The sequence below is a fragment of the Pelobates fuscus genome, chromosome 6, assembly GCF_036172605.1.
Source record: "Pelobates fuscus isolate aPelFus1 chromosome 6, aPelFus1.pri, whole genome shotgun sequence".
Lineage (NCBI taxonomy): Eukaryota > Metazoa > Chordata > Amphibia > Anura > Pelobatidae > Pelobates > Pelobates fuscus.
This window is the reverse complement of record NC_086322.1, coordinates 59,038,045-59,110,133: the sequence shown is the minus strand read 5'-3', so window position 1 is coordinate 59,110,133 and position 72,089 is coordinate 59,038,045. Positions and strand designations below refer to the sequence as shown.

Genomic DNA, 72,089 nt, shown 5'->3' with positions numbered 1-72,089 from the left:
GAGTTAAGGTTTGAGAGGGTTTATTGTCAAAGTTTTATTACATAGGGTGTTAAGAGAATGAAAAGCTTGAGAGGAGTTATAATTGTAACTAGAGGGTTTTCAGGATATAAGGTGAAGGATATTAAAATGTTTTAGTATAACTGGTACAAACTCCCTGATCGCATGCATTCAGCCATATTCTCTTTAATAGTACTGCTCTGGAGAGTTTTACTAGCTGCAAATGCCACACTTTCTGTAGTTCAATCATATATTTCACCTAATATGACCTTCGCCTCCTCAGCAATTCATCATCATTAGTCTAGCTCATTTTTCCTCTCTTACCTTCAAGTAAATGTCATAGCTGCTCATCTAACACAACAATTTCTTTCCATTATTTACAATTTGAATCAGTGTAACTAACCCATGTTGCTGTTGTGATTCCACTGTATTCTGCTGTTTTATGCTCTGTTTGTGCTCCCTGATGATTGTATAGAAACACAGAATGTGACGGCAGATAAGAACCATTCGGCCCATCTAGTCTGCCCAGTTTTCTAGATACTTTCATTAGTCCCTGGCCTTATCTTATAGTTAAGATAGCCTTATGCTTATCCCACGCATGCTTAAACTCCCTCACTGTGTTAATCTCTACCACATCAACGGGAAGGCTATTCCATGCATCCACTACCCTCTCAGTAAAGTAATACTTCCTGATATTATTTTTAAACCTTTGTCCCTCTAATTTAAGACTATGTCCTCTTGTTGTGGTAGTTTTTCTTCTTTTAAATATAGTCTCCTCCTTTACTGTGTTGATTCCCTTTATGTATTTAAATGTTTCTATCAGATCCCCCGTCTCGTCTTTCCTCCAAGCTATACATGTTAAGATCCTTTAACCTTTCCTTGTAAGTTTTATCCTGCAATCCATGAACCAGTTTAGTAGCCCTTCTCTGAACTCTTTCTAAGGTATCAATATCCTTCTGGAGATACGGTCTAGCCTCTTTCTGTCTAATCTTATAGATCTGTCTACCTTCCTCACTCTGTTTTTTTTTTTATAATTACTAAATGCTAACTTTTTGTTTTTTTACTATTTTGGCCACATCTGTGGAGTACCATATTGGTTTCTTAATTTTTTTGCTTTTAATGACAAGCCTAACACAATTTTCTGTTGCCTTCAGCAGTGTGACTCCATTTAAATTGCTCCAGTCTGATAATGACTCCTTTACACATATTCTCATTTTAGAAAAGTCTGTTTTTCTAAAGTTTAAAACGTTTGTTTTCGTGTTGATACCGGAGAAACTGACGGAAGCCAAGCACAGAGAGATGGACACAGGTTTCTTCAGGAAGGAAGAGATTCTTTATTGGATCACCGATCGGGACTCAGAGGGACTAGCGTCACCAAAATACAGCAAAGTCTGAGTACTGAATACATAGAGTACATTCCTTATATAGCACTGTAGCTCCTCCCACAATTAACTACACCCACACATACCCTTAACCTATTTAATAAATAGAGTCTAAACTCATCCATCCGGTCTAACCACGTGGCTCATCTGATACAAAGGAGAGGGACGCGTAATTCCAGTTCTTACATTCCTGCACCTGGTCAGTACAGTGATAACAGTATCTTAGCTACGTGTACTACAAACACATATACATACATATGCCTTGTGGCAATCTTAGCCTGCTAAACTTGTATTTTACTGGAATTACATCACATTCCCCCCTTTGATGCCTCTGATATTTCACAATTACTTGAGGCATCACTTAACCTTGGTTTGCATATACCTCAGGTTACCATGAACCAGACCAGACTTATCTTATGATGTGAATCTTTTAACACTCATCTTCCTGCATTGGTTCTCCTTGATCTAGAGCCTTATACTTATATATCGCCATTATCTGTGCAGCAGCCTTCCTCTCTGCTATACTTCCTATCAGGCTTTGCACAGACCTAACTACTAAGGGTATAAGACACGGTAGGAGTAGACACAACAGTAAAATCAGTAGGACTCCACCTACCACTGCCTTAAGCCCTCCAAACCACTCATACCAGCTACCAAACCAACTACTTGGATTGTACCCTTTCCATACCTGAGTAGGCACATGCACTAGTTTAACCATATGGCTAGTAAGCTCAGCTATTGCTTGCCCTTCGTCATCTATTTGAAGACAGCAATTGCTCAGGTTAAACTTCCCACATACACCTCCCTCTACTGCCAAAAGGTAATCCAAGGCTAATCTATTTTGGTACACTGCTGTCCTCATCCTGGTATTATGCTTCGCTAGAAGATTGAGTGCTTGTGAGGTCTCATTAGTAATAATCTCAACCACCGCCTGTAATCTTATAATACGGTTGAGCATATAAATTGGGGTTCTATAACCAAAGGTACCATCTTCTGCCCACGTGGCTGGCCCATAATAATCTATGATACGCTGGGGAGGCCATTCATTATCTTCCCAGGTGCCTATCTCTAAGGGTCCCCTTTTCTTCCTATGATTCACATCATACACTTTAACACCTAAAGTCTCACCTGTTTCAATCGGTAACAAGAAGAAGGATGGTTTGAGCATACCCAACACACATGCCCCTTCCCAGTCCTGTGGCAACTCCGAATAGGCTTTCTTACCACAGATCCAGTACAAATTTGCTGGGGCTCTCCAGGTAGATGTGATGGATAAATCAAACCACACATCCTTTAAACTGGCATATCTAGCAAACGGGTTAGATGGTTCTGAGACATTTGAAGCCGACCACCAAGTTGTATTTTTAGTATCATCATCATAAGCTTTTTGCCCTAGACAAGTTAATTCTCCTACAGAAGTATTATACATTATTCCTTTCCTTGCTATGCAAACATAACCTATGATGGAGGTCTTTAATCTCCACTCAGATTTACCTCTAACACTCAAATGATAATCGGCTTGTGTAGATATTAGTTGGTCAACTGCCTCAGAACCGGACATTACCTCCTTTGCTTCCCAAGGCCATTGGTCTCCCATGTTAGTACCTCCACACACATAGCAGTTGGTAACATTAAGACTACCGGCAATACTTTCAGCTAGGTCAATGAACAGGTTTTTAGCGTTATGGGGGATCTTATTATCTATACTCATCTCTTCATAAAAGGAATGGTATACTTGATGAGTCTGGGAGGATACCGTATCAGTCTCTATTCCTATAAACAATAATGTCCCAGGATCTAAACCCGTCCCGTATATCTGAAACCCAAATAAATTTCCATACTTATCTAGGAACTTGTCGGGGTTATTAATAAGTATATGGACTGGGTTGCATTCCATAGACTTACAATAAGGGCTAGTCGGCAACTTAGTCACTATCATGTCTTTATCTACTGTCTGTCCCCAAGTCGCCCACCCCACACAAGACCAATATGGACAAAAGTTATAGTCTTTATTTGGGCATCTAGGACTCACATATTTATTTTTACTACTGGGACAAATATATTTATCATTAGACCCATACGTCCTCTCCCATCTAAGATCCCCACATACATTCCACGGTTTTCTACCACTTGATATCGCCTTACATGCATCAAATAGCAGAACACCCGAAGAATGTACGGATTCTAACACCGTCTTATTAATTAGGGTCCCCTGAGGATCTCCATTCCTGAGAGTCAACCAAATTGTACGAGGTTGATACTCTGGACTGAAGCACTTAGGTTCTCCTACTCCTAAATGGCACACACTATAGTCTATATTTAGGTATCTACATCTTGATACCTCTCCTTTACATTCGTATTGTGAATGCCAAATTAGGGTTTGGGAAATATGGTTACCTGTTCTCGTAGTCTTAATGCATACCTCACAGCTAGGAGTGTCGGTACCTCTACCTTCCTGAATATAAAAACACATATAAATAAACACAATCAAAAGCACATCTTTCGCCGTCATCCTCAGTCTTCGTCCGTGCGATGGAACCTCAGCTTCCAGGATGTGAGGGCTGCAGGGAATGGAGTTCTGCTCGTCTTCACAGGTGTCCCTTCGAGACTTTCCTGGCTTATACACTATGTGTTGGTAAGCGGACAGGCTTTATTATGGCCTTCTCACTCACACCTGTAACAATAAAATTTGTAATCCACAATAATTCCTCGTTACTCCGACTGAGTAGTGCGTTTCAACCGGATCTTGCAGGGATTCTCTGGATCTGCTGTAATTTGCCAAGAATCGACTGCTGCTGGTTTAACCCTGGAGTGATGTATCCACGGAGTTACTTCGGCTACTTTTATCGCTGTAGGGGTAGACAAAAGAACAACATAAGGACCTCTCCACTTGGGCCCTAACGGTACATTATTCCACTCTTTAATCCACACTTGGTCTCCTGGATGATAACTATGAACAGGGGGATAAATATTCACAGGTAATCTATCTTGTACCCATTTCTGTACCTCCTCCATAGTCTTACCCAACTCTACAACCTGCTGCCGGGTAATTCCTTCTCCCAACTGACTCAAGTCCCCCCTTAAGTTACCAAGTACGGGAGGTGGTCGCCCATACATGATTTCAAAAGGAGAGAGGCCCATCCTTCTGGTAGGGGTACTGCGGATTCGCAATAAAGCTATGGGTAAGAGAACGTTCCACTTAAGTTGGGTTTCCTGACACATTTTAGCCAACTGGTTCTTTATAGTTCTATTCATTCTCTCTACCTTACCAGAACTCTGGGGTCTATATGCAGTATGAAGCCTCCACTTTATACCAAGCATATGAGTCAGTTGTTGTAGGCACTGATGAACAAAAGCTGGACCATTGTCCGATCCTATAGAACAGGGTAGTCCATATCGGGGTATTATTTCTCGTAGCAGGAATCTTACAACTTCTCCTGCTTTCTCTGTACGAGTAGGACATGCTTCTACCCAGCCTGAATAGGTGCACACAATTACCAACAGGTAACGATGTCCACCCGATTTAGGCATTACTGTAAAGTCTATTTGTAGATCGGACATGGGGAGTCCCCCCATAAACTGGACTCCTGGTGGCTTTACTGGTCCTTGTCTTGCATTATTCTTAGCACACGTTACACATCTGCGTACAATGGCCTGAGTCAAGTTGGACAATCTTGGTATGTAGAAATGTTTCCTGAGAGATTCTTCAGTACTGTCTCTCCCAGAATGTGTCCCGTTGTGATAATTTTGGACAATTTCTACCGCTAGTGATGCTGGTATGACTATTCTTCCATCTTCTAGCTGATACCACTTGTTCTCCAAATACTTTCCCGGTTCAGTCTTTAACCACTCCTCTTCTTGAGCTGTATAAACTGGAGTCCATTGGGACAGTGGAGTTGGTATAAGAGCAGCTATATGCCCCACATACTCCTGTCTTCCTGATTCAGCAGCACGCTTAGCTGCACTATCTGCCATCCGATTTCCCTTGGTTACATCACCATCTCCTCTCAGATGCGCTCGACAATGTATGATACCGACTTCTTTCGGCTCCCACACTGCTTCCAATAGTTGTAGGATTTCAGCTGCGTACTTGATTTCTTTGCCTTCTGAATTCAGTAGTCCTCTTTCTTTATACAAAGCTCCGTGGGCATGAGTGGTTAAAAACGCATACTTAGAGTCCGTATAGATATTTACTCTTAAACCTTCAGCCAATTGTAACGCTCGTGTTAGTGCTATTAATTCTGCCTTTTGTGCTGATGTTCCTTTCGCCAGTGGCCGAGCTTCTATCACCTTGTCTATTGTTGTCACTGCATATCCTGCATAGCGGATCCCTTTTTTCACATAACTACTGCCGTCGGTGTAATATTGAACATCGGGGTTCTGGATGGGAAAATCACGAAGATCTGGTCTACTTGAAAATACTTCATCCATTACTTCCAAACAATCATGTTGACTTTCAGTAGGTTGCGGCAAAAGGGTAGCTGGATTTAAGGTGTTTACAGTCTCTAAATGCACTCTTGGGTTTTCACACAACATTGCTTGATACTTGGTCATACGGCTGTTACTAAACCAATGATTTCCTTTGTAATCCAACAACGTCTGTACTGCATGTGGGACTCGTACATAAAGTTCTTGACCCAGAGTGAGTTTATCGGCTTCAGCTACTAGCAGGGCGGCTGCAGCTACGGCTCTTAGACAAGGTGGAAGTCCGCTGGCCACTGCATCCAGTTGCTTAGACATGTAGGCAACAGGTCTTTGCCATGATCCCAAGTACTGTGTCAATACTCCCACAGCCATTCTTCTTTGCTCGTGTACATATAAGTAGAATGGTCGTGTGTGATCAGGTAGACCTAATGCTGGGGCACTCATCAAAGCCTTCTTCACATCTTCAAATGCCGTTTGCTGTTCTTGGGTCCATAAGAAGGGGTCGTGCTCTGTACCTTTGATGGCTGCGTACAGAGGTTTTGCCAGTATCGCATAGCTGGGAATCCATATCCTACAGAAGCCTGCTGCCCCCAAGAATTCTCGCACTTGTCTTCTATTCTTGGGTATTGGTATTTGGCAGACAGCTTCTTTTCTCTCTGGCCCCATAATCCTTTGACCTTCAGAGATATGGAATCCCAGATACTTGACAGTTGGCAAACACAACTGAGCCTTCTTCCTGGACACCTTGTATCCTGCCTTCCAGAGAATATGTAGTAGATCGTGCGTTGCTTGCTGACATTTTTCTTTTGTAACTGCTGCTATCAACAAGTCATCTACATATTGTAACAATACACATTCTCCTGGGATAGACTCGAAATCCAGTAGATCTTGACTTAGAGCTGAACCAAATAGGGTAGGTGAATTTTTAAACCCTTGGGGCAGTCTTGTCCAAGTCATTTGGCGTTTTGAGCCCGTTACAGCGTTCTCCCATTGGAAAGCGAAAATACATTGGCTTTCTGCGGCAATTCGGAGGCAAAAGAAGGCATCTTTGAGATCTAAGACTGTGAAGTAAGTAGCCCCGCCCGGAATTAAAGCAAGCAGGTTATATGGATTGGGTACAACTGGATGTATGCTAACAACCGCATCATTGACTGCTCTTAAGTCCTGTACAGGTCGATACTCATCTGTACCGGGCTTTTGAACAGGCAGCAATGGGGTGTTCCAGGGGGAAGTACAGAATTTTAGGATACCATACCGTATGAACTTATCCAGATAGGATTGGATGTTCTTCTTAGCCTTCTGCGGAATGTGATATTGTCTTAGGCTCACTGGATAAACCCCATGTTTCAGTTCAATTTTTATTGGTGGAATATTGCGGGCCAGTCCTGGTGGGTTGTTCTCTGCCCAAACTCCTGGTATGTTAAACAATGTCTCATCACTCCTAGGGTTTTGGCTAGTCAACACTGTATAAAGTCGCCACTCTTCTTCCTTTGGTACGGATAAAGTCATAATACCTGAAGGTCCATTAAACTTTAAGGATGTTGTTCCATTTGGTAGGAACGTAATCTGCGCTTGTAATTTTGATAGCATATCACGTCCCAGCAATTGGACTGGACATTCAGGCATATAAAGGAATTGGTGTTTTACTACGTGGCCTCCCAATGTACAGAGTCGACTTTTAAGAACCGGTTTTTCAGCACTTCTTCCAGTTGCTCCTATCACAGTAATAGTCCTTCCAGATGGAGGAGCAACTAGATTAGTCACCACTGAATGTTCAGCACCAGTGTCGATCATGAACGCACTCCTTTTCCCCCCTATTGATACATTGACCATAGGCTCCGCTCGACCAAGGGGGATGGAGCCCGGTCGGTATCAATAGTCCTCCATGACAGTGTCAGCCAATCCTACAAAGTCCCTACCTTCTCTATCGCGGGACCTTTGCGCTGCTGGAATATACCTGTCTTCCCTAACACTTCCTCTGTTCCCATTACTCCCTCTATAACCATTACTCCCTCCGGGGCCTCCTCTACCTCTCGCTCTACCTCTAAAGTTTCCGTAGCCTGCCCTGGGTTGGTCTCTCTCGTACTGCTCTCTTTGCGGACATTCGTTCCTCCAATGCCCTTCTTCCTTGCAATACGCGCATTGATCCCTACTCAAAGGCTCCCTACTCCATCTATTATTGCCTCTATCTGGGCCCCGTTTATCTACGCCTGCGATCGCTACCGCTAGCATATCAGCCTTTTTACGCATCTTGCGCTCTTCCTCTTTCTTACTTTCTGTATCCCTGTTCATATAGACCTTATTTGCTACCTCCATTAGTTGGGTGATGGACATACCTGCAAACCCTTCTAACTTTTGTAGCTTGCGCTTAATATCTCCGTATGCTTGGCTGACAAAGGCGGAGTTAACCATTCGGGAATTGTCTGCGTCTTCCGGATTAAAGGGGGTATACAAGCGGTATGCCTCCAATAATCGGTCATAAAAGACACTGGGCGCTTCATCGCTTTTCTGGATCACCTCAACTGTCTTCGACATGTTAATGGCTTTCTTTCCTCCGGCTTTCATGCCAGCAATTATAGCGTCTCTATAGGCTCTGAGTTGAACCATATCAGCACCATTTACGTTCCAATCGGGATCGGTGTTGGGATAGTGTGTCGCGGCCCATGCTGCTGGATTGGCTTGGTTCAAAGCACGGGCTCTATCCTCTAATGCTTTAATGGCTGCTTGATTTATTCTTGTCCTTTCCTCATTGTTAAATAAAGTCATTAGTAACTGCTGGCAATCAGCCCATGTCGGATTATGCGTCTGTACTATTGAGGTGAACAGATCAGTCATAGCTTGTGGTTTCTCAGTATACGAGGAATTATGGGTCTTCCAGTTTAAAAGATCGGTTGTGGTAAATGGGACATATACGAAGACTGGGTCAGCGTGTGCCATTTGACCTGCGGCATCGATATAAGCTGACCCGGGATTCAGACGAAGAGGCATCTGATAGTGCTTTAATTGTTGGGCACCAGTCAACTGTCGGGTTTGGATGGGGCTACGTAGAGAGGCGTCAGTCATGGGTTCCGGTCGGGGAGAGATAGGGTATGGGGATGTGGGAGGTCGGTTTTGGGAAAAGGTCGTAAATAAAACACTTCGAGCCGAGCTAGATGAAGCTTGACCGGAAGTCTGAAGTGGCGCCAAATCAGGATATTCGTTTCTAATGGGGGTGGATTCTGGTTCCGGAAGGGGAGATTTAGTACGAGGGGGGGTGGATCCTGTACTGGAGGAGGAAGCGGAAGTGGATGAGGGTAATGAGGGGAGGGGTGCAGGACTTCCTGCGTTTGCGTCACTTCTTCTTAACGGAAAGTAAGTGGGCGGCAAAGGGATCTCGGACTCAGGGGGCGTGTCCAAAATGGGCCTAACACCAGTCCTAGTGGACGAGCAAGTCCTAGCTACCATGAGGCGACACTGCTCCTCGTGGCATGTCTGGAGCCATTTTGGCGAGTCATTTACGGCCTGTCTCCAACAGTCAATATAAGGAAACTGGCCGTAAAGTTCAGGCCTACCCGATACAGCCACGTGTAAGCGCTGTACCAGAGTTGGATCCAAACTGCCACGTGGCGGCCATGCCGCAACCAAAGTAGGCCACTCCCTAGTACACAAAGTGACCAAACGTACAGGAGACATCTTTACCCCAAAATCACAAACTTTGAATCCCTTTTTAAAATTCTTAACCATACATCCTAAGGGATCCGGAATCGTTGACTGCGACGCACCCATACTTAACAATGGAACGTCGTCGACAACGAATACTATACACGCGTACTATTCAACAGTCACACCCGTTTCCTCTGGCAACAGCACCACGTGGTACGGTTACCAAGTGAAACGTACACAATAACAATAAACACTCAGGGAATTCCCGTACACACACAGCTGTTACACCAGTCACTATATAATCAATATTATGCCCTTTGGCGTAACTATACAGTCACCCACGCTATAATTCTCTATATACGAATTACCCGTCTATAACACACCCCAGTAACATCGTCTTTTACAAATAGCGGTTACAGTACGGTTAGCATAGGTCAAAGCACAAGTTAAGGTCACAATACAATTATTAGTGGTTATGGTGTTAAACATGCAATGGACGACAATGATTAGTACTTATTATATAATGTCAGTAAATATACAGGGTTATGGTACCGTGCACTATAATACAGCAACACACTATTAACACTCTCGCTAGACGGCTGAGCTCGCGCTATCTAACAAGATATACACTTTACTAAAACAATCGTTAACACATTTACAATTCCCAACTAAACTATTGGCCAGTACCTTGAATGGACTACCTAAAACTATATACACCCGTTTTGGTTAGCCACACTGCCCAATCACCACATATATAGCGAGCTAGAGAACCGAATTTACACAGGCGCCTCTTAGTCGCACTATCAAAAGTCTAGTGGGTTCCAAATTTACACGCCTTCCCACTTAGCCCAGATAGGATGAGAACTAGCGAACCGAATTTACACAGGCGCCGCTTAGTCTCCCGGTCCCTCCGACCTAGCGAACGTAATATACACCCTAGAACGCTAGTCTAGACAAGACACCGGTGTCCGGCTAGGGCTATTTACACCAGGACCCCGCCTGACTAACCAAATCAAACGGTCTGACTAAAGAGCGTTCGATCGAGCGGTGCGCCTTCGCTCCTTCCCTCCGACAGAGGGGGCAGATACACAGATTCAAAACCCCTTTGGGCCTACCGCACAATCGGTATACCCCTAGTGGGTCCTGCCGTCTAAAACAGCAGTTGTCTTACCTCCTCGTTCCTGAACCTGAGTTCACACTCATCGACGGGGACACCCCAGCACTTCTCACGTAGAGGCCGATGATCTCCTGGACAACAGACCAGTGGCGCCGAGACGAAGGGAGGTCCACGCAGAAGTTCAGGGGTGCAGCCGTAGAGAACGTGGGCAAAGATAGACCGTCTCACGCCTCTGCCTCTCAGCTACCGTTGAACGATGAGCTTCCCGGCCAATGCACCAAATGATACCGGAGAAACTGACGGAAGCCAAGCACAGAGAGATGGACACAGGTTTCTTCAGGAAGGAAGAGATTCTTTATTGGATCACCGATCGGGACTCAGAGGGACTAGCGTCACCAAAATACAGCAAAGTCTGAGTACTGAATACATAGAGTACATTCCTTATATAGCACTGTAGCTCCTCCCACAATTAACTACACCCACACATACCCTTAACCTATTTAATAAATAGAGTCTAAACTCATCCATCCGGTCTAACCACGTGGCTCATCTGATACAAAGGAGAGGGACGCGTAATTCCAGTTCTTACATTCCTGCACCTGGTCAGTACAGTGATAACAGTATCTTAGCTACGTGTACTACAAACACATATACATACATATGCCTTGTGGCAATCTTAGCCTGCTAAACTTGTATTTTACTGGAATTACATCACAGTGTGGTGTGACTCGGTCACTGTTCTTACATTAAATCACACTGAATGATGATCACTGGATCCTAAACTTTCACCTACAGTAATATCTGATACCAAATCTCCATTTGTTAACACTAAATCTAGAATGGCCTCTTTACGAGTTGACTCCTCAACGACTTGTTTTAGAGACAATCCCAGTAGAGAGTTTAGAATATGTGTGCTCCTGGCACAAGCAGCTATTTTGGTTTTCCAGTTCACATCAGGAAGATTAAATTCACCCATGATGATAACTTCCCCCTTAATTGTCATTTTAGCTATTTCCTCAACTTGTAGATTATCTAACTCTTCTATTTGTCCTGAGACCTATAAATCCCACCTACAAATAGGAAAAAGGGCAGGGTTGCCCACTGTCAATCTAAAGTCAAGCGCCCCTTGACGTTATGATTAAAGAGGCAGTCCAACTACCATAACTGCTACAGTGCACTGTAGTGGTTATGGTGCCAGGAAGGAGTCCATGTGCCACGAGGGCACTATCCCACTGTAAGTAGTAAAATTATTCCAGGCCTCCCAACAGTCATGATTTCGATGGGGCAGAGTCTTGCCCTGCTTTTGTTCTCTAGTGCCTCTAGGCAGCACAGCTCAAGTATTAGTGTGAGAGTGCTACACTCTTGTGATGGTAGCTGTCAAGGCAGGTGGTCAGCAAGCTTGAGGCGCTTGACATTAGGCTGACCAGCTCCGATAGTCTGCAAACCCGTCCTTTTTGATAATTAATCTTGTTTTCTTTTCTTTTGGCACAGCTGTTGCTATTTTATTCCATCAATAAATTTATACATATTGTGCAGCAAGTGCACATTTTTTCTTGCCACATTACGTTTACATTTCTCCCCCATTGTATGAATGTCACACTTTAGATAGCATGATCAGTAGGAGTCTGAGAGCCCCTCATGGTATACATTAATGTTGCCTTAAGAGAAATTCAGAAAATGGTATTAGTAGTAAGATGAAACTGTGATTTCTGTGAAATCTTAGGGCTACAACTGTAGGATGCAATGACGAACCAGAACAGGAAGTGTCTGAATGGGGACATGCATATATCTCATTTGATGTTTTTGTTTCCTGCACACTCATGTACTGACACTCACAGTGACAGTATGTTTATCCAGTAATAATGACAAGGAAACCTGGCATAATCCTCTTTGTACTTCATGTCTATGGTGAAGGTAAGTTACACTTTGTACATAGTTCATTGCAGATAATATATATTGTTTACTATAGACTTGTATTTCTATGTGTTTTTTTAAATTACAATGTTTAGTTGATTTCTCTTAACCCCTTAAGGACACATGACATGTGTGACATGTCATGATTCCCTTTTATTCCAGAAGTTTGGTCCTTAAGGGGTTAAACTGCAACCCTTTTGTAGATGACCTAACCCCTTGTCATGGAAGAGATAATGAAGAGTGGAATCCTGGTGACTTTAACTTTCTCCCACTCTATAAAACAATCTGATTCCTACAAATAATCTTTGTAATTAGATTTTGTTTTCTACCATTTTTGGACGTGTTTTGCTTCAAAATTTTAAACATATATTTCTGTCTGTTGTTAAAATAATTGATCATTTTATTAGTGCATGTTCAAAGTTTATTTTTGTTACATTTGAAAAGAAAACTGGACAACTGAAAGCAAGACTGCTAAATTTAGAGTGATTACCGCAGAGATCAGTGGGGTGTTCCTGGTGATATTTAATTAATGTAAATGTTCCATTACGAATATAAACTTTACACTCTTATATACACTTTACACTCTTTTCATGGGACAATGCACCAGGCTCACTCCTGAGTGTATGATTAATGGATAAAGACTTCTTAGCAGTCTGCAAACTGGGTATTTACCCAAGGGGACTCAGCAACTGGACATGGCAGGAACTCTTCCACATTTTGATTTTGCCATAGGAACAGTAAATACTGTTTTTCTCTCTAAGAGCATAAGATAGGTAATGAATTACCCTCACATATAAAACAGGCAGCGTGCCATAAACACTGCATAAAACACCCTCTGAAATTATGGTTTTAGCTTATTATGTGTTTCGTTTATTCTCCTGCTGAGTTCATCCAAGATATAACTTTACTCATTTACTGTTAAAGAAGGTGAAGGTAGGTGACCAATAAGACTGTCCACCTACCTGCACTTCTTTTTCAGCATAAAATTATCTATGGTTCTGGCCCTGTTTTGTATAGGTTGTCTATCTACGTGATCACCCATATTTTGTGGTTTAACCTTTTGTTGGTGAAGAAGATAGCTAAATTGTGGATGTATTAGGCCTATCTTTACAAAGTGTATGTTAGCAAATGTAACGCTGTGGATATCACATTAATGTCTGATACTTTAGAATCTGTATAATATCTATGAAGAACTTCATCCACCAAATGAATTCACAGATCGAGTCATTCTCGATCTGTCCGAGCTATCTCGAAGGTGAAGCTGAGGATGTTCTCACCTTAGTAGCTGAAATTTCGTGATTTAGTCATTACATGGCCATAATATGCTGAGCTCGACTTCTGTTGAAACACCCCACATTGGCAAGTCCTAACCTCACTAATATCGCAGATCACTGTCCTATATGTACATAAGCCCTTCATCCCTTTACACTGTGGTACTTGATGGAAGAATATTTTCAGGATGGGAAACCCCATTGTATATTTAACGTAAATAGATATGCAAAATAAAGATAATGAATGCAATTACGTTTTTGTAAGATTTCTTTTGCATGCCTCTCTTTAACATCAGTTTTATTATTACAAATGTCTTTGTTTTGACAGTATTTTCTTGTGATGCTCTAAATGTAACTCAGTCTCCAAAGCGTTTAGTGTTACTGGAAGGACAGAGCGCTGTTATAAACTGTACCTGGGATCCTGATCATACAGCGAAGCAGATCAGAGTGGAATGGAGAATATCTAACATATCATCAACAGAAGAGGAAAATAAAACACTTTTAGCATCTGTTCTATGGAAAGGAAATGATACATGCAACGTTACACAAAGGAATCACAATGGGAGTACTTATTATGTATCTAACGGTAAAGCAGAGCTACGGATTGACTCCGTCACAGTGAGAGACAAAGGAATTTACTTCTGTGAGATCAATATTGAAATTCCAAAACTTCAGCATGGAAGAGGAAATGGCACTGAATTAGGTATCAATACATTAAACAATACTGACAATACTGGTAAGGATACCTGTGTTAGAAATATATACCTAAAAATACTTGGAAATTCAGCAACATTTCTACGCCTTTGCTCTAGAAATACATATATCTTTTAATACTTATATATAGGATGAAATGTCAGAGCAGGTTTACTGCAAGTTTTACATGTTAGGGCTCCATAGGGCTATGGACAGTATAACAATATAGGCCTTCATGTCTAACAGAACACACTCAGAATTCTCAGAACAGAATTGCAGACACTGTTGCGAAGAAAGGATTTTGCATATTTGCATAAACGATGCAGTTGTTACCTGTATTGCTTTTTATATATATGATTTTGGTAACAGAGTTTAATGTATCAAGTGTCCCACATATTTTTTTCCCTGCTCAAAAAGCCCATTAGAATTAATATAACCCCTTTACTGTGTTTGCCTGATTATTTACAGTAGAAGAACGTTATCTGACAGCCATACAGTAAATATGTTCCCGTTTGCAAGTTACTTCGGTATAAACATTTCATTGGATAAACTGATTAACAGAAATATATATATATATATATATATATATATATATATATATATATATTTTGTTTAATGAACAAGGGCAATTAGTGGAAATATTAATGGCGATAGGAAAATGTACAGATGGGACCATAATACATCTCACGGTCTTCATTCTTTGCCACAATATAACCCATCTAGGAGTTCACCTTTTTATTTTATCAGTGTATTTTCAGAGTTCTGCAGCAATAAAATTGCAATTAATATATCTGTAAATGTATTTGTTTAAATTAAGAATGTATTGTTCAAAAATATAAAATAATTTAGCTAGCTATCAGCAGGTAATGTATTACCCCCAAATCCTTTTTACATGTCCTAATATTAAACAGTCTCTATTTATCAATTTCAAATGTTGAGCAGTTATTTATAAGGCCAAAAATCACTATATTGATAACAAATTAAAAACAAATGAACTGAGTTGGAGCATAATTCATCTTAATCTTAGCAATTCCTAAAAATATATATTAATGTATTTACATAGATATCAGCAGGTAAATAAATAATCTACCTAACAATCCTTAAACTACTATAAATGAATAGGACTCGAGATGTATCTATTAGCTTTCAGTAATACAAAAAAAAATAAAAGCAAATATTCAGGTTGTCTCCAAGAACCCTAATTACAGAATCAGAATTCACTAATTTCTCTTATGATCGTGGCCTGCTTTAGCAGAGGCCCCCAAAAACTGTCTTTTCACTCCTCATTCTTTACCATTAGGATGATCTAAAAGTAGCGAAATTAATTTAATTAATGTTAAAATAATTATTAGGAATTGAACTGTCGAAACGGTATCCCCCCCCCCCTTTTTTTCCTTCTGTACCCCCCTTATAAAAATCTTTATAAACATTGTCAAAGTTAAAAAAACAAAATGATTCGGTGGTCTTACAGAAAAAATATATTAGCTTTCGATCACCTAAGGTGGGGCCAGCTTGAAATCCCTGCATATACCCCAGAATTAAAAAATGCATTTAGACAAACATTAAACATTAGTCATTCCATTAATCAGCCAAATGATCCAAGTCCAAATGATCTTTAATTCGTTATTGAATTTAACTCAAATGTGCATACTCATTTCATCTAGTAAACACAAAAGTTGGATTTTATTTTAATCAAGTTTATCAATTTTTCTTGAATCAAGTAATTCTCCTGTTATTTCGAAGCTTTAGCCTTACAACAATTTTAACGTTTTAGAGTTTATCACTTATTTTTTTTATGTTTTAGGCAGGATCTGAAATATTAGTACACATTGAAAAAAATGTATTTGTCAAATACAGTAGGTGTCCCAAAATAAAATGGACGGGCAACTTGCTTGGGATTTGTAGGGAACCTGATGGCATTTGTAGCAATTCTCAAAATTTACAACTTACCGGAAATACCATCAGAATGTAAAAAGTATACATGTTTTCACATAATGTGTACATATAGTTAGCACAACTGCTTGGCTAAAATTACCCATCTGTACTACATTGCAGGCTATATATCACCCATACAGTGTGATCAGACCCTTACTCAGGTCATCACTGGAACTGAAGGAATGTTACTGCCTGTTTCTAATTTTTATAGTAATTTTTATATAGAGCAGTGATTTCAGTAAGTCCTCTTTGTGTTTTGATTTAAAAACAATGTGTATTCCCATAAGTTAAAAGTAATTACCAGCGCTCACGTTGCGTGGTAAAATATTCACTCAGTAAACATTTGCTGAAGTTTTTGTAAAAATATACAGAGCAGGAGGTGTGTGCATTAACCTAGTTTTCAGCATATGCAATATGATGTCAGGAAATCATTTCGGTACGCTCGGGGCTAAAAGAAAGTGTGAGATGATGTGCTAAGGGCCGAGTCAAGGAGTACATCTTGGTACAAATTCCCTCTGTGACTGTTCATCATTACCTCTAAAAGTACGGCCAAGGACTTCTTGCCCATTTTGGCCTGATGGCATTATTATGCTAAATAAACCCTGCGTACCCCAGTAAAACATCTGCTGCACATTGCCTTTTTCCTTGATCCATTGTTTCTAACCAGTTGAGTTCCCAAAATTAACTTTGTGCAAATCTCTACCACGTTTATGAAAAAGCCATGGAATAACGATAAAAGCCACTTGCGCATTATTTTACTCTTAAAAAGCACAATTTTAGATATTGTTGAATGATAGTTAATACACACATACCCTAATGATATGAAGAAAAAAAAAGAAAATTATGAAGGAGCTTCAACCAAACGTCATAAAAGAATGCTTCAGATTATTACATTTGGTATTTCATCTTCTTTTGGATCATCTGCAGAGACAGAGGAATGTGAAAGGTTGAATTTAATGAAATTAAGTATTTTTCAGACTAATATTATGTAACAATACAGTATAATGCACTTTCTATAATGAGCATTTCTGTGTTATCATTGATATTATTTATCATTATAGGTAATTCACAAAATACATCTGATACATCTAAATATGCCTCTTGTGCTGGAATTGCCCTAATCCCTGTCATAATACTGATTGGATATATTCTGTTCCAAAGAAGGAAGAAAGAAAGTGAGTATAGTGTAAGTGTGTGTAGTGTATTTATAGTATGGTGTTTATTCAATTACTCCATGTTTCAGTATTACATATATGTACGCAAATATTTATAGTATGTTATATATATGTACGTAAATGTACGTAAACTTGTGAGATATGTAGTTTGATAATAAAAAATTCTAAACCTCGTTTCTTTCCTAATGTATCTGTTTTTCTAGAAGCTTCATATTCTTTGTGTTTGACTGTATAACAGAGCTCCACAGAAATAATACTAAACATTAATGTTTTTGTAAACTACAATACATGTGTTTAGAAATCAATATGTGTAAATAAGATACATTGTTCTTGTTCGAAAAATTGTTGCACAATATGTTATTCGTAAGTCAACTAAAAGTACTCCGAACAACATCGCTTCTGGCCACACACCCCACTCACAACCATAAAATTAAAGTATACTTTTGAAAAATGTCTAACAGCCAATAAGGGGATGTTTTTAGCCAAATGTAAGCACTGCGTTTTCTGATAAACAACATTGTTTAGCATTGCCAGATAAAAAAGAGGCAAAACCTATTTACCAAAACTACTATATTAAGATGTAGTGTCCCTTTAGATCAAGGGTCCTCAAACTGCGGCCCTCCAGATGTTGCTGAACTACAACTCCCATGATCCTTTGAATTACATAGATAGCCAGACAATCATGGGAGTTGTAGTTCAGCAACATCTAGGGGGCCGGAGTTTGAGGACCCCTGCTTTAGATGCTTAACCGTGTAACAAGATTGTTTTGCATGAGAATCTCAGGAGAAACTTGAAGATTAGAGAAATATTAATGCATTCTATTCTTCCTGGTTAACCATTTTAAATATAAAAATGCATCATAAATTTATATTACTCAAAACTTTTGCGAAATTATTTTTTTGGAGTGTTAAGTTTGCCAGCAGTCTGCTAAATAGTGAAAAATATATACTGTACAGATATTTTGTTTCCAGATGGTTTATTACATGCCAGTTACATGTTAGATTTAAACATAATATTGTTATGATTTAATCGATCATTGATTTTACCTTTTATTTCAAGGAATTCATGCTTTAGAATTGAGCAAGAGAGAGTCAATTGAACTAAATCAGCTGAATCCAGATATGAATGACGCTGACGAGCATAGCTCATCATCATCAAACTCTGTCCAATGGGTAATTGTTAAACACTACTTTGAACATGTTATACAAATTTCAATATTTTTTTGCAGAAGCACATGTCATAATACCTATGATATGTGTCAAAGTTTGATCCAGATCAATAATATTACTAGAATGCAAGTTAAATGTATCGCAGAACGAATTAAGGGAATATATATTTATGTGGGTCAAGGTATCTATGTGGGTTACTGAAGTAGGAAGGGCATGTAGATGAATAAAATTTGGGGGTTTAAAGTAGAAGTAGTAAGACACATCGTTAACTAAAATTTCACAATAAAACAGTAATATGTATACAAAAAAGTATTAAACATAAGCTAATGGCAAGGCTCATGTGACATTCGGGTGGGTCTCTTTTAGCAATTAGAATGCAATAATAGGGGTAATTTGACATTTTAGCCTGTTATTCCATCTCAAAGTCGACATGTGTTCAGAAAATCAGTCCATTAAAATAACTTTACCAGGGTTATTTACTAAAGGAAGAATTCAATTCAAAGCGAATTTCAAATTTTAGACTAGAGTAGCTAAAAGTATAGTTGATTTTCCAATTTGACTATGTAGACTTTAAAGGGACACTATAGTCACCTGAACAACTTTAGCTTAATGAAGCAGTTTTGGTGTATAGAACATGCCCCTGCAGCCTCACTGCTCAATCCTCTGCCATTTAGGAGTTAAATACCTTTGTTTATGAACCCTAGTCACACCTCCCTGCATGTGACTTGCACAGCCTTCCATAAACACTTCCTGTAAAGAGAGTCCTATTTAGGCTTTCTTTATTGCAAGTTCTGTTTAATTAAGGTTTTCTTATCCCCTGCTATGTTAATAGCTTGCTAGACCCTGCAAGAGCCTCCTGTATGTGATTAAAGTTCAATTTAGAGATTGAGATACAATTATTTTAGGTAAATTACATCTGTTTGAAAGTGAAACCAGTTTTTTTTCATGCAGGCTCTGTCAATCATAGCCAGGGGAGGTGTGTCTAGGGCTGCATAAACAGAAACAAAGTGATTTAACTCCTAAATGACAGTGAATTGAGCAGTGAACTTGCAGGGGAATGATCTATACACTAAAACTGCTTTATTTAGCTAAAGTTATTTAGGTGACTATAGTGTTATGGTACTTTTTAGCAGTAAACCAAAATGTTTAAATGTCTATCTGTTCCTGTCCAAATCAATAAAATAAATTGCGTATATACGCTGAAGTAATTAAGTCTGACACACAAGGTTCAGGTTAAAATAACTTCGAGAAAATTTATTGGCAAGTGATTAAAAAGCGGACACGCAGGTCCTTTTAAGAGACATTTTACGTCATCATTGCTTATTAGAATATCAGTAAATAAACATCATTAATTGGATTAATTGTCAAGTGTCGGGATTAGTGTCCACCTATCAATATTATTAATTGGCTCAAAAGACTAAGTGGTTAATCCCGTGTCCACCCACCAAGAGGTGGGATTGTTCTGGACACGGGTGGGGGACAAGGGGTCTTGAGCGTCATTTTACACGGTCGGTGATCTCAGGCCTCGTGGCCAGGTGCAAGGTCTCTTATGAATAGAACATTTCATTACTACTGTGTTCGCATGGCCTTCAAATTATACTTTGTTGCAAATCTAAGGAAAAGTCAGCAATTCCTGTGTTAATCATATCTTTATAGAAAATACAGTCTTTGTTCTATTGTATTAGATGTGCTGGGAAATTCTGTCATGTAAGGTGATTTTAAAATGAACAAGTTAGGTTATGAGGACAAAATGGAGGATTGTCACAGTATAAAGTTAAAATGGAGTTAGTGCAATAATTGAATACAAATACAATAAGGTTTTTTAAATAATCCCACATCAGTCCCCCCTATGAAATGTTAGATTCTAAGAGATAAAACTTTATTAAGTTAGTACCAGGAAGACGTGTTAACCCAAAGGCACAGAAACCCCGTGGCCGCTAGCTAGGTGTTAATGCAAAGTGCAAGGCTGTCCCTAGATCTGACCCTAATAGGCTAACTCATCCGTCAGTATGGCTCTCGAACACTTCACACCCAAGGGTATCCCATGGCAGCTAACCCACCACTTCTCCACATGGGGCCTTTACCATTCACTGACAGATGCTGTCCCTGAGCTAGTCCCTTCCTAGAATTCCTGCACTTTATCAACAAAAGGGATTGTTTGCAGCGGCAGACAGGGTGAGTTGATGTCTTGGAGCTCTTGGTCATCAACTTCGAGATGGGTGAAAGTGGGTGCCGCTTGGTCAACAGTCTTCAGGAGGGATTTTCTCAGACATGGGAGAATACAACAAAAGAGAAGAGCAAAGAGAAAAAGAAAAATTAGTATAGCCATACCAATATGCATTAAAGCCTTTTGCCATCCCGTCATCCAGCCAAACCATCTTTCCCAGGGATCTTGTATCCCAGAATTCCTTTTCAACTCTATAGACAGGTCATTTAATTTCTCTATGGCTAATGTAACTTTACCATTAGGGCCTGTGTTTTCTGGGATATAGGTACAACATGTCAAGGTGTCGGGCAAAATTTTACAAACTCCTCCTTTTTCGGCTAAGATCATATCTAGGGCCATTCTATTCTGGAAAGCCATTTGGGATGTGGCCTGCAATTGTTCGGCCAATCCCTGGAGGGCGTCTCTGGTATAATTAACAAAGCGCTGTTGATTATAATAAATGTAATTTATCCAATTTAAATTCTTGTTTGTGGTAACTATGGCAAAAAGTGATTCAAATCCTGCAGCAACTTCATCTCTTGCTTTAAATTCATTGGGCACCCCCCTAGGCACCCCAATGGCATCAATATAGACATGAGGATCAAAACTTCCTTTTACTGGGGCGTCACGCTTAACCTTAGTGTGTCTGGACTCATGGGTGTTGAGGTGTGTGTCAGAGATGATATGTATAGGCATAATAGCTTTAGCCAAAGTACACTCCCCCCACCACTCCTTGTCCATTCTGGATCTCAGCTGTAAATCCCCACACAACCAGTAGATATCCCCTAATGACCTGGTGTGAAACTGCAACAAGTCCATAGAGACACTCCTGTAGGTAGCACAATATCCCTTAGAGAAGTTACCCAAGAATCTACCAATTCCATCATAATTAGCATAACAAGTGTAATTACCTTTATACACGGTAATACCATCTGGGGGTTTGACATCCTTGGTTAGGAGAGGATACTCCTTTGTCCATGCAATACATATGGACCTGTTAAAATCATAGTGATAGGCAAAAAGGCTTAAAACACATTCCTCTATATCTACTGGCAGGATTAGAGGTACAGTGCCCAGGTGAGGCCGGGCACCACCACACACATAGCATGCAGTCTTATTATGCTTATTAGCATTATATTTCATCCATTCTAACCATAAATTTACATCATTAAAACCTGTTTCAGCGGCCATGGTATCTTCAAAGGTGGGGTTAGCAATGGCCATCATGTCTTGAAAGGTCTGGATATGAGGTTTTAATGGGTTAGGGACCATATGGGTGGCCCCTTGCCACTCGGAAGAGTTGCACATATCTTTTAAGAAGAAATGCCCTAATTTACGGTAGGAACCCTTTTTCCAATACATTCCCATCACATACTGGTCTGCATCCGTTGGGCTTGGATGCTCAATGTTAAGGATTAATTTCATTGGTGTACCCCCCCCAGGCTTTCTTAAAGTCATTCTCTGGAGAAGGGATCTACCTTGATCATCTACTTTAGATAAGGCACTTTTTGGCTTGTAACCCCAGGCAGGCCCGGCATTCCATCCCGCCGCCCCCCAATGATTACAATTGTGCCCCCATTGCTTGTCAACTACACAAACATATGGATCTTTTGAATGAGGGATATCTCTGTAAATACTCTGGATTTGTGATGTGGGGAACGGGCATTCTACAATATCACAATAGTCAAAGGTATAAGTAGCCACATGGGTGCATGATGAATTGTACCAGAAGGTATACCCACTAATATCTTTGGTGATGGCTACTTGTTGGGCCTTTATAAGGCTGATTAAGGAGAAGGTGTACCAGAGGTACATGCTTGTGCGGTATCTGCTTCCTCAGGGGCTGGAGATTTCTTGCAGTGGGAAGCGTGGATCCAATTTGGCCTGCCGGCCAGTTTGACGGAGGTTGCGGTAATCAGGAGAACTTGGAATGGACCGTCAAATCTTGGTTCCAGGGTATTTTTCCGCACGAACTTCTTGACCAGAACCCAATCTCCGGGAAGCAGGTTATGGGTACCTGTATCCAAATCGGGATCTGGAATTGAAGAGAAAACTTGGGCATGTATTTTGTTCAAGGCACTTGTAAGTTCAGTTACATAATCTACTAAAACATCTGATTGGAGCTGTAACTGCTGCGGATAATAACAACCTAGTCTGGGTGCTGTCCCAAATAGAATCTCATATGGGGACAGTGAATGCTTCCCTCTAGGTGTGTGCCTAACACTGAATAAAGCTATTGACAGGCTTTCTGGCCAGGGCATCTTTGTTTCTTGCGACATTTTTAACATTCTGGCTTTTAGAGTGCCATTCATGCGCTCTACTTTACCACTACTTTGTGGGTGGTAAGGGGTGTGGAAGGCTAGGGTCACCCCTAGAGCAGTCCAAATTTCTTTAGTCACTGTTGCTGTGAAGGCTGGGCCTTGATCACTTTCAATGACTTCTGGGAGTCCAAATCTACATACTATCTCTGTAAGTAGGCGTCTTGCGGTTGTCTTTGCAGTGATATTGGCCACTGGGTAGGCCTCTGGCCACCCTGAGAACATGTCCACTATGACTAGTGCATATTCATGGGGCCCACTCTTGGGCATTTGGATGTGGTCAATTTGAATTCGCTGGAAGGGGTACATGGGCTTTGCCAGGTGTTTTGCAGGCACCTTGATTGGTCTTCCTGGATTGCATTTTGCACAAATAACACAGGCCTTACAGAAGCTGCTGATCAATGTTGTGATTCCGGGTGCTTCATAATACTTCTGTATGAGGGCGGCCATCAATTCCTTTGACAGGTGTGCAGGCCCATGTGCCCATTGGACAACTGCTGGATATAAATTTTTTGGAAGGCAAAATTTGAAGTTGTTGTAATATACTCCGTCCTTTTGGACAGCTCCTTTATTTTTCCATTTTTGGGTTTCTTCAGGAGTGACTGCAGCTTGCTGTTCCCGCAAAATTCGCAAATCAGTAGGAAGAGTTTGCAGAGCAAAAATAGGGACTTCTTCTTCTTCTTCTTCTTGTCCGGACACTTCTTCATCCACTTCCTGCAGATCCCTGGCTGCTAGCTTAGCAGCCTGATCAGCCAAATGGTTGCCCTTTGCTTCATTTGTATCCAGTTTCCCATGGGCCTTTACCTTCAAAACGGCCACTTCTTCAGGGAGTAGGAGGGCATCCATTAGCTCCTTAATTGCAGTACTATGTTTGACTGGTGTACCGGCGGTGGTAAGAAATCCTCTTGTCTTCCAAATTAGGCCGAAGTCATGTGCCACACCCAGAGCATATCTTGAATCTGTATAGATGTTGGCACGTTTTCCTTCGGAAATTTTGCATGCTGAAGTCAGAGCCTGTAATTCGGCTTCTTGCGCAGACATTGCTGGCGGTAAAGATGATGATTTGATAACTTCGTCTGTTGTGGTTACGGCATATCCTGTATGATATCTTCCTTCTTCATCAGCATATCTTGAGCCGTCCACAAACAGGGTAAAATCTGGATCTTGTAATGGATTCTCATGCACAGTTGGTAGGTGTACTGTCTCCATTTTCATCTGTTCAAAACAGTCATGAGGTGTTTCGGGGTCATAATCATTCACTATGACCAGATCTTGGAATTCCTTTTCTAGGAAGTGGCGCGGCCATGCTTCCAGAAGGTCAGTTGTTGGGTATTTGACAATACCATTTTCCTGTAGCTGTTCTTCATCCATGGTGGCCCATAGCTTTGCCATGGGCCCAAGGTCATTCCATGACCTTGTCTTCAATTTGGTAACAGGAATATGTGGGATAGCAGTATCCCAATGGCGGTAGAGGTAGATAAGTTGTTGAGGTAGTTGGACCAAGACCATGCTATTGCCTTCAGAGTCACAATAGAAATCTTGAGCAGTGAGCTTAACATCAGTCCAATGGTAGAGCTCATCTTCATAGCAAGGCTCGGGAGTAATGTCTGGTTTGTACCACATGGTACAGAAGGCGTGATCTGGGCCTTCACAGAGAGGCTTTTCACCTTCATAAAATGTCAAATGTGGATGCATGACTTTCTTGATACATCCACAAAGCAGGTAAATGTAGGTTTCATCTGTGATAAATCCATAATAGATACCCCCCTCAGGGAGTGGAAGAAGAGTGGATGGGTTAAGAACTTGACATCTTTGGATGGAAATGTTGTCAGGTAGAAGAAGATGGCACTGGAGGCGTAGGTGTCTGGCTGGAGACACGTGCTTGAGCTGGACTTGGTTGATGATGGCAGAAATGTCATGAGGGGCCAAAACAACCAGGGGGTGGCCAAGGACCAGGTCTGAGGTTCTTTCTATGAGCTCTCTTGCAGCAAAAACAGCCCTGAGACAGGAAGGAGTCCCTCTGGCCACAATGTCCAGTTGACATGAGAAATATCCAATAGGCCTCTGGCGGCCTCTTAAGTCATTAGTTTGGGTGAGAACTCCTGTTGCGTGGCCTTGTCTTTCAGAGACAAATAATTTGAAAGGTTTGGAGTAATCAGGTAGGCCCAAGGCAGGAGCAGAAGCAATGGCACGTTTGAGAGCATTGAAATTGTCCAGAGCTTCATTAGTTAAACAGAAAGGGTCAGACTTAAGTGCGTCATAGAGGGGTTGCATGAGCAGGGAGGCTTCTGGGATCCATGCTCTGCAGTAGGAAATGAGGCCTAGGAAGGCATGGAGAGATTTTGAGGTTCTTGGAGTTGGAATATCCAGTACGGCTCTTACCCGGTCCCGGGTAAGATGTCTGGTACCTTGAGATAGGCAATGTCCAAGGAAAATTACTGAGGGTTGGCAGAACTGTAGCTTGATGAGTGAAGCTTTGCATCCTTGTTCTGCCAAATAACAAAGCAGGCTAATTGAGCACTTTTCAGTAGTGGGTATATCATCTCCACAGAGCAGCAAATCATCCACATACTGAAGCAGAACAACTTCTGGGTGCTCGGCTTGCCATGGGTCAAGGATGGTGGCCATGGCCTTTGCAAACTGACTTGGTGAATTTTGTGCCCCTTGGGGCATGACAGTCCAGGTATACTGTTGCATCTCATGGGTGAAAGCAAACAGGTATTGGCAGGATGGGTCCAGTGGAACACTGAAAAAGGCATTTGCTAGGTCAATGACTGTGAAAAATTTTGCAGATGGTGGGACTCCAGAGAGCAGAGTATGGGGATTTGGTACAAGAGGGGTGTCCAGGACGGTAGCTTCATTAACAGCACGGAGATCCTGAACCATCCTGTACTTCTCTGGCTCACCTTTTGGAGTTTTCTTTTTCACAGGGAATAATGGGGTGTTGCATTCAGATTTGCATTTCACTAGGGCACCCTTCTCCAAGAGTGCCTTGATGTGGGTAGAAATGGCAGCAGCCTGTGCTGGTTTTAATGGATATTGTGGTTTTCTTGGTAATTTAGCCCCTGGAATAAGCTTTACCACCACAGGGGGAACATTTAGGTGACCTATGTCCTCTGGGCCTGAGGACCATAACTTGGCGGGCACCTGTGTTTTTAATGCCTCTGGGAAATTGGACCTTAATTCTGCTGCTTTCTCACGGGGCTTTTCTAAATGCAGCATTAGAGGCAAGGAGCACAAGGCTGAGGTGTCTGATTCAGATAGAGGTGTGGACATTTCTACCTGCCCATCCGGGGTAAAGGTGATGGATGCTTGCAGGCGTGAAAGAACATCAGCACCTAATAGGTTAATTGGGCATGTGGAGGATACCACAAAGCGAGCAAGCAGGCTAGAGCCAACTCGTAATGGAGTTGTTAAAGGGCTATGTCTTGGCTGGCCATCCACTCCAACACAAGAGACGTCAATATTTGACAGAAAGGATGGGTCTGGCAGGTCTTGTTCTCGCAGAACACTACGGGCTGCACCTGTGTCAACTAGAAATGTGGTAGGGTGGCCTTCAATGGGCAAAGTCACTGTGGCAAGTGGCCCCCCCTTATCCCCTGTAGACACTGCCATAACAGGGGTTGCAGACACAGGCTTGCCAATTTCCTAATCATCTGGTTCCTCAATTATCGGAACCTGTTTGGTGGCTTTGGGAGCTGGGGCAGGTTTGGAGGGCTTTCTGGGCTCCCTTGGCTCCTTTTTAGGTTCTGGGCAGTCACTTCTAAAGTGCCCCTTGGCTCCACAATTAAAACAATGTCCCCCCTCCTCCGGTCTAGTACCTTTTGGGACTGGGGTGGAGCGGGATACCATGAGAGGCGCTGAAGTGGATCTTCTTGGGGTCTGAGCGGATTCCAAACCTCTAGCAACTAAAAGTAGGGTGTCCAGGGGAACAACCTTATATTCAGGGCGTGCAGCAATGATTCCCTTGCGTATAGAGTCCTTAACACCTTGGACAAACGCACCTGACAGCATTTGTGAATGAATTTTGTCAGTAAGATCAAACCCCAAATCTGTAAACATTTGATACAGTCTTGCATGAAACCTTTCCACTGATTCTCCTTTATCTTGAATAACATCAGTAAGGCCAGCAGCCTGATCTGCAAGTTTGTCCTTAGCCCATTCTTTTAATTGGGTGCAAAAAGTTACTCCAGAGGGGTAATCAACATCGCTGTTGAGCTGATCTGTACTGAGGTGTCGGGCCATACTTGGCCAATATGCATCCCCTGCTTTAATAGCACAAATGCTCAATAAATCACGCCATGCGGCGGAATAAGTCTTTTGAATTTGAACTATCCCTCGGTAGAAGGGCATAGGCTGCTTTTCTGGGTCCGGGAGTGATTTCATCAGAGCACTAGCTTGAGTGGGGTTAAAAGCTACATATTTAGGAGGGGCCTGTTCTCCCCGACCCTTGTGGCCGAAGGGATCATCGATAGAACGATGAGATGGGGCTCCCGCAGCAAGTTCCGATGAGACATGGGACACCCTGTCCATCTCGTCATCATCGAATTCTATGATATTGACTCTTCTACGCGGTGCAGGTCCCGCGTGAGGTGAAAGGGTCGGTGGCTGGGAATGAGCCCCAGATGCAGGGGTGGCTAGCGAGTCGTAACCTGGGGACAGGTAGTCGCCGGGAATTACTGGCATCAGGGCTGAACTGGGAGCCGCCATATTGGAGGCGGGGAAAGGAGTTGCTTCAGGATTAAGGGAAGGAGTGGCGGCCATATTTGATATGGGCACTTCCGGGGTAGATTGGGCCGGACTGGGCATGACCGGAACCTGGGGAGTGGCTTGGGGAAAGGGAGGGTAACCGGGGTAGGGCAGGGCCATGGGATATGGGAAGGGGTAGGGCCAGGCAGGGGAGGGCAAAAGAGTAGGGTGGGTAGGTACGGTTAAGGAGGTAGGATATTGGACTGGGGCGGAGCTGGTTATCGGAGGAGACAGGACAGGATTAGTAGGGATGGATGCAGAAAGAGGAGTCGTAGCACGGGAGGGAGGGGTAGTTAGCTGGATGGGTGCTGATGGAAGGGGATTAACCATAGAGAGGGATTGCAGGGAGGAGGCGGCAGATGGGATGTTAGGATTAGGCATGGAAGGAAGCGTGGGGATGGCTGAGGATGATGGGACCGTTAGAGAAAGGGAAGGGGTAAAGAAAGATCCATCAGAATTCAGGACCGGGCAGACAGGGGAGGTGATGGGATGGTATTCGGGAGGATCGGGAGTGGGGAACATAGTCAGCTGGCTATCACCTATGGCTGACTGAACCTTGGGGACGGACATCCCCTGGGCGCCATTTTGGGGCGCTGGCTGAGGGTAAACCCCAGCAACACAATTTTTATGATACACAAACAATTTTACACCTTTGTGATTTACTTCTTCCTCAACCCAACCTTCTAACTGAATAGCCTTCGCTACTCTGTACCATGCTTCAGCAGTCTTTAATAAACCATTATCTGTAAGCTTGCCTTTCATTTCTGCTAGTAACTTGCGCCAACTTTCTGGTTGCAATCTCCCACATGTCGGTACAGCAATTTTACATACTTTTGCAATCTTTTCAACACCTTTAACCATCTCTTCACCCTCTCTGTTCTCTACCAAATCACATGCTAACCAGCCCTTGCTGGGCTTATCTAAATCCTGTCCCATAGTCCCTTTACCCCTATACCAGCGTCCTAGATATAGAGAGAGAGAGAGGGAAATTTGAACAAGAACGTCTACAATGCTCGACTGCCACCCGAGAATCTTGGGACTTTCTCAGGTGCGTCTTCCCAAAACGTAGACTAGTCACTTAATCCGCCTACCCGGGGTGGTAGACACGGATTGGAGCGAGGTGAGAAGTGTGTGACCAATCACTTCTCTTTTAAGAGGAATGGGAGTGGATAGTATAATAATATAGAAAGTGTAGAAAAGATGAAAGGCAAGGAAAAATCCTTAGAGACAGACACAGGAGTACATGAGACTCCTCATTAAACAAACAAGACAACAATACAGTTGAAATACAGTGTATGCATCACAGTTCAAATGAAATCAACAGTAATTCCTTTCCTTTACTCATGTGCTTACTCCAAAGTCACCTCCCTCAACCCCGTAGTGCCCCTATAAAACCCACTTACGAGTCTCACTACCACAAATAAACAGAAAAACTGGAATTCCACCAGCCCCCAGCGCTCAGGGCGGCGGTTACCAAGAGAAAACTGGAATCCCCCCAGCCGAAGCTGAGGTTTACCAAAACTGGAATCCCCCCAGCCTCGGTACTCGGGACAGTGGTTACCAAAATTGGAATTCCACTAGCCCCAGTACTCGAAACTGTGGGTTACCACGTGCACAATGAGGCTAGCTAAGCTCTCAGAGTGTCACGAGAAGGATCACAGGAAATTATGAGTCTACACAAAATCCACAGTTCCAACAATCCCCTTTTTCCTTACAGCCACAGCCACGAGGCTCCTAAAAGAGGTAAACAGGCAAAGAAGACCCCCAGGAACGCATCCACAGGTCAACCCCCCTTTTTCCCTACAACCACGGCACCGTGGTTCCTAAAAGGAGTAAAACAGGCAACAGAAGACCCAGGCAAATCCCCTCGGGTCCACCCCCCCTTTATCCCAAAAGGGGCAAAATACAAACAGATAAACAGACAAAACAGAAGACCCAGGCAAATCCCCTCAGGTCCACCCCCCTTTATCCCAAAAAGGGGAAAACAAGCAAGACAGAACCCCAGGCAAATCCCCTGCAGGTCCACCCCCCCTTTATCTCAAAATGGGGAAACAGGCAAACAATTCAAACACAATTCAAACACACCCAGGCAACAGATAGACTAAAATGCAGGTAAACAAATGAGTAACGAGACACCGGGCAAGATATTACCTGTCTTTGATGTCCTCCCGGGAAGCAGTCACAGACACGTGGACGGGTCAATCAAAGGGGCCGGAACGTACCGGTGGCTCTGCAGAAGTCTCTACCGTGTATCTGGAGGTGATCAATCTCCCTTCCTTCCCCCTGGATTCCTCCGTCCAACAGCGTCTTCCTTAGGACGGCTCACCGGCCAGACATAGCCCGGTGCCCCACGTTGGGCAGCCAAGTTGTTATGGTACTTTTTAGCAGTAAACCAAAATGTTTAAATGTCTATCTGTTCCTGTCCAAATCAATAAAATAAATTGCGTATATACGCTGAAGTAATTAAGTCTGACACACAAGGTTCAGGTTAAAATAACTTCGAGAAAATTTATTGGCAAGTGATTAAAAAGCGGACACGCAGGTCCTTTTAAGAGACATTTTACGTCATCATTGCTTATTAGAATATCAGTAAATAAACATCATTAATTGGATTAATTGTCAAGTGTCGGGATTAGTGTCCACCTATCAATATTATTAATTGGCTCAAAAGACTAAGTGGTTAATCCCGTGTCCACCCACCAAGAGGTGGGATTGTTCTGGACACGGGTGGGGGACAAGGGGTCTTGAGCGTCATTTTACACGGTCGGTGATCTCAGGCCTCGTGGCCAGGTGCAAGGTCTCTTATGAATAGAACATTTCATTACTACTGTGTTCGCATGGCCTTCAAATTATACTTTGTTGCAAATCTAAGGAAAAGTCAGCAATTCCTGTGTTAATCATATCTTTATAGAAAATACAGTCTTTGTTCTATTGTATTAGATGTGCTGGGAAATTCTGTCATGTAAGGTGATTTTAAAATGAACAAGTTAGGTTATGAGGACAAAATGGAGGATTGTCACAGTATAAAGTTAAAATGGAGTTAGTGCAATAATTGAATACAAATACAATAAGGTTTTTTAAATAATCCCACATCAGTAGTGTTCCTTTAATTTTAACTTCACTGGGAATTCACCTCGAATTCTGACTTTAGGGAATAACTCTGCTAGTTGACCCTACAATTCCCTGCAGTTCCAGTATTAATATTATTATTTATAAAGCGCCAACAAGTGCTGTAGCGCTGTACAGTGGGTGGACTAACAGACACGTATTTGTAACCAGACGCGTTTGACACACAGGGACAGAGGGATTGAGCTTACATGCTAGAGGGCGTGGGGTATAGTGACACAAAAGGTAAGGGCAGGGTAGAAAAGTAGGTTGCTAGGATAGTATTCATTGAGGGCTTAGTGTTTTGTTTTGATGACAGTTTCAGGAGAGGAATCCGGGTGCGGGGAGGGAAAGCTGTTCACAGTTTAATTGACATGCTTTCCTAAAAAAGTAAGTTTTTGGTTATATGAGGGGAATTACTATACTCTGGGGGAGGTTGCACAATGGAATATTGGAGTATTTCTTTATTAGTGTCTTCACTATTTTACTTATGAAAAATGCATTTTGTATAAAAATTAAAATTTGACTAAACTCGGCAGAAAGTAGTAATGGAACAGCTATGTGTAAAAATTCTAAATTCTATGTATGCAAAATTGTCCAGACTGTCTTCTTTTGCAAATCAATCAATATGATATGTTTTCTCTGAATTTGAAATAGGCAGGTATTTAATTTGACCCAACAACTGACCAGCCTTAAATAAAGATGTTGCTTTACTCAGCAGATGCAACAGAACGCAAACTGGGTGTTGTTCATTTTTGTTTTGGCCCACAGGAAGATTACAAAATTCACTGTAAAAAACAAGTGGTAAATGTGTTGCATGTAAAAAACTCAAAATCCTTTAAAAATATAAGAAATGTTTTTCAGATGTTGATGATAAAATGCTCACACGAGAAGTGTCTAAATACCCTTGTTGAATACAATGCGGTATCAATTTTTTACAAAAAAATATAAACCTGAGTAGCCATTTTGGATTTGATGACTGTTAAACGTACAGTTCCATGAGCCCAATTTTTAATTTTTAAACAGTTTTCATTCATTCCTTTTGGCCTGTTACTTAAAAAAAATAATGCATTATGTTCAATTGAGCTCCACTCTGTGTACACCAATTACAGAACTGTGAAAAATAACTTTTTTTTCCAATTATTGTCCCTTTTTTTTTGCAATATTCATAATTTTGTTAAGTATACATATAGCCAGTTTTGCCAGGTAAAGTTTAACCCATTTTCCCAAATGTTGTCTTTTTGTGACAGAGGCCTTTTTGACAATTTTTTTTCTATGTGTTTGTTACACTGTAATTTAACACTTCCCCTTTATAAGTGTACTCAAACATAATATATTCCATTCTGTAAAGAATGATTAGGGCTGTTTTTCGGATATTCTATTTGTATACTTAACACAAGACTAGTTATGAACAATTTTATTTATTTTTTTTAAAATGCTTTTTCAAAGTTTTGCTCATAACAACTTCTACACAACTAGTGCATCTAAGGTATCTAACTATTGGTATACTGACAGTTTTCATTTAACAATTTCACCACCAACCCAGCCAAAACTTCTGGGTATATTTTATTTTTTGTGGATTTTCCAAAAACGTGTTTTTCAGGATTTATTTAATATAATATGTATGTCCCACTACTGTTAAGACCCTGATAAGTATTCTGCTACTGCCGCAGAGTACAACAATGTCCCATATGTATATCTTTGCCAGTATGGGGGCAATTTATAGGGTCATTATGGACGTGCCCTAATTTTGACATGTTTCTCTCCTTGCTTTCCATATACACTATTTGGTAGAACCACTATCTGTGCCACCATACTGACCAATATCACACTTTGACACTATTTATAACCCTCCCTTAACGCCAACCAGAGCCTTAATTGTAAACCTTGCCCTAACCTTACCTGTAACCTGTAACTCTAACTGAATCCCTAATGTTAACCCTATCTAAACAGTTTAGTAGATTGACCCTCGGGTTGACTGGTCACGGTGGGAGTCAATCAAAGTAATGACATGTCTTAACTGACAGTTAAGGCAGGTCATTCATATGATTGGCACCCAGAGTTATTGGTCAGTTCCAATCACGGACTGCTGCTGTACTGCCTCCTTTTGAGGTTGTCCAACAGTAGCCACTTGACAGCCAATCCCAGCACGCACTGCAGCAGCCAGGAATCAGCTGTCAATCATACCATAGGACTGCTGCAAGGGGCTGTAGTAAGCAGTCCTATGGTTGTGACAATTTCTTAAGCCTGTTACTGGACAGCCTCAGGACTGTGACTGTCCCATAACAGGTTGTACATACTGCTATCAGTGAGATTGTAGCATGTACAACTTGTAATGGAGGTTTCGTGGCTGTCCGAGGATAACAGGCATGTCAGTCATGAGGCATCCAGAAATAGCAATATCGACACAATCATAGTTATTATGGCGATATTAGGAACATTTAAATCACCTCCGTATGCGGTACGAATCCTGGTGTTAAGGGCATTAAATAGCTGCGAACCACATACCGAGGCAGTTGGGGGGGCTTAAAGATTATGGGAGGCTAGAATCAACCCCCAAAATTTGACTCTGATTTTTTGGGCTCTGCCCACTTAACCCCTGACCTAATTAGACATAAAACCCTGTTCAACATCATAAACCTACAGTGTTAGAAACAACATTACTTTAAAAGTGTCAGATTCCACCCCCTGTTGCTGCTAACCGATGACAGTCCTACAGGACAGGAAATTATACAGACTTGTTTAGAGCAAAACAAAAATAATAATGTGTACTAGTGCTTATTTTAAATTCTTACTTAAATGTGAATACCAAGTGTTTAACTTTTTAGCTGCTATCACACTGTGATGTGTTATCCTCTCATACACATCCCATCAATAAACCACAAACCATAAATACAGTCTAGCACTTGTTATCAGTTAACAAAATGTCTTTACATGAGTTGCAAAAAAACATCTCTTTGAATTATAAAGGAAGCTTTTACCTTTAAAACATTAAAAATATATACAATAGTGTGTAACAGTATATAACAATTATGTAATACGATTGAACACTCACGCTTTCATGAACTAAACAGTAAACACATAGCTCTAGTGGTAACTGCTTGGGGCCCCATAAGGGGGACCCTTCCCCACTTTATGATATAATCCCATAGTAGGTCCTGGATAAAAACTCAGAAAAAACACGGACATAGTAGTAACGTAATGTACAGAGATTCCAAAATATTTGACATGTGAATACTCACAAGGGTTGAGCCAATATTAGGCTCTATAAAGACGCAGTGTGTGATTAGGGACCACACTCCCTTTTTTAGTAGTAGCAGGAATAAGGTGCCAAGTATATATTAAAAATATATAAAAAATATATTTATTTAGAGAATATAAAAACAAATGGCAAATTAATACACTCGCACTATCGCCAGAATGCGTTTCACCACTTACAAAAAGGGCTTCATCAGCTGGGCAATTGCTAGTGACTCACTGCCTCACTACCAATTGCCCAGCTGATGAAGCCCGATATGTAAGTGGCGAAACGTGTTCTGGCGATAGTGAAAGTGTATTCAGTTGCCATTTGCGTAAACAAATGGGTGGAAAAAATGTATAGTAAATACGATAAATTTTCTTCTTACTAACAAAGAGAAACGTAGGAATACAACTCAGCTAGGAAGCAGTTAATAACTGAAACAATACATTTCATTAATAATTAAGTATATATAGCACATAGTCTTTGCTGGCTTCCCTATGTCTTCCTTTTCTTATTTGTAATTTTTGTTACAGGCTATTTCAACACTCTATGAATCATGTGACTATTTCGCAATGAAAAATCCCCCGGATACTTCTGAGACATGTACCCAGTGAAACCAACTTGTAAACATCTCCAGGGAATGCTAAACCCACGGAACAATGGCATTGATACTTAATACTAAATTCTGCTCAGAGTTGGGTGCGTGGATGTGAATAACATGTGGAATTGTTCTGTTCCATATACATAGTTTCTCATCACATTTTACTTATAGATCCATTCATTGCATGTGGAAGTCCTCAGTGGTGGGGATAAAGACATTATATGATGTAACGTGGATCATATCAAACATTTTGTACGTTCTTTCAAAAAGAAAAGAAAAAAGACTGACAAAAATGTTGTAGACAATGCAATGTGAAACTAAACCATCAGACCACTAAGTATATACAGCCTTATTATATAGACCGCCTTGAAACGAAGGGTGTGTTGATATGTGAATGGACATTTAAATATGCAAGACCATCGCGGAGAAACAATAGATAAATATGGACATTTCATTTCAAATACTTTCATATTGAATATTGAAAATAGACAAATACTATATATGTTAAACACAAAATACATTTAAAAAAAAGAAAAGGCGAGTTAATACCAGGTCTTATTTTTAAAACACATTTTCCAGATGCATAAATATGTTTCAAAAGTCTTTAGCATTTTCAAAAGCTTCAGCTTCAGGTAAAAGAAAGCAGGCTGGTCATGGTGAGAAATTCAAGTAGGAAGTAGATGTACAGAGTTATTTACTAAAGTGTGTATTGTCAAGAAATTGCAGTGAATTTTAAATTTTATACTAGTAATGTAAAATGTAGTGTTTGCCTTTGAATGCAGGAGTGCATTCCAACGGCAACAGCACATACAAATACACCCCTACATGCACACATATACTCTATAGAAAAACATTCTTGCAGACAAATACACAAACATTGCTCACAAATACAACACTGCAAGGATGGGCAAATAGTAGATCCCTAGCTGGTATGGCATTGTTGGAGTTTGACAAATGGGGAGCTGCCTTTTTGCCATTCTTGCACTAGAGGGGGGCCCAAAAAACTTTCTTGCACCAGAGCCCTCTGTACATTAGTTATGCCCCTGCACAGTGCCTCTATCTCCACTGTCTATCTGGGTTCATCTAGAGCACATTTACCATCAAAGGATGGTACACCACAGTACAACCCATCCCATTTCCCCTAATAGCTGGGAGAATGAGCTGAATTTGAGACACATCCATAGTACATACCTCCAAACATTGGATTGGGATGGGTGGACCCTTATTGGATCATCTCTGGTGGAATCCAGAATATATGGGTCCTTCTTGAAGGTCCATCCAATGAAGGGGTGTGACAGCTTGTCATCAAGCACGCCAGACTGACTACATCCCCAGAAGCATTATTTGTCTTAGTGCCTGCTACACAGAGCCTGCACATCTAATGATGTACTAAAGTGGGACAGTTACCCGATGCACTTGGATGTGAGACTAACATCCCCAGAAGCATTATTTGTCTTAGTGCCTGCTACACAGAGCCTGCACATCTAATGATGTACTAAAGTGGGACAGTTACCCGATGCACTTGGATGTGAAACTAACATCCCCAGAAGCATTATTTGTCTTAGTGCCTGCTACACAGAGCCTGCACATCTAATGATGTACTAAAGTGGGACAGTTACCTGATGCACTTGGATGTGAGACGCCAAAGAACAGAAACGGGATGGTGGTACAGGACTCTAAAATAGGGACTATCCTGCTGAAATCTGGACAGTTGGAAGGTATGTCAGTATATGTGACTGATATAATCCCTGCAACAGTTGGGTTTGAAAATACCAGGGTATTTCCACTTCCTTTCCACTTTTCATCCAGCCTCACACATAGACACAGGAGGAGCCACAGTCCCAATTTTGGCCAGACAGTCCAGACTTTTGGATACTGTCCAACATACTGTCACAACTTTGTTCCCTGGTTTCCTGTGTTGTGGACAGAAGAATTAAACCAAAATAGCTATTTACTAATGTCTATTTATTCTGTGTTCACTATGTTAAAACTGGCTGCTAGAGTAAATATTCCCTTCCCCCTTTATGGTTCAGTCATTATTTCCTCTGCAAGTTTCTTGTTACACATTCTTGTGTTAATAGGTAGCCTCCTTTGCTAACTCCTCCCCCACTTCCTTTGTGCCAATTCCACGTGCAACAAAATGGAGAATCACTGTTAAAGTAACAAAGAAACTACTCACTTCCCCTTTCTTCATGTATCCAAGCCAGAGCTGGAATATGGGGGGAAGAGCTCTGTAATGATGACATCACATCCTGTAGGGTGGGACCCTTTTTGAATGTTAACCAATTGTTGAATTGATATTGTATGTTTAAACTGTGACGTATTTTTGCTTTAAGAAGGAGACCCCCCTCTGGGGAATAAAGCATTCCTTAGTATTTCACTGATCAGAAACTTTGTCTCCGGTGTGAATTACTTCTAGGGAAAGCGTGCACGCATTCATCAATCAATTTGGAAGGTGTAGATAGACAAATAATCAAAGTTTTCTTTGATCCAAAACAAGTTGGCGCCTGAACAGGGACATTAAGGGTAGTTAATTCACTTCAAAGCCGTATATACATTACAAGACGGGAGAACAAAAGGACTACCAGAGATTGGAAAAGGAGACTGATCAACTCTGGCTATGGTAAATGAGTTAATTACCTACCTATATTTTCCTTTCTTTGGATTTCGTTTATTCTCCGTGGCTTCACTACGGCTTCGTGTGAATGACGTCTTCAGACAGGTATATATATACCCATATGTCCTCTTATAGAACTGTATAAACCCTGTCACTTGTCTATCTACAGCCTAACTAAATCCAGAGTTTGAGTTTTTATGTGTGAAAGTGTCTGTTTGAGAATCTGTTTTGCTTTCTTTTGATTATTTGAGGTCGGGGTGTTGAAACCTGGCGTTTGTGGCCGGATTATATTAATTGATAATCCTGGCGTTGTTTTTATTTTGAGATCAGGGGGTTCATAAGACAACCCTGGCGGTTTTTGGCCGGATTATATTAATATTTTAATATTAAATCCTGGCGTTTCTCTATTGTTTTTATTTTAAGTTCGGTTTTGGGAAATACCAAACTGGCGTAATCGGTTTTAGTTTGTTGAAATAATGAAAACAACAAACAAAGAGTTAAGTTGTTGTATGTGTGCTTGAGTGTGAGTTTCTATGTGTATATGTACTGAGTTTATTTTAAGGAGTCTATTTTCAGCTGGCATTAATTTTAAAGAATTTGTGTGCTTTGGCATATATATTGTGCTTTTGCATGTATACTGTTTTTTTTTTTTGTTTGGTTTTTTTTGGGGGGTATATGTTACTTGTTATATATTCTATCTGTGTCCTGTAGTTCTCCTATTCTATATTTTGTCTTCAGGAGAGCTGTGCTTAGGCACTCACATGGTTAAATACTTTGTGCTGCTTGCAACTCACTTTCTCCTACTTCCCCCCTTTCCCCCCCCCCTTCTGCCCCCTCCATTCCTTGGAGTCTGTGCTGCCAGATGTTAGTTTATTTATTTTTATTATTTTTTTTGCATCACTCTGGGTGTTTTCTGTGCTCTGCTAGCTTGGTGTGACACTTTATGCAAGTTTCTTGCAAGTCTCTCTCTCTCTCTCTCTCTCTCTCTCTCTCTCTCTCTTTGTCTCACTGTCTCTCTCTGTCTCTTTAAGTCCCTCTCTCTCTTTCAGTCTCTCTCTCTTTCAGTCTCTTTCTCTCTCTTTCAGTCTCTTTCTCTCTCTTTCAGTCTCTTTCTCTCTCTTTCTCTCTCTTTCTCTCTCTTTCAGTCTCTCTCTCTGTCTCACTTTCTCTCTCTCTCACTCACTCTCTCACTCACTCTCTTCACTATCTTCACTCTCTTTTGGTCAAGGGTCTGCTTGCTGTCTCTTTTCCCTGTTTCTCTCTATCCAGTTCTACTGTAGTTTATCAATGGGTCAGACTCATGTTAACCCCTCCCGTGGTCGGTTAGCCTGTGATCTTGTAAAGGAAAGAGCTGGGGACTTAGCTGTGGTCAAACTCCGGAAAATTATTAAACTGTGTAGTATTAATATGTCCCCCAGTGGCAGATTGCAGGCGGAAGACTGGAGAAAACTTTTAAACGACAAACATGGGATCTTGGTAGATCATGGGTTGAAGAAATCAGCTGATGCGTGGTATAAGGTTGCTTGTGTAATTAAGAAGGAGGGGTGGATTGAGGAGGAGATAGACCTAGAAGGAAAAAAAGTCTTTGTATATCATGAAAAAGGTTGTTTTGTTGAATCTGTTGCAGACGTTTCCAGCCCTCCTCCATATGATAAAGCCTGGCCTAAAAGGGAGGTGGCTCAACCTGCCTCTGGAGCGCCCCCACAGCCCATTCATGCTAGCTCCCTCTCTCCAGCCCCTGCTGCCTTGTACCCTGTTCTTAAAGCAGATGGTTCATGTTATTTTCCAACCCCCACTCCTTCTCCACTCCAAGTCTCAGTTCCCCCTTCCCTTCCTGTTTCTCTGCCTCCTCCTCCTCTCTTGCCCATCTCTGCAGCTACACCCTCTCTTTCGGCTCCTGTTGCTTCTGTCCACGCCCAATTCCTTTCACTTCTCCCTATAACTTCCGCCCTTACTTCTCCTGTGGAATCCTTCCCTTCTGCCCTTTCACTGACACCATTTCCTGTTTCTAACACACCCATCCCTTCCATGATGGTAACGTACCCTACCAACACCCCTGTGGTCTCTTCCCCCCTCCCTTCTGTATCCTCTTCCATTCCAACCCCTCTTATGGCTGCCCCCAGTGTATCTTTCCCTATTATGACTATTGGATCCACTGTTCCTACAGCATCAGGCTTTCCTCCTGCTGCGACCCCGGCAGCATCAGGTTATTATCCTGCAACCTCCACAGCTTCCTTAGCCACTTCTCCCCCTGCCTCGCAACTTGATTCGGTCTAAATTACTACTACAGTTAATCACCCTGCGACCAGTACTACAGCTGGTCTGATTCCCATTCTCACTGCCGATAGTAGTGTCCAAGAGGCGCAGCCTCCACAGACCACAACTAATCTACCCTCCAGTCCTATAGCAGGTGCTTGCGGTGCCCAGCATGATCAGGAGGGTGCCCCTTTGATGTATGTTACCTTCAACCCGTCCCAAGCTGCAACACTGGTACAATCACTTCCTGACCCTGAGAAACAGCCCATGCCCTTTTTCCGTCGGATTGTTCAGATCCGTAAAACTTACTCTGCAGCATGGCGCGATTTGTTTAGTCTGTGTGAAATTAAGGCAGGGGATGCTTACTGGCCCGTAATGGAAAGGAGCTTTGATGATGCCCGTCTCACTACGGATACAGATTTTCAGTCTGGTATCACATTTTGTGAACAACTCCGTGCATGGGCTCAAGATAAGTTGACTGATCAGGCTATTTCTATTGCTGATATTGTTCAAGAAAAATCAGAAACAGTTGAAAGATTTCATTCTAGGTTAACTCAAACCTTTTCTGATCTAGGTTTCAACACATGTAATAAGTCCCACACACAGATGCTGTCAGCTGCTTTCGTTGCAGGCCTTAAGGAACCCATAAGGAAAGGCCTGGTCCAGTCCCGTCCCGAATTCAGGATAATTCCCCTGGACACTCTCCTCCTGGTCGCTAAAGGCCTGGAGTCAATCCAATTGCCCCTGCAAAAGAAATCCAATCCTTTAATGTTTTCCTTATCTGACCCTGCAACTCATCTTGCCCCTGGCGGGTACCCTATTCCATCACCTCTGGACCCTTTCACAGCTCAGGCCCCAGGACCACCACTCAAAACGTGTTATCACTGTAGGCAACTAGGACATTTTAGAAATGAGTGTCCAAGTCTGCATGCACCTAGGCAGCGCACACATGCTCTACGGCCACCATATCCTGTGGCCGGTTATCCTCCTGCCCAGGCGCTTGGTTATCCGTTACCTGGTTCTCATTATTATCCTAATAACCTACCCTCTGCAACTTATCTGCCCACTAACAATCCAATGCCTAGACAACGACGCCCTACACAGCATGCTCGGCAACCATACTATCCAACTACACCTACACGTACATACCCTGGTCCAGACCAGTCTCATATTGATCTTGTCCAATAGGTAACAGGCAAACCTGTGTCCAATGCCCCTGTCATGGCAGTGTATACAGGGGATAAAGGGGGGCCCCTAGCTACAGTGGTCCTACCTGTGGAAGGCTGCCCAACCACCTTCTTAGTTGACACAGGCGCAGCCCGTAGCGTACTTAGAGCATGTGACCTGCCTGACGATTCCTTTCTCTCTAATATAGATGTTTCCTGTATAGGTGTTGATGGAACCCCTCGTAGCAACCCATTAACTAAGCCCTTACGGGTGGGTACTTTCCCAGATCTCCTTACTCGTTTTGTAGTGTCTTCCTCTTGTCCTCTTAATTTGTTAGGGGCTGATGTCCTGTCCCGCTTGCAAGCCTCCGTCTCCTTTACTCCAGATGGTAAGGTTCAGTTATTGACCCCTCTCTCCAGTGATGATACCTCAGCCCTTTGTTCTTTACCCCTCCTACTCCACATGGAGTCACCCCATGGGAATGCAAGGGTCCCAGATAATTCCCCCAGTGCGCTTGACAGAGTTCCTGTGCAACTGTGGTCTACTGGTCCCGATGATATTGGACGTCTTAAAGTTCCTCCGATACTTGTGCAGTTGCTCCAAGGTGCAAGTCTGCCCAGAAGACCACAATATCCATTGACTCCTGCTCAGTCCCTTTCTATCTCCAAACAAGTTGAAACTCTGCTGGCTGCGGGTGCTCTGGTTAAATGTGTATCGCCTTGTAATACTCCTTTGTTTCCAGTTAAGAAAAAGACCGAAAAGGGTGAGCCGGACAAGTACAGGATGGTTCAAGACCTCAGAGCAGTCAATGATGTTACCATCTTGGAAACCCCCATTGTTCCAAATCCTCATACTCTACTATCCCAGGTCCCTCCGTCAGCTAAATTCTTCACAGTGGTGGATTTGGCAAATGCCTACTTCAGCGTGCCTTTGCATCCCTCTTGCCAATACCTGTTCGCATTTACTCATGACCGCCAACAATACACCTGGACTGTAATGCCCCAGGGAGCACAAAATTCCCCAAGCCAGTTTGCAAGAGCCATGGCATACATCCTGGAACCATGGCAGAAATCACACACAGACGTGGTCCTCCTGCAATACGTGGACGATCTCCTTCTCTGTGCTGATGATCTCCCGACTGCAGAATGTACCTCTGAAGATTTCCTCTGTTTCCTGGCCGCCCAAGGTTGTAAAGCATCTAAGAAGAAATTGCAGTGGTGCCGACCATCGGTGATCTTTTTGGGGCATTGTCTTTCTCATGGCACCCGGCACCTTACTAGAGACAGAGTGCGGGGTATTACATCACTATGCCCTCCATCGGCTCATAAGTCCCTCCATGCCTTCCTGGGTCTTATCTCTTACTGCAGAGCCTGGATTCCTGAAGCCTCTACACTGTTGCAGCCGCTCTACGATGCCCTCAAAACTGAACCATTTTCTTTATCTCCTGAAGCCCTTACCAGCTTCTTCGCATTACGACGTGCTGTTGTTACTGCTCCTGCTCTGGGCCTTCCCAATTACGAGAAGCCCTTCAAGCTCTTTGTCTACGAAAAGATGGGCCATGCATCTGGTGTTCTCACTCAGTCTCATGGGTCTCGTCAACGTCCAATAGGGTATTACTCCTGCCAGTTGGATCCTGTGGCCAGAGGAGGACCCTCCTGTCTTCGGGCTGTATTTGCAGCAAGTGCTCTGCTGGACAAGACATGTGACATAATCCTTGGTCACAAGCTAACCATTCTCGCTCCACATGATATTTCTGCGATACTAAACCAAGTTCAACCTAAACATCTCTCTACTCAAAGACATCTTCGTCTCCAAACAACTTTAATGTTACCCGATAATGTCTCTTTACAGCGATGTTACACTTTGAATCCTGCCACTCTTCTGCCACTTCCCAAGGGGGGAGTACCACACTATTGGTACAGTCTGAACATAGATCCTGATGCCTTCCTTGATCTGGATGTCCATATGCCCACAGTACCACACGATGAACAGCCATCTCCTCTATGGCATTGTACTTTATGGTTCAGAGACGTGTCGGGGCCTGACCCTCAGTATGAAGAAGAACTGTTTCAATTGATTGAAGTACCTCTCACTTTGACAGACATATACTGTGATACAAAAGGTAACACTGTAGTTTTAGTCCAATTACCCACAGAAGTGACTCATATGTACCACCATTGGGAGATGGCAGTTCCTCATGTCTCTATTACTAAATCTCCAAATATCTCATGGAAGGAACTTGGTCCATTAGCCAAAGCATGGAGTGCAACAGATCAAGACCAACTTTCTGCAGAAGGTGTTACCAAACGAACTGTGAATTGTAAGACTACTGGTTACCCACAGTATCACACAGAAATATGTGAAGATGCCCCTCCCAAAGATTCTGACCCAGACATCCCCCATGATTGTTTTGAACAGATGAAGATGGAAACAACCCATCTTCCTACAGTACATGAAACGGCTCTGCCAGATCCTGACTGCACACTGTTTGTGGATGGCTCCAGATTTGCAGATGAACAAGGAAGATACCACACTGGATTTGCAGTGACCACAGTAGATCAGGTACTTCAAGCATCCCCACTTCCTGCGTCTATGTCTGCTCAAGAAGCTGAACTAAAAGCCCTCACTGTAGCATGCCAAATGTTTGAAGGGAAGCGTGTTAATATTTATACCGATTCAAGATATGCCCTGGGCGTAGCACATGATTTTGGATTAATATGGAAAACAAGAGGTTTTCTAACAGCAACCGGTACACCAGTTAAACATGGTACAGCTATCAAGGAATTGATGGATGCTTTACTCCTTCCTGAAGAAGTGGCCATACTGAAAGTAAAGGCCCATGGAAGACGGAATTCGGAAGAAACATGTGGCAATCATAAAGCTGACCAAGCTGCCAAAGATGCTGCATGTCAATCAAGGGAAGTGGACAGAAAAGTGTCCGGTGAGGAAATTACTATTTTTCCCATGCAAACCTTACCTACGGACCTCAAGTTTTTGAAGGAACAGCAAGCAGCTGTAAGTCCCGAAGAAAAGCAAAGCTGGAAACAGAAGGGAGCGACCTTACAGGATGGAGTATATACTAGTAATCTCAAATTTTGTCTGCCTAAATGTATGTATCCGGCTGTGGTTCAATGGGCCCACGGAGCAGCGCACTTGTCTAAGACCCTCATGAACTCTTTAATTGCTAAATATTTCGAAGCACCAGGTATTACCACTCTGACTAAAAACTACTGTAAGTCTTGTGCTATCTGTGCCAAGTGCAATCCGGGAAAATTGGAGAAAGTTTTCCCCAAACATCTGGCGAAGCCACACTACCCATTCCAGAGAGTCCAAATTGACCATATTCAGATGCCAAAGAGTGGCCGGTATGAATATGCCCTAGTTATGGTGGACATGTTCTCAGGATGGCCAGAAGCTTTCCCGGTTACTAATATGACCGCCAAGACCACTGCCAAGCGGTTGCTCACTGAAATTGTCTGTAGATATGGAGTTCCTGAAGTGATTGAAAGTGACCAGGGCCCGGCTTTTACAGCACTAGTAACTAAGGAAGTCTGGGCAGCACTAGGGGTGACCCTTGCATTTCACACACCCTATCACCCACAAAGTAGTGGTAAGGTAGAACGTATGAATGGCACCTTAAAAGCCAGAATGCTTAAGATGGCCCAAGAAACTAACCTACCCTGGCCAGAGAGTCTCCCCATAGCTCTATTTAGTGTCAGGTACACACCAAGAGGGAAGTTTAACCTGTCTCCCTATGAGATTTTGTTTGGTTCAGCCCCTAGGTTAGGTTGTTACTTTCCTCAACAACTCCAACTGCAATCAGATGTTATGGTTAATTATGTGACTGCTCTTTCCCAAGTTTTAAACAAGATACATGCCCAAGTGTTTTCTTCCATTCCAGATCCAGAGTCTGATACAGGCACACACAAGTTGCTCCCTGGTGATTGGGTTCTGGTTAAGAATTTCGTGAGAAAACATACCCTTGAACCCAGATATGATGGTCCGTTCCAAGTCCTTCTAACCACAACTACCTCAGTTAAATTGGCTGGAAAGAACTCTTGGATACACGCTTCACACTGCAAGAAAGTTCCAGCTCCAGAGGAACCAGATCCTGTTATAACATGAATTTTGTGTATTTGTTCTTGCTGCTAGGTCTGATAAAGGCCCAACAAGTCGCTATAACCAAAGACAATCATGTTTATACATTTTGGTACAATTCCTCTAATACACGGGTAGCCACATTTGCATTTGATTATTGTGATATCGTAAACTGTACTTTTCCACCAGCGTTGTTGTCAACAGTGTACAAAGATATACCTAACATTAAGGACCCATACATATGTGTGACTAATGACTACTGGGGATATGAGTGTAGTTCATGGAAGGCAGCAGGGTGGAATACAGGGCCAGCCTGGGGCTATAGACCACAAAGTGCCTTAGACAGATTAGATAAAAATGGGGAGTCCTTACTGAAAAGAATGACGTTCAGGAAACCAGGGGGGGGCGACACCTATGAAACTAGCCTTAAACATAGAACACCCCAGTCCTGGAGATGCTGGACAATATGTAATGGGAATGTACTGGAAGGGAGGAGGTTCATACAATAAACAGGGGACCTTTTACTTACAGGACATGTATGACTCACCTGAATGGGTAGGAGCCACACACATGACTATTAATCCTCTTAAGCCACATATCAAAACTCTAAAAGAGATGATAGCTATAGCTAACCCCACGTATGAGGACACTATGGCTGTAGAGACGGGTTTCTCTGACACTAACTTATGGCTTGAGTGGATGAAATATAATGCTAACAAACACAACAGATCTAACTGCTATGTCTGTGGAGGAGCGAGGCCTCACTTAGGTACTGTCCCTTTGAACATACCTCCGGAGATAGAGATGTGTTTCCTAAGTCTCTATACTATACTTAAAACCAACCGGACGGAATGTGGATCATGGATAAAGGAATACCCAGTTGTCCTTAAAGATGTCAAGCCAGATAAAGGTATCACCATATATCCAGGGAACTACACTTGTTATGGTATATATGATGGGGTAGGCCAATTCTTTGGTAATTTCACTGGTAAGTACTGTGCCACATATAGCCCAATTCCAGTTGCCTTTATCCAACAACACATAAGATCCCTTGGAGATATATATTGGATTTGTGGGGATATGCAGATTAGAACCAGATTGGAAGGCGTATGGTGGGGAGAATGTGCTCTAGCTAAGGTAATTATGCCTATACACATAATCTCTGACGGACACCAAGATACCCCAGGTACGTTACACCAATACTCTAGAATAAAGAGAGATACTCCTGTAAAAAGGCAGTTTTGATCCCCATATTTATATAGATACCATAGGAGTGCCAAGGGGGGTGCCAAATGAATTTAAAGCAAGAGATGAAGTGTCCGCAGGGTTTGAATCTATTTTTCCAATCATCACGGCCAATAAAAATTTAAATTGGATTAATTACATCTATTATAACCAACAACGTTTTGTAAATTATACAAGAGATGCCCTCCAGGGTTTGGCGGAACAATTACAAGCTACTTCCCAGATGACCTTCCAGAATAGACTGGCCTTAGACATGATTCTGGCAGAGAAAGGGGGAGTATGTAAAATACTCCCAGACACCATGACATGCTGTACCTATATCCCAGATAATACAGGCCCTAATGGTAAGGTAACGTTGGCAATAGAAAAGTTAAAAAGTTTATCCAACGAACTGAAAAGGAATTCTGGGGCCACAGATCCATGGGAAAGATGGTTTGGATGGATGTCTGGATGGCAAGGTGCTCTGGCCCAAATAGGTGTTGCCATTTTAATAACGATACTCATCCTCGCTCTTCTTGTTTGTTGTGTATTACCTTGTCTTAAGAAATGCCTACAAAAGACAGTTGATCAGACAGTCGACCAGACCACCCCGACCTTCCTTCACCAAGAGATTGATGACATAGACCGTGATACACCACATACACCCTTACAGTCCCACCGCACTAAATCAATAGCTACTTCTTCTTAAGGACATTCAGGGATAGCGTCTGTCTCTACGGGCAGAAGTCTGGCGCGGAAGAAGTAGTGGACAAGCTGCTATGGGTAACCCGCACAGTGAAGCGTTCGAGGCCTGTTCAGACAGATGTGCAAGATAGCCTTTTGTTATTTTTCTATAGGGACAGTATTAGAGTTAGAGATAGTAGTTATTAGTAAAATAGCCATTTTAAGGGGGGACTGTTGTGGACAGAAGAATTAAACCAAAATAGCTATTTACTAATGTCTATTTATTCTGTGTTCACTATGTTAAAACTGGCTGCTAGAGTAAATATTCCCTTCCCCCTTTATGGTTCAGTCATTATTTCCTCTGCAAGTTTCTTGTTACACATTCTTGTGTTAATAGGTAGCCTCCTTTGCTAACTCCTCCCCCACTTCCTTTGTGCCAATTCCACGTGCAACAAAATGGAGAATCACTGTTAAAGTAACAAAGAAACTACTCACTTCCCCTTTCTTCATGTATCCAAGCCAGAGCTGGAATATGGGGGGAAGAGCTCTGTAATGATGACATCACATCCTGTAGGGTGGGACCCTTTTTGAATGTTAACCAATTGTTGAATTGATATTGTATGTTTAAACTGTGACGTATTTTTGCTTTAAGAAGGAGACCCCCCTCTGGGGAATAAAGCATTCCTTAGTATTTCACTGATCAGAAACTTTGTCTCCGGTGTGAATTACTTCTAGGGAAAGCGTGCACGCATTCATCAATCAATTTGGAAGGTGTAGATAGACAAATAATCAAAGTTTTCTTTGATCCAAAACACCTGCTTTTGGGAACACAAGGGAGCTGTAACCAACATGCATAGCATTAGCACATGATTAAACACACCTGCGGTAGGATCAGGACACTAGGATCCTGCAGAGAGCACTTAAACAGCCTACCTCCAGGGTCTGCCCTTAGTGGTCCAGCCTGGGTGATGGACAGACAGCCTAGCAAACATTCACACCAGGCTGACATGCCAATCCTTTGGGCAGACTCACCCCCACTCTAGTTGGATCCACCACCTTTGGGTGAGTACCAGTAACTCAATCACATCACTGCCCTGCCACTTTCCTCCCTCCCACCAGCATCCTGATTCACATGATGTGTTTAACTCTCTGTAACTGTTCCTGCCACTCTGCTATCAAGCATAGGAAGCTGGCTAGAGTGCACTGGAGAAGTACTGGTTCCTATCTTTCTCTGAAAGCTTATTTGAGCTCTATAATTATAAGTGCTGAAAACAGGCGCCCTCTACAGGGCAGGTGCTTCCTCTGTCCACTGAAAAACATGGCCCTGCTTCCAGCTTTCCAATTATACCAGTAAAGGAGGGACCTGGCGCCTGGAGGACACCAGGTAAGAAGTCAAACCGTTCTAATACAGTTTGACTACTTACAATAGGGAGGTGCCAGTGCGCTCCTGGTATCATAACCACTACAGCAAGCCAAAGGAATTATAGTGCTTGGAGTTAAATCAAAGTAAAACATCTGACACAAAAGGCTGCAAGTCATATGCCATCCTGCAAAAAGTGGTTTCTCAAATGTCCCAGAGCTATATTTGTATCTCTGTATTGACTTTACTTGTACTTAGTTTAATAGTAATTGTTTGTGTTGAGCCAAATTTGCATAATCAGTATTTTCCATTTCTTAGCTGCACGGCACAACAATAACGGACATAACTAGGGGGGGTTTCAGGATATAGGGTGAAGGATGTAATAGTGTTTTAGTATTACTGGTAAACACTCATCAACAAATGTAATTGCTGCTTATTTCTTTCCATTATTCACAATTTAAACCAGTCTAACTATCCTTCTGTATTGATTTCATTGTATTCTGCTGTTTTGTACTCTGTTTGTGCTTGTGCTTGTGGGTTGTATGACTAAACAGGCATTCGAAATACCATAACTACTACAGTGCACTGTAATAGTTATGGTGCCAGGAGTCCATGGGCCAGGAGTCCCTGGCACAATCCTACGTTAAGTAGTCAAATTATTCCAGGCTTCCCAACAGTCCTGATTTCGATGGGGCAGAGTCTTGTTCTGCTTTTGTTCTCTAGGGCCTCAGTGCAGCACAGCTCAAGAGTTAGGGTCATGCTAAAAGAGTGCTACAGTATGGTCTTTTGCAAGGACAGACTGTGAGCCCATTGGGCCTGGTGATGACAATTACGATGGGCCTAATTACAGAATCTTACTGATTGAAAACACTAAAACAGCTATACCTCTTGTGACGGTAGTCACAGTCACTGGGAATGGAAGACAGACACTATATGTAGGTCCCCAGCTTCCTATTGTGTTTTGGTCACCCTGTGCTCAGTATAAGTGCAGGGTGTGTTTAATGTATTGCTTGTCTGTGCCTCTCCCCCTCCCCCTTTTTCCTGTCCCATTGTTTCTCCCGCAGGGCGTTGTCCCAGGGACACTGTCAGACCAGTTTTAACTAGCTGCTTTGTCCCTCCTCAATCTCCCATCAGCCATTGCTATTGTCTGACCCCACCCTTCTTTGTACTAGGGTGCTTCATGCACCCTATTGTATGTAAATGAGGCTGTTGGGGGTTTAAAATATGTGTGCCATGTCTAGTAATGGAGTTGCTGTGCTAACCTTCACCATGTGACGTCTGGTGTTTGGGTAAAGGGATGTAATCTACTGATTGAAAGAGTGTCCAGGGTTTTAAGCACATTAGCCTGGTCCAGGGTGGAAAAGGCCCTCAGTCATCCCAGACAAGTGACTGGATATGAAGTGATCCAAGATCCCTGATAACTAAGAGGTAGCAGACTTGGCGGAGGTACTCGGCTGGAGTACTGGAGCTCCGTTACAACTCTAAAGCGTCATATATCTGGCAGAGGTGGTGCTGGAGGGAAATTCACAGGATGCAGCTATAAGAAAACACATGACCTATGCTAATCTCTCGCTTTCATCTTTCAAGTAAATCCATACCCCCGAACAGCAGTGTCCGCTGCAGCAGGATGTAGGTGGGCGAGGTAAAAGAGTGGGCCACTGATGCAAACACATAACCAGTCCTGCCCAAAGGGGTGAACATGCCTAAAAAGGGGACGTGTCTGCCCGAAGAATTGGAAGGCCAGCCTGGTGTGAATGTATGTCAAGCTGCCTGCCAATCAAACAGGCTGGTCAACTAAGGGCATACTATACAGAGAGCACCCTAAACTTGACATACATGCGTCTAATGATGAGCTTGCTTCACACTGTCCCCTAACACTCACTTGTCCACTCCTATCCTTAACTTCTTACTAGCAGACACAGGCTCCTGGTATACAGTCTGGGACAGTGTAGTGAGTGTAGAAGAAAGGGAACATGCCACAGTGATAGAGAGACCGAAGCAGCAAGAGCATTTGCATTGTAAACAAAATCATTAACCTCACCTAATTTCATTGTTACCCAGTCCACACCAGTTGGTTCCCCTACATCCCTCTTAAGTTTCCAGACAGCATATAAAGAGTAGTTAATTTAAAAAAATAAAAAATTTAATCAATAGGCCTATTCTATACGCTTGGGCCTTGAGCTGCAGCTCCATTAGCCCCTATGTTAATCTGGCCCTTTTGTGTTGGTGGTGGTCATCCAGACAGGTGGACAGTCAGCTTGGGGTGCTTGACATTAGGCTTCATTAGTGGGCAAACATACCCTTATTCATTTATGATAATTGATATTGTTTTCTTTTCTTCTGTTGTTATTTTGTTCCATCAACACTTTTATACATTTTGTGCACAACTTTTATTGACGCATTAAGTTTACATTTCTCTTCCATTATATGAATGTCACACTTTAGATAGCATTATCAAAAGAAGTCTGCTAGCCCCTCATGGTATACATTAGTATTGAAAATGGTATTAGACGCAAGATGAAACTGTGATTTCTGTGAAATCTTAGGGCTACAACTGTATCATGCAATAAAAACCAGAACAGGAAGTGTATGAATGGGGGCGTGTATATATTGTGTGTGATGTTTGTGTTTCCAGCACACTCATGTAATGACACTCACAGTGACAGTATGTTCATCCAGTAATAATGACAAGGAAACCTAGCATATTTCTCTTTATACTTCATGTGTATGGTGAAGGTAAGTTACACTTTGTACACAGTTCATTGCTGATAGCAGGGGCGGACTGAGAGCCTTTGGGGCCCCCGGGCAAAATTAGATCCCAGGCCCTTTGAATGCACAAATATATGTGCATTAAATAAATGTTAAAGGATCACTATAGTGTCAGGAAAACCGCTTTGTTTTCCTGACACTATAGTGCCCTAAGGGTGCTCCCACCCTCAGGGTCCCCCTCCCGTTGCGCTGAAGGGGTTAAAACCTTTATCCAGCACCGGGCCCCCTCGGCGCTGGTGACCTCTCCTCCCCCGCCGACGTCAGCTCATGAGTGGAGCGAAATGCGCATGCGCGGCAAGTGCGCTTTCAAAAAGTCCATAGGAAAGCATTTCTCAATGCTTTCCTATAGACGTTCTGCACGTCAGGATGACACCCACTAGAGGTTTGATTAACCCTGCTAAGTAAACATAGCAGTTTCTCTGAAACTGCTATGTTTACATCTGAAGGGTTAAAACCTGAGGGACCTGGCACCCAGACCACTTCATTGAGCTGAAGTGGTCTGGGTGACTATAGTGTCCCTTTAAATACAACTCTCATATAATACAGCATTCCTTTGGATGTGTATATTGTGAAGACCTGTGTATTAATGCATGTTTGTATTTGAGTCTGTGTGAATGCACTTGTGCATGTCTGGATGTAGTGTCAGTGTGAATGCATATGTGACAGGTGACAGAGTGTGTGAGGGAGAGGGTGACAGGTGGCAGAGTGAGGGGGTACCTGGAGGCAGAGTCAGGGAGGGAGGGGGTGACTAGTGACAGAGTGAGGGAGGGGGTGACTGTCCCCCTTACTCTGTCACTAGTCACCACCTCCCTCCCTCACTCTGTCACCAGTCATCCCCTCACTCACTCTGTCACTAGAGTGAGGGGGTGACTACTGACAGAGTGAGGGAGGGGGTGACTAGTGACAGAGTAAGGAAGGGAAGGGGTGACTAGTGACAGTGACAGAGTGAGTGAGGGGGTGACTAGTGACAGAGTGAGGGGGTGACTAGAGGGGGTGACTAGTGACAGAGTGAGTGAGGGGGTGACTAGTGACAGAGTAATGGAGGGAAGGGTTGACTAGTGACAGAGGGAGGGAGAGGGTGACTGTCACTAGTCACACCCTCCCTCTGTCCCTAGTCACCCCCTCCCTCCCTCCCTCTGTCACTAGTCACCCCCTCCCTCCCTCTGTCACTAGTCACCCCCTCCCTCCCTCTGTCACTAGTCACCCCCTCCCTCCCTCTGTCACTAGTCACCCTATGCCTCCCTCACTCTGTCACTAGTCATCTCCTCCCTCTATCACTAGTCACACCCTCCCCCTCCCTCACTGTCACTAGAGTGAGGGGATGACTAGTGACAGAGTGAGGGAGGCATAGGGTGACTAGTGACAGAGTGAGGGAGGGGGTGACTAGTGACAGAGTGAGGGAGGGGGTGACTAGTGACAGAGTGAGGGAGGGGGTGACTAGTGACAGAGTGAGGGAGTGTCAGGGTCTTACCTGAGTTGGGAGTCTGTAGCGCAGATATGTCGCTCACCCTTGCAGATAGCCACAGGCCGAGGTGGTCAGGTAAGAATTCACCTGGCCTGTGGGTCTGTGCACGGGGGCTGTGCAGGATGCAGTACCAAATTCGCAGGACAGGCAAGGACAGAACCAGCAGGATAGTCGAGGGATAGCCGAGGTCAAAGGATGCCAGAGGTTAGAATAAACGTAGTCACAAGCCGAGGTCAAATATACGAAGCAGAATAAACAGGAACACTGGTACAACACAGGAACACAGATCAAAGACTTGACAATGAGTGCTGGGCGAGGCTGGGTTTAAATACCCTGCTGATGAAGATCAGAGTCAGGTGAGAAGCAGACAAGTCAAGGTGCAGCCCCCGGTGTAGTAGCCAAGCCAGGGTGAACAAGACCGGAATCAGAAGTCTCTGGTAAAGCTGCTGTGGCTCAGAGGCAGAGAGCAGGACTAGGATAGATAAGTACCCCGGTTCAAGTCCCCTGTTGGGAATTCCAAGAGCGGCCACGTCTGGCCGTCTGTCTCACAGGTGAGTACCCTGACAGTACCTCCCCCTTTATAAACGACCTCTGGGCGTAAGCAGGCTCCTCATTGAAGTAGAAGTAATGAGGAGAGCTCCTCGTATTCCCGGGGTGCTCCACCTCACCACTGCTACCCCTTGATGGATATCCAATAGTAGAAGCTTAAAAAACTGACAACCTTTATTGAAACAAACAATAATAATTATATAAGTCTCCAACACACTCACAAAAAATAGTGAACAACACACACCCTCATATACCATAAGTGGTAAAAAATAAATAAATAAAACAAAACAACGACTAGAGACTAAACATCTAACTGGTAAAGTATTCAAGCATTTTCCTTGTGTGAGCAGATAAGTCACAATATATCAGAGCAGTGCAGCTCAATGCAAATATGTCACAGTATATCAGAGTACTATCACTCTTGTATAATTAAGTGAGACAATTGAGCACACTGACAAAAAATTGTCTATCAAGGAAAAAATAGCCTGTTAATGGTTAGATGTAATATATAGCAGGATATCTCTCCTTTGCATAGATCAAGTAGGGAAAAAAAGAGATAAAAAATAATAATAATAAACAAATGAATGACATAAGTACAAAAAGACCTCTTCCACCCAATCCCTAATTGAACATTGACTTCCAGTAGTAGGGAGAAAAACCTCCTAATATTAAGTCTGGTAGAAGTTAAATCGAAAGGATAGGGAGATGAGAGGTAGAGGAAATAAATCAGTTAGAGAAAGTGCTGTCTAGACTGAGTCCGTTGTACAGAAAACAGACTCAGTCATTACACTTAGCCTATGTCATAAATCCCTTAAGTACATTTGAAAGTTCAAGATCTCTTGTGGGGGTATCCTGCTAGCTATAGTCTCAGTCAGTAAAGGCCATGACCAAAAGCATTAAGTCATAGCCAAATAGTAGTGCAGGTCGTCCTGCTCAGGTCGCCCAACGCGCGTTTCGGCGGTATAACCGCCTTTCTCAAGGGCAGGTAGCTGGCAGTGTGACAGCCTCCCTTCACTCCTTAAATACCCCTTAGAGGCCCTCCTACCTGTCCACGGGAGGAGGGATTCAAGCGTGTGCCGCCAAACAGCTGATCCCGGCTGAACGAGGAGTGTAATCACTGTCCCTGAGTGTAGTGCGCATGACCGTTGCAAGTTGCTTGCGCATGCGCACGCACTTAGAATTTGTGCTTAGTAGAATTCGGGACGTGATTCCTCTTCGTAAAAGGGTAGTTTAGTTTTTAAATTGACTCTAAAATGAGTCTTACATATAGATTTCAGCCCCAATTATTTTGTGTGCCGTGGTATATATATGCATACATGAAACCCCCTTGTTTTTTTGTATACCAAAGTATATATATGTACATGTCTCCATCAAACCGTATATTATGGAGGGAATTACCCTTCATCCATTTTAATATGGGGAGCCACTGTACAGATGTAAAAAGAACTTTCATTTTACATTGTCCACATATATTTTTATTTTTATTTATATCTTTATTAGTGGCATATCCACAGTAAATTAAATTCTAAGTGCGTGCGCATGCGCAAGCAACTTGCAACGGTCATGCGCACTACACTCAGGGACAGTGATTACACTCCTCGTTCAGCCGGGATCAGCTGTTTGGCGGCACACGCTTGAATCCCTCCTCCCGTGGACAGGTAGGAGGGCCTCTAAGGGGTATTTAAGGAGTGAAGGGAGGCTGTCACACTGCCAGCTACCTGCCCTTGAGAAAGGCGGTTATACCGCCGAAACGCGCGTTGGGCGACCTGAGCAGGACGACCTGCACTACTATTTGGCTATGACTTAATGCTTTTGGTCATGGCCTTTACTGACTGAGACTATAGCTAGCAGGATACCCCCACAAGAGATCTTGAACTTTCAAATGTACTTAAGGGATTTATGACATAGGCTAAGTGTAATGACTGAGTCTGTTTTCTGTACAACGGACTCAGTCTAGACAGCACTTTCTCTAACTGATTTATTTCCTCTACCTCTCATCTCCCTATCCTTTCGATTTAACTTCTACCAGACTTAATATTAGGAGGTTTTTCTCCCTACTACTGGAAGTCAATGTTCAATTAGGGATTGGGTGGAAGAGGTCTTTTTGTACTTATGTCATTCATTTGTTTATTATTATTATTTTTTATCTCTTTTTTTCCCTACTTGATCTATGCAAAGGAGAGATATCCTGCTATATATTACATCTAACCATTAACAGGCTATTTTTTCCTTGATAGACAATTTTTTGTCAGTGTGCTCAATTGTCTCACTTAATTATACAAGAGTGATAGTACTCTGATATACTGTGACATATTTGCATTGAGCTGCACTGCTCTGATATATTGTGACTTATCTGCTCACACAAGGAAAATGCTTGAATACTTTACCAGTTAGATGTTTAGTCTCTAGTCGTTGTTTTGTTTTATTTATTTATTTTTTACCACTTATGGTATATGAGGGTGTGTGTTGTTCACTATTTTTTGTGAGTGTGTTGGAGACTTATATAATTATTATTGTTTGTTTCAATAAAGGTTGTCAGTTTTTTAAGCTTCTACTATTGGATATCCATCAAGGGGTAGCAGTGGTGAGGTGGAGCACCCCGGGAATACGAGGAGCTCTCCTCATTACTTCTTTTGTCTGTTCTATATATGTAGGGTTATGCCCTTTACTACCCCTGTAACCCTATTACTCTCCGCCAGAGTTCTCTTTGGCTGGTAGTTTTATTTTTTGTCTATTTTTTCCGGTTTCAATACCTGGGTTACTTGAGTGGTTATCTTTATCTTTTTTTTAAGTAGAACATGGCCGGTTTTTTAACCAATAAATTGGATAGCAGCGACTGGTGTAAAGATGCAGATAATGTCTTCTCCAATACAAAATTAGACCAGAGCGCTACGACCCCAGATATTAACAAATCATTCAATAAACTACAGGGCCTTTACAAAAACCAAATTCGAAGCTGTTGGGAGATTTCTTCCTTGGAAAATTATATAAAAAAAGAAATGGTCCCAAGGGGTCTGAGAGTGAGAAATATCCCTTCATCCCACTCTGAAAATACTGAGTTAATGAAAGAGTGGGAGGTTGCGGCTGGAACCTGCTCTAAAACCTTTATGCAAATCATCTGCAAATTTGAGCAAGACAAGCTCAAAACTGTAAATGCTAGTCTGGACGAGGAGATTAGTGGGATAAAACAATTCCAGACTGATCCCAATTTTACCTTCATGGAGTCCAGGCTGAAACAGAACCTGGACAAATACCAGGAATCGGTAAAATTTAGAAAACACGACAAATTTCTGAGGGATCTAAATGATTACGAAACTGGGAATGTCTATAAATCGTTTAATCGGAGAGTAAGACGTACCTCAGAGAACTGTCTAACATCTGACTACGACTCCTCTGATACAGACTCAGGAAGCCAAACCAACCTGGTGGAGCCCCAATCACAACCTTCCACCTCGGTAACATCCTCTAACCCAAGAGGGATTTTGAAAAAGGGGGTTAATTTTTTAGCCTTGGGCAACCAGGAAGAGTTTCCAAGTCATCGTACGAGGTACCAAACCCGGAATCCGAGAGGGGGGGGGAGGAGGAGGAGGTACTAGAGACTACTCAAGCTATAGGATCTGAATCACAAGTCATTAATTTGTCCTCCCGTACATTAAATCAAGACCAAATCAAGGTTCTTGGTAGAGGACTATCCTTCGTACCCACCCCCCCTTTCGATAGATTTGGGTGGATTAAAGACCTTCATCTATTTATTCGTAAATTGGCTTTATACAAATTTCATTCTATCCAGAATGAGAAAAAAGCTAGAGACCTTGGACTTACGTCTAAGGATTACCAATGTTTGACTACTCTTTTGTCTCTCTTGGACGAAAACGATCCAAGTACCACTCAGAACTACACCGATTTGAAACCGAAAAGTCGCTACACACCAAGCTTTTCAGGCTTCAGGAACATTGAATTGTTCCTTGAAGCGGCTAAAAATGAGATCGAAAAGATTAATTTCAAATCCCTTCACATCCATTCAAACGACAACCTCCACAAAAATGAACAACGGGCCTTGAAATCTGAGTACCACTCAGAACTACACCGATTTGAAACCGAAAAGTCGCTACACACCAAGCTTTTCAGGCTTCAGGAACATTGAATTGTTCCTTGAAGCGGCTAAAAATGAGATCGAAAAGATTAATTTCAAATCCCTTCACATCCATTCAAACGACAACCTCCACAAAAATGAACAACGGGCCTTGAAATCCCTTCAAAATGACGCTGATATCATTATCAAACCAGCGGACAAGGGGGGTAATGTCGTAATAATGGATGTTAGTAAATATATTGAGATGGTGGAACGTGTTCTGGGTGACACTGAGACTTATAGAATTCTAAAAACCGACCCCACAGATGAGTACCTCACGAAATACAAAGGGATCTTGGATGAAGGCCGCAGTGGAGGGTTGCTGTCGGGTGACGAGTATGATTTTATTCTTAATCGTCACCCTAAGATAGCAACCTTCTACTGCCTGCCCAAGGTTCACAAGAACCAAGAAAGTCCCCCTGGACGCCCAATTGTCTCAGGAGTGGACAATATTACGCAAAACGGTAGTCTATATGTGGACAAAGTCCTGAGACCTATGGTGGAGGCTTTGCCCTCATACATTAGGGATACAAAACAGGCCCTCAATAGACTTTCGGATCTCCAATTTTCTCCCACAGCCAGTTTGTGCAGCCTGGACGTAGAATCTCTCTACTCCTCCATTCCTCACGACAGAGGGTTGGAACATGTGGGATTCTTTCTTACTCAAAGAACTCGTAGGGATGATTCACATACAGATTTTGTCCTACGTCTTCTGGGATTTATTTTGTCGCATAATTATTTTTTATTTAATACCAAGTTCTACCACCAGGTGAGGGGTACCGCGATGGGCACGGCTTGTGCCCCTTCATATGCGAACCTCCACCTGGGATGGTGGGAACAACAAATCTTTACCTCCGATGCTCTGACAAAATACTTACCCATGATTCTGTGGTGGGGCCGCTACATTGATGATATTCTAATAGTGTGGCAGGGCACCCACCAAGAATTTTTGGATTTGGTCAGTCTGCTAAATCGAAATGAGGAGAATTTGCGGTTTACATCTGAATACGGTGGACGTACAATTAACTTTTTGGATGTGACCATCTCTATGAATAGGGATGGCACATTCCAATCCACCCTATTCAGAAAACCCACTGCTACAAACTCCCTTCTCCATTGGGGGAGTTGTCATCCGAGACCCCTGAAGGAGGGTATACCTGTGGGTCAATACCTCCGTCTCCGCAGGAATTGTAGTGACCTCTCTGATTTTAAAATAAAAGCACAGCAACTTAGAGCCTACTTTAAAGCTAAAGGCTACCCGAACCGTTGCCTTAAGAAAGCATACAAAAGGGCACTTGAGACTCAGAGAGATGCACTTCTGAGTGATCGTCCTGAAACTGAGGGGACTAGAGGGGCTGGACCAATTCGCATGATTGCGACGTATGACGCTGGTTGGTCCGAAGTCAAAAGGTCCCTAGATAGGTTTTGGCCCATCTTATTGAACGATACACATCTCAAGAATGTCTTAGGCTCACATATTGATATCACGGCCAGAAGGGGACGTAATATCCGGGACATGCTGGTACCCAGTCACTTTTCTATCAGGCCACCTTCCCGAGCTACATGGTTGGGTACCCCGCCTTGTGGCTCATATGGCTGCGGAAGGTGTGTAGCCTGTAGATACATATCTAGAGAGTCCAAAACTGTGAGTGACAGTGCAGGACAAGGCTCAATTGAGATAAAGAATTTCTTTAACTGTAACTCCAAGGGCCTTGTGTACCTACTGTCATGCTCCTGTGGAGCTAAATACGTGGGCAAGACATTCAGGGCATTCAAGGCTAGAATTATGGAGCATGTCCGGTCTCCAAGAAATCGCCTTGAAACACCTGTCTCGAGACACCTGAGAGAACACCATCATGGTGACTCCAATAATTTGAGGTTCTGTGGCTTGGAATTAGTTAAGAGGAACCTAAGACGGGGAGACTTCGACAGAGTCCTGAGACAGAGAGAGTCAAAATGGATATACAGACTAAAAACACTCCAACCTCGGGGCCTGAATGAAGGTTTCTCTTTTGCCCCATTCATTTGACCTCATTACTAGTATATCCCTTTAAGTGCCCTACCTTGGGTCATCTAGCTCTATTTATGTTAGGCCTATGTTCTACTATATATACTATACCACTTTGTTTTGTATCCATCGATCCGCTACTCTTTCTGACCTATGAAACATTAAATATATTTTTTTATTTTTCACTTTGTTTCCTTTCTTCTGAGGTTAATTCTCTCCACTCCTATTAACCCTCTCTTATCCTCCCACATGTGTAGACATGCCATTAACAGTAAATCCTATGAATTGTAAAAAATGAGAAAGAACCCCACCCCCCCCCCCCCCCCCCTCCACCAACTAGTGCCACTCATAGGTAGTGTGGATGGGAGTACCATTACACTACATATGTATAGTGGCCCCTTATATTAATTTACTGTGGATATGCCACTAATAAAGATATAAATAAAAATAAAAATATATGTGGACAATGTAAAATGAAAGTTCTTTTTACATCTGTACAGTGGCTCCCCATATTAAAATGGATGAAGGGTAATTCCCTCCATAATATACGGTTTGATGGAGACATGTACATATATATACTTTGGTATACAAAAAAACAAGGGGGTTTCATGTATGCATATATATACCACGGCACACAAAATAATTGGGGCTGAAATCTATATGTAAGACTCATTTTAGAGTCAATTTAAAAACTAAACTACCCTTTTACGAAGAGGAATCACGTCCCGAATTCTACTAAGCACAAATTCTAAGTGCGTGCGCATGCGCAAGCAACTTGCAACGGTCATGCGCACTACACTCAGGGACAGTGATTACACTCCTCGTTCAGCCGGGATCAGCTGTTTGGCGGCACACGCTTGAATCCCTCCTCCCGTGGACAGGTAGGAGGGCCTCTAAGGGGTATTTAAGGAGTGAAGGGAGGCTGTCACACTGCCAGCTACCTGCCCTTGAGAAAGGCGGTTATACCGCCGAAACGCGCGTTGGGCGACCTGAGCAGGACGACCTGCACTACTATTTGGCTATGACTTAATGCTTTTGGTCATGGCCTTTACTGACTGAGACTATAGCTAGCAGGATACCCCCACAAGAGATCTTGAACTTTCAAATGTACTTAAGGGATTTATGACATAGGCTAAGTGTAATGACTGAGTCTGTTTTCTGTACAACGGACTCAGTCTAGACAGCACTTTCTCTAACTGATTTATTTCCTCTACCTCTCATCTCCCTATCCTTTCGATTTAACTTCTACCAGACTTAATATTAGGAGGTTTTTCTCCCTACTACTGGAAGTCAATGTTCAATTAGGGATTGGGTGGAAGAGGTCTTTTTGTACTTATGTCATTCATTTGTTTATTATTATTATTTTTTATCTCTTTTTTTCCCTACTTGATCTATGCAAAGGAGAGATATCCTGCTATATATTACATCTAACCATTAACAGGCTATTTTTTCCTTGATAGACAATTTTTTGTCAGTGTGCTCAATTGTCTCACTTAATTATACAAGAGTGATAGTACTCTGATATACTGTGACATATTTGCATTGAGCTGCACTGCTCTGATATATTGTGACTTATCTGCTCACACAAGGAAAATGCTTGAATACTTTACCAGTTAGATGTTTAGTCTCTAGTCGTTGTTTTGTTTTATTTATTTATTTTTTACCACTTATGGTATATGAGGGTGTGTGTTGTTCACTATTTTTTGTGAGTGTGTTGGAGACTTATATAATTATTATTGTTTGTTTCAATAAAGGTTGTCAGTTTTTTAAGCTTCTACTATTGGATATCCATCAAGGGGTAGCAGTGGTGAGGTGGAGCACCCCGGGAATACGAGGAGCTCTCCTCATTACTTCTTTTGTCTGTTCTATATATGTAGGGTTATGCCCTTTACTACCCCTGTAACCCTATTACTCTCCGCCAGAGTTCTCTTTGGCTGGTAGTTTTATTTTTTGTCCTCATTGAAGTAATCCGTCTCACCAGAGTCACTCTCAGAATCCGTCGAGTCCCCATAGTGAAAGTCCTCAGTATGGGATCCCTGATTAGCTCGGGATTTCCCAGTACCAGCTTCTGGTACAGCTGACGATCGGTCTAGGTTCCGGGTAGGGGTGACAAAAACTTCCACAACTTCGGGAGGGACAGTGCTCGCAGCTAGCAGTGCTTTTTTGAACACTTCCAAGTCTTTTTTACAGACCGTAGTGCCATTAGAAGCAATGACACAATCCTTAGGTAAATCCTTTTCAAGTGGGCAGGAAGTAGTGGTGGTAATACAGGAAGCAACTTTGGTAGTAAAGGCAGACGACTCTGGAGCAGGAGGTCTAGGAGGGCGAACAGGACAAAGCGTGATGAAGTGTCCACCTTCTCCACAGTAAAAACACAGACCATGGCTTCTCCTTCGGTCCCTCTCCCCCGGTGTGACTTTGCAGTGGACACGTCCAATTTGCATAGGCTCCTCAGGATCAAGTTGAACACAGGATACCTCTGGAGTTCTCCTGGGAACTGGATCATAAGAGGGTATCACCGGGGTGTGGTGACGTAGACTCCGCGATTTTTTAGTAGGTGAAGCTGGCTTGGGCTTAGTGATCCTGCACTGTGAGTCCAAAGCAATAATAAAGGACTCCCAGCTGACAAGGACAGGACTCTTCCTCAGCAACATTTGGTAAGCCCAAATTTTAATGCGTCCAGACAACAGGTTGATAGCCGCTCTGACCCTGATGAAATCCGTGGCGTAAGTTCGAGGCTTTAAAGAGAACAATACCTCGCAATCCATCCTGAATGACTGGAAGGACGTGTAGTTACCATCAAATCTGTCGGGCATGATGACAAAGGGTTCCGGAGCTGGATGTACTGCGCCTTTAAGAGAAAAAAGTTCCTGCTGCAACTCCGAAACAATCTGGGCCAGGCTGGACACTTGCTGGAGTGAGGGTGAGCACATTTCTGCGGACTCCATATTGGTCAAGTCTTTTGTCAGGGTCTTACCTGAGTTGGGAGTCTGTAGCGCAGATATGTCGCTCACCCTTGCAGATAGCCACAGGCCGAGGTGGTCAGGTAAGAATTCACCTGGCCTGTGGGTCTGTGCACGGGGGCTGTGCAGGATGCAGTACCAAATTCGCAGGACAGGCAAGGACAGAACCAGCAGGATAGTCGAGGGATAGCCGAGGTCAAAGGATGCCAGAGGTTAGAATAAACGTAGTCACAAGCCGAGGTCAAATATACGAAGCAGAATAAACAGGAACACTGGTACAACACAGGAACACAGATCAAAGACTTGACAATGAGTGCTGGGCGAGGCTGGGTTTAAATACCCTGCTGATGAAGATCAGAGTCAGGTGAGAAGCAGACAAGTCAAGGTGCAGCCCCCGGTGTAGTAGCCAAGCCAGGGTGAACAAGACCGGAATCAGAAGTCTCTGGTAAAGCTGCTGTGGCTCAGAGGCAGAGAGCAGGACTAGGATAGATAAGTACCCCGGTTCAAGTCCCCTGTTGGGAATTCCAAGAGCGGCCACGTCTGGCCGTCTGTCTCACAGGTGAGTACCCTGACAGGGAGGGGGTGACTAGTGACAGAGTGAGGGAGGGGGTGACTAGTGACAGAGTGAGGGAGGGGGTGACTAGTGACAGAGTGAGGGAGGGGGTGACTAGTGACAGAGTAAGGGAGGGGGTGACTAGTGACAGAGTAAGGGAGGGGGTGACTAGTGACAGAGTAAGGGAGGGAGGGGGTGACAGAGGGAGGGGTGACTAGTGACAGAGGGAGGGAGGGGGTGACACAGTGACAGAGGGAGGGGTGACTAGTGACAGAGGGAGGGATGGGGTGACTAGTGACAGAGGGAGGGATGGGGTGACTAAGGACAGAGTGAGGGAGGGATGGGGTGACTAGTGACAGAGGGAGGGATGGGGTGACTAAGGACAGAGTGAGGGAGGGAAGGGGTGACTAATGAGAGAGGGGGTGACTAATGACAGAGGGAGGGGGTGACACAATGACAGAGGGAGGGAAGGGGTGACAGAGGGTGGGGTGACTAGTGACGGAGGGTGGGGGTGACACAGTGACAGAGGGAGGGAGTGATTAGTGACACAGTGACGGAGGGAGTGAGTGATTAGTGACACAGTGATGGAGGGAGTGGTGACTTGTGGCAGTGAGGGAGGGGGTGACACAGTGACAGAGAGAGGGGGTGACTAGTGACAGAGGGGGGTGACTAGTGACAGAGGGGGGTGACTAGTGACAGAGGGGGGTGACTAGTGACAGAGGGGGGTGACTAGTGACAGAGGGGGGGTGACAGTGACAGAGGGGGGGTGACAGTGACAGAGGGGGGTGACAGTGACAGAGGGGGGGTGACAGTGACAGAGGGGGGGTGACAGTGACAGAGGGGGGGTGACAGTGACAGAGGGGGGGTGACAGTGACAGAGGGGGGGTGACAGTGACAGAGGGAGGGGTGACAGTGACAGAGGGGGGGTAACCAGTGACAGGGGTGTGACCAGTGACAGAGGGAGGGGTGACTAGTGACAGAGGGGGGTGACAGTGACAGGGGGGGTGACAGGGGGGGTGACAGTGACAGGGGGGTGACAGTGACAGAGGGGGGTGACTAGTGACAGAGGGAGGGGTGACAGTGACAGAGCGGGGGTGACAGTGACAGAGCGGGGGTGACAGTGACAGAGGGGGGGTGACAGTGACAGAGGGGGGGTGACAGTGACAGAGGGGGGGTGACAGTGACAGAGGGGGGGTGACAGTGACAGAGGGGGGGTGACAGTGACAGAGGGGGGGTGACAGTGAAAGGGGGGGTGACTAGTGACAGAGGGAGGGGTGACCGTGACAGGGGGGGGTGACTAGTGACAGGGGGGGGTGACTAGTGAAAGAGGGGGGGTGACTAGTGACAGAGGGAGGGTGACAGTGACAGGGGGGTGACTAGTGACAGGGGGGGGTGATTAGTGCCTACCTGTCTCTCTGCTCCCTCTTCTCTCCCAGGCTGCTGGTGGCTGTGATCGGGCTCTGTGTGAGAGGAGAATACAGGAAGTGATGTCACTTCCTGGATCCGCCTCTCCCATCACACAGAGCCGCATGGGACAGGAAGGAGGAGACCTGGCAGAGAGGAGGTGAAGCTGCCAGGTCTCGGGTGCGGGTGAGAGGGGGGTGATTTAAAGAGCGGTAGGTTGCTGGGGCCCTGCGCTGCATCAGGGGCCCCAGCAACCTAATAAAGGAAAATACTTTTTTTATTTTTTTGCCGTTCCAGTTGGAGAGATCTCAGATCTCTCCAGCTGGAGCATGGCTTTGCTGCCGGGCCCCTGGCTGCCTCGGGCCCTCGGTCCATGACCGATATGCCCGAGTGGTCAGTCCGCCCCTGGCTGATAGTATATATTGTTTACTATAGACTTTTATTGCTATGGTTCTTTAGGAATCACACTGTTTAGTTATTTTTTCTTAATCTGCAACTCTATTGTAGATGACTTAACCCCTTGTCATGGAAGGGTTAATGAAGAATGGAATCCTGTTGACTTTAAATTTCTTCCATTCTATGCTTGAATTAAAAAAACAATCTGATTTCTATATATAAACTTTGTAATCAGTTGATATCTTCTAGTATTCTTGGACATGTTTTTTTTCAAAATTTGAACATTACATATTTCTGTCTGTTATTGAAATAATTAGTTGCTTTATTAAAGCATGTTTAAAGACAGCAGATAATAACTATGTTAAATTTGAAAAGAAAACTGGACAATACAAAGCAAGAGTGCTAAATTAAGAGTGATTACCGCAGAGATCAGTGGGATTTTCCTGGTGATTTAATTAATGTACGCTTTCGAGGATAAATATGAACCATGACTCTTTATACTCTATTCATGGAACACCTGATTGCGCCAGGTTCACTCCTGAGTGTCTGATTAATGGATAAAGACATAGCAGTCTGCAAACTGAGTATTTACTCAAGAGAACTCAACAACTGGACATGGTAGGAGCCTTCTACATTTAGATTTTGCCATAGGAATAGTAAAGGCTGTGCTTCTCTCTCAGAGCATAAATAATTACCTCTCTCAGAGCATAAATAATTACATTCACATATAAAACAGGCAGCCTACCATACATACTGCATAAAAAGCTTCCTGAAATATGCGTTTAGCTTATTTTCCTGCTAAGTCCACCCAATATATAACTTTACTAATATGTTAAACAAAAAGAAGGTAGGTGACCAATACGACTGGCCACCCACCTACACTTTCTTGGCATAAAATGATCTATGGTGCATGCCCTGTTTTGCATAGGTTGCTTCTCTATGTGATCAGCCATTTTTTTATGGTTTATGTTGATGGTTTCTGTTGATAAAGAGAACTTCTCAATTGTGGATGTGCATCATTAGGCCTAGCTTTACGAAGTGTGCGTTAGCAAATGTGATGCTGTGGATATCTCATTCATGTGCATTGGTTTATCATCTATATCATGTTTACAGAGAACTTAATCCACCAAAGGAATTCACAGATCGTGTCATTCTCGATCTGTCTGAGCTATCTCGAAGGTGAAGCTGACAAAGTTCCCATCTGAGTAGCTAAAATGTAGTGACTTAAACATTACATGGCCATAACATGTTGAGCTTGATTTATGTCTAAATATCCCACATTTGCAAGTCCTAATCTTACTAATATTGCAGATCACTGTCATATTTGCACATGAGTACTTCGTTGTGGTACTTGATGCAAGAATATATTTCAGCATGTGAAACTCAACTGTATATTATATAAATGCAATTAGATTTTTGTAAGATTTCTATTACATGCCTCTCTTTAACATCAGTTTTATTATTACAAATGTCTTTGTTTTGACAGTATTTTGTTGTGATGCTTTAATTGTAACTCAGTCTCCAAAGCGTTTAGTGTTACTGGAAGGACAGAGCGCTGTTATAAAGTGTACCTGGGATCCTGACCATATAGCGAAGCAGATCAGAGTGGAATGGAATGGAGAATATTTAACATATCATCAACAGAAGTGGAAAATAAAACACTTTTAGCATTCTATTCTATTCTATGGAAAGGAAATGATACATGCAACGTTACACAAAGGAATCACAATGGGAGTACTTATTATGTATCGAACGGTAAAGCAGAGCTACGGATTGACTCTGTCACAGTGAGAGATGAAGGAATTTACTTCTGTGAGATCAACATTGAAATTCCAAAACTTCAGTATGGAAGAGGAAATGGCACTGAATTAGGTATCAATACATTAAACAATTCTGACAATACTGGTAAGGATACCTGTGTTAGAAATATATACCTAAAAATACTTGGAAATTCAGCAACATTTCTACGCCTTTGCTCTAGAAATACATATATCTTTTAATACTTATATAAAGGATGAAATGTCAGAGCAGGTTTACTGCAAGTTTTATGTTAGGGCTCCATAGGGCTATGTATAGCAATATAGGCCTTCAAGTCTAACAAAAAACACTCAGTTAAGAATTGCAGACACTGTTGCGAAGAAAGGATTTTGCATATTTGCATAAACTATGAGGTTGTTGCCTGTTTTTTTTATAGTATTAGGGTATTTTCCCAGAGTTCTGCAGCAATAAGATTGCAATAAGTATGTATGTAAATGTATTTGCTTAAATTAAGAATGGAGGTATTGTTAAAAGAATATTTTCAATGATTTACGTAGCTATCAGCAGTTAATGATGTATTACCCCAAATCCTACTTACAGGAATATTACATTCTCTCTATTTATCAATTTCAAAATTTGAGTTTTACACAATTATTTCTACCTTCATGTTAACCTCCTGCTCATTTAACACTATTTATACATCAATGTGATAATGGAGACGAAGCTAGATCTGTGTGTAGCTCTTTTCAGGCTCAGTAGAAGACATATTGGTGTGTTAAAGCTCAATTGATCCCAAGAATACCTTTCCTGTGTTTTGCTAATGCTCCAAATATAACCATGGAGGTTATATATAAGGCCCAAAATCACTATACTGATAACAAATTAAAACCAAATTAATTGAGTTGGAGCATAATAAATCTTAAATTATCTACCTAGCAATTCCTTTAAAATATATTTAATTATTTACATAGCTATCAGCAGGTAAATAACTTATCTACCTAACAATTCCTAAACTAATATACATAAATAGGCCTGCTGAAGTACGTATTAGCGGTCAATAATACAAAAATAAATAAATAAATACATAAATAAATAAAAGCAAATATGCAGGTGGTCCCCAGGAACCTTAATTACAGAGAATGTGTCAGGATTCACACATTTCTCTATTCTAACATTATGATTGTGTCCTGCTTCAGCAGAGCCGCCCCGGGAACTGTCTTTTGACTCCTCATTCTTTATACTTAGGATGTTATAACAGCAAGGAAATTAATTTAATTTCAAAATAAATATTAGGTAGTCTTACAGAAAAAAAATATTAGTTTTTGATCCCTTGAGGTGGGGCCAGCTTGAAATTCCTGAACGTATTCCAGAATTAAAAAATTAATTTAGACAAATATTAAATCACAGCCGTTTCATTTATCGGCAAGTCCAAATTATCTTTCATTAGTTATTGAATGTATCTCAAATGTGCATACTCATTTTATCTAGTAAACACAAAAGTTGGATTTTATTTTAATCAAGTTCATCAGTTTTTCTTGACTATAGTATATTCGAAGCTCTCTTAATAACTCTTACAAAAATTAAAAGGTTTTAGAGTTTATTACTTATCTTTTAATATTTGAGGCAGGATCTGAAATATTAGTATACACTGACAAACACTTTTTGTCAAATACAGTAGGTATGCCAAAACAAAACAGACAGGTAACTTGCTTGAAGTGTTTTTGTAGGGAACCTGAGAGCATTTGTTGCAATTCTCAAAATTTCCAGCTCACCGGATACACCAGCAGAATGTTAAACGTATATTTGTTTTCACATAATATCTACATATAGTTAGCACAACTGCTTGGCTAAAATCACCCATCTGTACTACATTGCAGGCTATATATTACCCATACAGTGTGATCAGACCCTTACTCAGGTCATCAATGACACAGGAGGAATGTAACTGCCTGTTTGTAATTTTCATAGTAATACGAATTTTTATATAGAACAGCCATTTCAGTAAATTCTCTTTGTGTTTTGATTTAAGAACAATGTATATTCCTATAAGTTATAATTCATTCCCAGTGCTCACAGAGGTTGTGTGGTATAATACTCACTCAGTAAATGTTTGCTGAAGTTTTCGAGAACATATGCAAAGCAGGAGGTGTGTGCATTAACCTAGTTTGTTGCATATGCAATATGATGTCAGGAATTGGGAAATCATTTTGGTACACTTGGGGCTAAAAGAAATTGTGAGAGGATATGCTAAGGGCTGAGTCAAGGCGTACACCTTGGCACAAATTCCCTCTGTGACTGTTCATCATCACCTCTAAAACTACGGCCAAGGACTTCTTGCCCATTTTGGCATGATGGCATTATTATGATAACTAAACCCTAAGTGTTAAAACTACTACTGCTGCTTTTTTCCTCGATCTGCTGTCTAACCAGTTGAGTTCCCAAGTGGACGCTGTGAAAATATATACCACATTTATGACAAAGCAATGAAAAAAACCCAAATGACATATGCATATTTATTTAGTCTTGAAAAGCACAATTTTAGAAATTATTGAATGATGGTTCACATACAAATACTGGCAAGCATATTGATATGAAAAAAAGAAAATTATACTGGAGCTTCAACCAAACGTCATCAAAGAATGCTTTAGATTATTAAATTGTGTATTTCACCTTCTTTTGAGTCATCTGCAGAGACAGAGGAATGTGAAAGGTTGAATTTAATCGAATTGAGTCTTTTTCAGACTGTAATATTATGTAACTATACAGTGTAATGCACTTCCTATAATGAGCATTTCTGTGTTATCATTGATATTATTTTTTTTTTTTTTTTTTGGTAATTCACCAAATGCATATATAGATGCCTCTTGGACTGGAATTGTTATAATCCCTGTCATAATACTGATTGGATATATTCTGTGTCAAAGAAGGAAGAAAGAAAGTGAGTATAGTGTATTCATAGTACGGTGTTAATTTAAACATATTGTAAATTGATTTTACACAGGCGTTATGACACTGTAAATAGTAAATATTCTGCACATAGATTACATTTTCTATATTTTTAAGCGCTACACTACAATTTTATTTTTTAAATTTAATTATTCCAGGCTTCAGTATTACATATATGTACATAAATGTTTATTTACTTAGGCCTCAATTTAATAAGCTTTCCAGAAAATTCAATATGGCACGATAAACTTTTTCAAATGATTTATCTGCGGATGCCAACATTAAAATCCATGGGTAGAGATGTCCCGAACAGTTCGCTGGCGAATAGTTCCTGGTGAACATAGCTTGTTCGCGTTCGCCATGGACGGCAAACATATGCGATGTTCAGTCCGCCCCCTATTCGTCATCATTGAGTAAACTTTGACCCTGTACCTCACAGTCAGCAGATACATTCCAGCCAATCAGCAGCAGACCCTCCCTCCCAGACCCTCCCACCTCCTGGACAGCATCCATTTTAGATTCATTCTGAAGCTGCATTCTTAGTGAGAGGAGGGAAAGTGTGCTGCTGCTGATTTAATAGGGAAATTGATAGCTAGGCTAGTGTATTCAGTGTCCACTACAGTCCTGAAGGACTCATCTGATCTCTGCTGTAAGGACAGCACCCCAAAAAGCCCTTTTTAGGGCTAGAACATCAGTCTGCTTTTTTTTTTTTTTTTTTTTTTTTACGTGTGCGTTTCAGGGTCTGCCAGGGCACAGTGTCACACCAGTGCAACTCATATCTGGTGTAACAGTAGTGTACAATAAAAAAAATAGAAATTTGACTGTGAAATAATATCAGTCAGTTTCCTTCACACGTGTGCGTTTCACGGCCTGCCAGGGCACAGTGTCACACCAGTGCAACTCATATCTGGTGTAACAGTAGTGTACATTTAAAAAAAAAAAAAACTAGAAATTTGACTGTGAAATAATAGCAGTCAGTTTCCTTCACGCGTGTGCGTTTCAGGGCCTGCCAGGGCACAGTGTCACACCAGTGCAACTCATATCTGGTGTAACAGTAGTGTACATTTAAAAAAAACAACACTTTTTTGACTGTGAAATAATAGCAGTCAGTTTCCTTCACACGTGTGTGTTTCAGGGCCTGCCAGGGCACAGTGTCACACCAGTGCAACTCATATCTGGTGTAACAGTAGTGTACATTTAAAAAAAAAAAAAAACTAGAAATTTGACTGTGAAATAATAGCAGTCAGTTTCCTTCACGCGTGTGCGTTTCAGGGCCTGCCAGGGCACAGTGTCACACCAGTGCAACTCATATCTGGTGTATCCAACCTTGTGCAAATGGGGAGTTTGTGGTTGTGCAAATGGAGTGTTTGCGGTTGTTTGCGGTGCGTTAAACGGGGAGTTTGGTCTGTCACTGTGAAGCGGGCGTAACCCTTACACTACCTGATCAATACAACATCATACCTGATGTTTTAAAGCACGTTATTCCAAACAATTTAGGAATGTTAGGTGATTTATGCCCTTTATGGATTAAAACAAGACTCTGCATCAACTATGTAATTTTCCATGGGAGTTTTGCCATGGATCCCCCTCCGGCATGCCACAGTCCAGGTGTTAGTCCCCTTGAAACAACTTTTCCATCACTATTGTGGCCAGAAAGAGTCCCTGTGGGGTTTAAAATTCACCTGCCTATTGAAGTCTATGGCGGTTCGCCCGGTTCGCCCGTTCGCGAACATTTGCTGAAGTTCGCGTTCGCCGTTCGTGAACGGAAAATGTTATGTTCGCGACATCTCTATCCATGGGAATTATTGTACATATATAATTATCGAAAGATTTATTTACAGCATTGAATCATTTGAAAAAGCTTATTAAATTGAGGCCTTAAACGGGAATTGTGGGAAAATTAGAACTTTGAAAATCTTAGAAGAAGATATTTGGAAATATCAGCTAAGATTTGAGATTTCTTATTTAGGATCAGCTATTTTTGCATACATTTTGCAATCATTTATCATATAAAATATTGCACTGATTTTTAAAATGCCATTAAATAAGCAGACTACAAAATCAAGTTGTATTGTTTTTAATGCTCATTTTTAGTATTTCAGTACTAAAGCACAAAGCACACCTTCCCAAACCGGGGAAAGTCTGAATGGGAAGTGAATGGGACGGGACTGAGTTGGTGGCCTGCAAAGTTCACACACCGTGAATTGCAAATAAAAACTACTACCGTGTTTTTTTCAATATAGTAAGGGCAATCAGTAAAGTGCAACCATCAGAAATTATTATCCGATAAAGTGCTGGTAGACTATAAAGTGCAAATGTAAAATAAAAATATAAAATACAAATAATAATAGTGTCTAAAATTCAATGTGCATATCCAACAAGTATATTTAAGTGTCAGTCCCTGTAATACACACAGTAATACGTAACAATATGAACCAATCTTCTCAAAGAAATTCTAATGGACCTCAGAGAAAAAGATCAAATAGACAATAGTGCAGCTTTATAATTAAAACAACAATCTATTTAAAACCAGTAAAAACAAGGTCTGTGCTATTTGAAACATGTTTCACCTGAACATAGGCTTCTTAAGTCAAGACTGATGTAGGTGAAACAGGTTTGAAATAGCACCGACTCTTTTTTTTACTGGTTTTAAATGGGTTGTTGTTTTAGTGCTAAGTAACGTTTTTCTTCATTAATTTACCAGCAAGTTTGTCTAAAAATCAGGGTAAGCATCTCCCGGCTAACAGATACATGTTGAGCCTGATGAGGAAGGCTCTAGAGCATGTGAGTGATATTTTAT

General features: G+C 42.3%; 1 protein-coding gene across 1 annotated transcript; it reads left to right on the top strand.

Annotated features, from left to right (window-relative positions):
• Nucleotides 1-12,388: 12,388 nt before the first annotated feature.
• Nucleotides 12,389-35,149, top strand: LOC134566055 (uncharacterized). The gene is made up of 5 exons (XM_063425767.1): nucleotides 12,389-12,477; nucleotides 14,077-14,484; nucleotides 17,438-17,551; nucleotides 18,611-18,723; nucleotides 34,873-35,149. Exons 1-5 carry the CDS (start codon nucleotides 12,426-12,428, stop codon nucleotides 34,951-34,953), a joined length of 768 nt encoding a protein of 255 aa, XP_063281837.1. The 5' UTR covers nucleotides 12,389-12,425; the 3' UTR covers nucleotides 34,954-35,149.
• The last annotated feature ends 36,940 nt before the right edge of the window (nucleotides 35,150-72,089 follow it).

What these genes read in the sequence shown, in the direction of transcription:
- LOC134566055 (XM_063425767.1), top strand. Translation starts at nt 12,426, where the DNA reads ATGACAAGGAAACCTGGCATAATCCTCTTTGTACTTCATGTCTATGGT. An exon ending in CCAAAGAAGGAAGAAAGAAA is followed by an intron (nt 17,552 to 18,610) that starts GTGAGTATAGTG and finishes TTTTATTTCAAG; the next exon opens with GAATTCATGCTTTAGAATTG. An exon ending in CATCAAACTCTGTCCAATGG is followed by an intron (nt 18,724 to 34,872) that starts GTAATTGTTAAA and finishes TTTTTGTTACAG; the next exon opens with GCTATTTCAACACTCTATGA.